Source organism: Hemitrygon akajei, chromosome 14 (assembly GCF_048418815.1).
Source record: "Hemitrygon akajei chromosome 14, sHemAka1.3, whole genome shotgun sequence".
NCBI lineage: Eukaryota > Metazoa > Chordata > Chondrichthyes > Myliobatiformes > Dasyatidae > Hemitrygon > Hemitrygon akajei.
In genome coordinates this window covers 56,547,546-56,619,634 of record NC_133137.1, presented here as the reverse complement: position 1 = coordinate 56,619,634, position 72,089 = coordinate 56,547,546, and the positions used below count along the sequence as shown (strand labels likewise).

Here is a 72,089-nt window from a genome sequence, read left to right as displayed (position 1 = left end):
AAACCAAAAACTAAAGCTACAAGACCTACACAAAACTACATAGTTACATATAGTTATAGTTAACATATAGTTACAACAGTGCAGACGATACCATAATTGATTTAAAAAAACAGACCATGGGCACAGTAAAAATAGTTCAAAGATATTAAAAGACTATAAGTTCAAAAGAAACCACCACACAGTTTCCACATGTCCTCAGGGTCCCAATAAACTCGTCATCCCACACAGGTGGCAGAAGGGAATAACCTCGCTATGGACTTCCATGGCGCAGGACCCAGTCTCGCAGACGCAGCACACAGTGAAAGCTCCATCGGACCCAGCCTCGCAGACGCAACACACAGTGAAAGCGCCCCGACCGCAGCAGACTCCAAGTCCATGGAACCTCCAAACCTCCAACCATCCCCTCCGGCACGGCCTCTCTGAGCACCATCCTCTGCCGAGCGGTTCCCCCACCAACGGCCACTGGCAACACGATCCCGAGGACTGGGGGCCATTTCTTCCCAGCAGAGACCCGGACCTCACAACAGCAACAGCAATGAAGAAGTCCTTCCTGGAGATTTTCAGATGTTCCTCCGTGCTCCCAAGTCTGTTTCTCAGCAGATTAGGATTGTGCATGGCACCCCGCTTAACAAATAACAGATATCAACTCTGGAGTGGCAGCTGCAAACTGCGTCACGCCACCATCTTGGTCACGTGATAGATTTAATACAATAACTGATTATGTTAAAATCCTAGAAATGCCAATCCATGGCAGGCTGAAGGAAGCATAAGAGATCAAAATGGAAGCACAGATTAAGGCAGACAATGAAGTGGAACAGAAAAGTCAGAGCTAAACTGAGATTGGAGAGATTGCCAAAATATAAGACCAGAAGACCAGAAAATGGAGGGACAGGATTAGGTCATTTGGCCCATAGAGTCTGCTTCACCATTTCATCATGGCTGGTCCATTTTCCCTCTCAGCTCCATCTCTTGCCTTTTCCCCATATCCCTTCTTAACCCGGCCAATCAAGAATCTATCACCCTCTGCCTTAAGTATATGTATACAAGCCCAGAGCTATGAGACGCTCTTCTTATGAAAAGCCATTCAATCGCGGAATCATTTTTGTGAACCTCCTTTGGAACACTCTCCATTGTCAGCACATCCTTTCTAAAAAATAAGGAGCCCAAAAATGCTTACAATACTACAAGTGAGGACTTACCAGTGTTTGATAAAACCTCAACATTACATCCTTACTTTTATATTCTAGTCCCTCTGAAATAAATGCTAACATCACATTTACATTCCTCACCACCATCTCAACCTACAGATTAAACGTTAGGGAATCCTGCAGAAGGACTCTAAAGTCTCTTTGTGCCTCAGATTTTTGAATTTTCTAACACTTAGAAAATAGTCAACCCTTTCATTTCTTCTACCAAAGTACATGACCATACACTTTTTGACACTATATTCCATCTGCCACTTCTTTGTCCATTCTCCTAATCTGTATAAGCCCTTCTGTAGTCTCTCTACTTCTGCAAAACTACCTATTCCTTCACCTATCTTCGTATCCTATGCCAACTTTGCAATAAACAATCAATTCTGAGAAGAGAAACTCAGAACCAAGCTTGGGAACCCTCGGTACGATGCCTTTGGAACCTTCGAAATGAAGCCTTTGGGACATGGACTAAGTAGAGAAGCCATTCTTGCCTCTAACTGACCAATGTCCAAGCTGCTGTAGAACCTCTTTTGGGACCATTGGAAGTGGAATTATTCAGTCACAGTGCACACTTGCGGGAATGGACCCAAGTGCAGATGAACATGAGACTGCTCAGGAGTGGAGAATGGTACTCCACGATAAGCTCTGGCAATGACTCCACCCAGGAGTGGAGGAACAGCAGACTTGCCATAAAGAGAGGGAAACAAAAGGCTAGACATAGGAATACCAACAGAGCATAGGAGGCACAGCCTTGAGACACCATGAGAAAAATAATTCTCCATCAATACACAGTAGGGCTTCACTGAGAGGCTCCTTGAAATAATCATAGGATGTGGGAAACACATGCCAGCCACAATTAACTTGACAAAATCAAACAGAAAGTGGTCAAATGTGGTCTTAATGGCTTTAACAATTAGTAAATACAGATGTTTGAGCAACCCAGAAGCCCAAAGCTTTATGGCAAGTTGCAGAGGCTGGCAGGCTCATGACGCAGAGGCACAGCCTCGTAATAACAGAACATCCCTTTGGAACTGAGATGAGGATTTTCTTTAGCCAGAGGTTTGTGAATCAGAATAATTCATTATCACAGATAGCTGTGGAAGCCAAGTTATTGGGTATATTTATATTTTGGAGTTTGACAGATTCTTTATTAGCAGTGACATCAAAGATTACAGGGAGAGGCAGGAGAATGGGATTGAGAGGAGCAATAAGTTAGCCAGGAACAAATGGTGGAGCAGGCCCAATGGATCAAATAGTCAAATTCTGCTCCTATGTCTTATTAGCAATTTGATGGTAAATCAAAAATAAGGAAGCATTCACTTCAGGAAACAAGCTAGAATTGGTCTGGGATCACAACCAATGGCTCTAACTACTGTTTTATTGGGTAACACTGCACCAAATGGGAGGACATCAACATGATTGTTGGCTTCCCTCAGATGGAGTAAACTGTAAGAAGGTTGCCACAGACAGCAACTGTCAATGTTATTCAGAATCACATCTCCTCTCTCAGGACATCGATTGGAAGGCAAAACCTGACAGCAAGGAGCAGTACCTTCCATGTTGTTTGAAATTTGTGCATTTTGACCTGGCAGATATTCAGTGCAAGGAGGGCTGTGTCATCTCCTAGTTCCCAGCAACTCAGGTCAGCACTGGGAAACCACTGAATCCCTTATCAGAAGTGAATGGATTTGCTGATCATTATGCTTCCTCATAAAAGTGACATCATCATTGGATGCATTACTGGATATCTTTCCCCAGCACCAATGATCCCTTTACCTGTCCTTTCAGGCATTCTACTTGCCAAGAATTTAGAGACAAGATGTAGCTTTAGGCCAAGATACAGAACACTGTGTTCCAGTCTAGTAACTCATTGAGGACAAAATTATCAGGGCAACATCTATGAAGATCTATCTTGGGTCCAGCAAATCAATGCAATTACAAAAAAGGCACGCCAGCAATTATATTTATCGGGAGTTTGAGGAGATTTGATATGTCACTGAAGACTCTAGCAAATCTATTTTGTCTTGACAACTTAGCTCTCATATCTCTAACACAACAGTTTGAGGCCAATCACTTCATTATCATTACCTCGTATAGATATCTTGAGTCTGCTAATCAATAAGAAGTGAGGCTTTGCCATCTGACATTAAGAGTATTAATATCATATTTTTGGCAATGCATACAGTACATCATTGATTTACATATTGTGTTTAATGCAACTAAATACTACTGTATCCCCCACTGACATTATTTTATTGATATTGAATTATTTTCATTGATAAGGGATAATAAGAGGAGTTACAACCAGTAGTGAAAGCAATATGTTTAAAAATTTTTTTAGTTTAACCAGCATTGAGTGCCTTCATAAGCCACATCAAGAGAGAATGGAAATTAAAACAGGAGGAAGTTATTGGTGTAACCAATGGTCCAAATAATGTACCAGATAAATTCTACTTGCAATATTTGCTTTGATTAACATAGCTAAAGTGATGACATGAACAGGAATTGCGTGCATTTCTGGTCACCTCATCACAGCAAGGATATGGACGTTTTGGAGGGGATGCAGAAGAGGTTCACCAGAATGTTCAATACATATAAACAGCAGAAATGAGCAGTCAATGGAAGCTGCCTGACCTGCTGAGTTCATCCAGCTTGTTTGTACATGTTGATTTGACCACAGCGTCTGCCATGTGCTTTGTGTTCACCAGAATGTTGCCTGGATAAGACTGTGAGCAATAAGAAGAGACAGGACAAATTTGAATTGGTTTCAACCTGACAGCGGAACATAACATTAGGAGAGGCAAAGATAATTTAGCTACAGGCCATTTCCAAAGATGGAAATTCAAATACTGGAGGGCGAGGCACTAAAAGGTGAAGAGAAAGTGAGAAGGGAAACATGCAAGATAAGTCTTTTTCACACTGAGAATAGCCACTTCCTAGAATTCACTGTGAGGCATAGTTGTGGAAGCAGATATTTCAGGAGCATTTCAACAGGCACCTGAACACAAAGGGAATGGATAGATATGGATGATATGCAGGCAGAGAAGTTGAGTTTAATCTGACATCATGACCATCATGACAAACATCATTCACCACAGGAATTGTCCCTGTGTTGTACCGTTCAGTGTTCTAAAATGTATTCTGTTTTAAATAAATGCAGATGTTTCATATTCCCAGAATTCATATGACATTGTTAAAGTTGTGATTCTTTACAGTACGTGTATCTGAATTGTAAGAAATGTACAATGCCAATTAATCTTAGAGTTTAAACAAATGTTTTTGAAATACAAGCTATACCGTTCCAAACAGGCAAGATTTGTTTTTAATTGTGTCTTTCGTATTTAACAAAAATAAAAGAGCAGATGTTATTTATTTTCAATGCATTTTCTCATCTTCATTACAAGAGTGTGATGAAATAGTGCAAAGGTAGAGGAGGTTGGTGCTGAAACGATTAAGAACATCAGGCCAGAATATCTCAAGGTAAGTTTAGAGCATTTTGTCAATGACATTGGATAAACATTGGGTTATTTGGTTGTTAAGGTTGGGAAGCTATTCTTTGTGTAAAAATGTCATGTTATTTGCAATATTGCCATAGGTACAGTGTCCACAATTTCCATTGCTTCCCTTCACTGATGTTTGGAATTTGGGAATGAGGCTGTTACTTTCAAGAGGGTGACCCCTTACAATTTATGACAATACCGGGTTCTGTGGGTCCACATTTTTCATCAACCTCGCCAACCTTATCAGAGGTCAGTGAAGATGTGTTCCTAATTACACTTGAATTATCTTGCTTTGAATATCTTAAAAGGTTAATTACCTGAATTCAGGTGCACACACTGAAAATTTTTACTTAGATGGATGACTACAGTGTGACAGCCAGTGAAACACTTTACAGTGCCAGTGATCACTGATCAGGTTTCAATTCCTGCCGCAGTCCTTAAGGAGTTTGTACAATCTCCCAGGATTTCCTCCCACATTCTAAATACTTATGGCTAGGTGCAGTGAGTTGTGGGCTTGCTATGTTGCCACCAGAAGTGTCGCGACTCTGGTGGGCTGCTCCCAGCACAATCCTCAGACTGTGTTGGTCATTGATGCAAAAAGATACATTTCACTGAATTTTCATTTCAATTTCCATGTGATAAATAAATGTAGCTTTTAAATAACCTTCAATAAGTGTTTCCATTTTTAGAATGAACGAATAAATTACTAAATTTCAGGAGTCCCATTCAATCACATCGATTCCCTTCATTGTTTACCAAGAACGTTGTTTACCTGCTCTCTAATAAAGCAGAGAGGTATTTCTTTCAAATGCAGGAGATGTCGTGATGGTGCAAGAGGAAAATTGGAAGCTAAGCATTTTGACATTTCCTAAATTCTATTAGAGACAGCTGATTGCCATCCCTCCAGCAAAGAAAAAAGTTTCCAGATTATCCTCCTACTTCAAGCATTAGGAATATATCCAGGGAATCTTAGATAATTACAAAACTCACCCCAGACAACAAGGTGACCTCAGCTGTATCCAAGGAATTTTTTTGTCAACAATTTGCGATATTTGTCAGTGTTCATGAATGGTGTTTCTCCATAGCTAACAATAACTTGAACACACTATTTTACTGATTGGAATTTAAAAATAAATATTTCCATTGCATTAATTTTGCTTGATCAATATATATTAAAGTTTTATTCAATTTTAAGTGAAATAGGCAAAGGATGAAAAGGAACTCACTTTCAATCTTTGGGAAAGACCCTACCTCTCAGCATCAGTACAGTGTATTCAGATAGGAATTCATGTCCAAACCTTGTCAAATGGCACTGACCAATCAAAGAGACCTTTGTTGATATCAAGTAATTTTGACAAACTGACAGGAATAAGATTATTTTCATTCCATAGCTAAGCATTCTAAGAAGCAATGCAGTTATTCTTATTGGTTAGACTGCATTCGTTTACACGTTGTCAAAGGAAGTTCATTCATTTTCAGATACAGTAAAGCGTCAAATATTCAGATTGCGTTTCGCCTAGTCGAGAATCCATGCTGCAGCCAAAGTACGTGTAACGCTCTGATTCATGTTTTTACTCTTACACTGTAGGTACTTCATTTTCGCAGTTCTGTGAGAGCAGTCTGTTGTTTTCAGCTTGTATGGGTTATTGCTGAAGGTGACAGATGAAATGGAATGTGTGTCATCCAATTTGCAGGAGGTTTTCTTGGTGCGGGACGATAGGGTTGGCCTCATTCTGCAAACGTTCTGCGCTTTGCTGTCCTTTCGTTAGGAAAGCCTAATGTTTGAAAATTTAAAGAGCAGCCAAACGGCAACTCTTTCACTCAGAGTGTTGTGAGTATGTGGAACGAGTTGCCTGTGGAATTTGTATTGGTGGGAACAATTACACTGTTTAAAAGTCATTTAGACAAGTACAGGGATATTAAAGTTTTAGCAAGATATGTGCCAAATGCAGGCAAATGGGACTAACTCAGGTAAGCATTATGGTCGACGTAAGACAATAACAGCACAAAATATACTGTTAGAGTAGATTTAAGCCATTTGGCAAAATGTCGTCTACTCTGCTAATTGTTTCTTTATCTGAGCCTCATTTTTCCACCTTCTCAAGGAACAAGGATCAACTCAAGCGTCACGTTTATTCGCTATATACATGTATTACGTACTTGCTGTGGTGTGGTGGCACCACATTCAACATAAAGCAACAACATTCAACAATCATCAAGAAAAATAATTATATTAAAAAAGTTAAAGATATGGAATAAAATGTACATAAATACATAACTACTGACATGTATTTATAATGTAAGCAGCATTATAAAAATAGGTTTATAATGTTTGCAGTGCAGTGACCGGGTAGTAGATACTCGGGGTGGGGGCAGTTAGTAGAATAGTTAGTCGGATTAACAACCTGTGGGAAGACGGCCTGAAGTTTTTGTTTTGTGAGTCCTATGGCATCGAAATTCCAACAACCACCACCCTCCTAGAGCCGCTTTCAAAGAGACACCCCTTTGATGTGAAGCCGTGCCTTCTGATTCTAGACTGTCCTACCAAAAGGAAAATTCCTCTCCATTTCCACTCTATCCTCATACTTCAAACTTCGGTTTCAATGAGATTCCCTCTCCGACCCCCATCATTGTTCTGAACGAGGTGGGGGTGCATGAACAAGATGGGCCGAGACAGTCCTGTTTCCATGTCGCATACTCAATGTCTTCATGAAATTGAGGAGAACATGACGTTTTAAATTATTCATCTGTCTTCTGTCAGACGTCTCGAAACCAGACAATGGCAGCAGTGGGTCCGTAACTTAATGAGATCAGGGGTGGGAGACCTGAGTTTGTCTGTTTGTTCGCATTATCCCTCGAGGGTTCGCTTTACTTAGTATCATCATCTTAACTTCAGTTGTAAACTCTACAAAGTGGGTGTTGGCAATGAAAGAAGTACCGAGCTCTGCCGTTGCAACTCCTGCTAAATCGTTCTGGGTTAGACTGACTGGTGTGTTGACGCCTGGACTGTATCCAGGGCACTGACTGTCCACAGGGGATTTATCAAGTTCCTTCACTGGGTGTCTTTTCAGCCGACTGACGTCAAAATATCACCGAGAGGTGCTGGGCTATAAAAGACCCGAAGCAATCGCCAGCAATGGGAAACACAAGAGAGCAGAAACCAGCATACTCGAGAAAGAGAGGGCTTCGGGAGAGTCTGAATTCCAGTTGAGGTGTTGGCGCTACTTCCCGTAAGTATCTAACAAATCGCACTTCAAACTGAACTCTCTCTCAAAATGCCCTTATCTATTTGGATTCGCGTCCATCTCCGGTTTCCCCGAATGAATCATGTCCCACACCCTAGCTCGTAACCACGTCTACAATTAGAACATTGGCGATTTTTTTTGCTTGTGGACATGCGTTAGTGAATGTTAATGTAAATATGTTTAAATGAATATTGTATAATGCAGCGATCTGGAAGAATTAATGTTTGCAACGAATGTCCAATCTGATTTTGCAGATGGGAAATAACGCAAAACGTTAAGTGATTTATCACATTCGATGCAGACGGCTAGAATCTGAATTATAAACCGCTTCTTCACCTTTATCTGTAAACAGAGTGCGGTAGAAGTTGTTCCAACGCAAGATAAGGAGGTTCACAGTTTGTCGCTAAAAGTTTCTCCCAACGTCTTCCTACTTGTTTGTAACTCCACATTTAAAAGTCATGAACTGGCTGAAACTCTTCACCGTCCTCCTTGTCGCCTTTGTCTTCCACCTCAGCTCGCCGGACGGAGTACAGGCTGTCCCAGGCAGGTCTGTGTATTATTACCACTTTCTCTGGATTATATATTGATCGATGATGTTTAATATGAATATAATGCTGGTATTGATAATCACATAGTACAGTAATGGTAATTTATTTATAGAGCGCTTTTCATACAGACGATATAGTTCAAAATATTTTACAATGAGATAAAGTCCCGACATAAAAATAAAAACTGAAAATAAAAGACAAAAAGATGTTAGTTAAAAGCAAGTTATAAATGAGTTTTGAGTTGGCATTTATAAGTGTCAACTATGTCTGCACCCCTTATAGTTTTAGGTATTGAATTCCGTAGTTAAGGGACTTAGTTCAAAAAAGCTGACCTGTCAATCATCTTTTGAGAGAGATTGTTTAATTATAAGAGATCGGCAGAAAAAGACTTAAGAACTGGAGCAGGATTATAAAACAAAAACGATCCAGTGATGCACTCCGGTTGCATTGGCAGCTTTCAAATGAAGTAAAGGAACTTGAAAATCAACTTTAAATGATACCGGAAGCCAAATGCGGAGTAGCTAGGACGCTATATTAATATATGCTATTGATGTTTCCAATTATGTAAACACTTGGCCAGTGCCGATACAAATTATCAATAAATCATTTTCTTGTTAGCAGTGTGAGTATTGGTAGCCAACAAAGGATTGCAAGAATTTAGCAGCAAGTTAATTGTACTTTCTGTCATCACTCCAGGACAGAGTCCCGGGAATGCCTGTCACACACAATATAGTAATTGTATTTTGAGATTGTAATACATTGTTCTTACGGATTTTGTTCCTTTTAAATTGATGCAAAGGTCTTCAGAGAAATGGAAGTGTTAGGGAGAATCTTAATAACATCAATTAATTCAACATCGGGCAGAGATACAAGGGAAACTATGCCTTATTTTCCTTATCATCTCTATTAGGAGACATTAGCTGCCTGTAACCCTCTTACTTTCTGCTTTGTTTGACTGGAATTATTACTGCACTTAAACTTGAATAAAAGCTTTATGGACATTTCGAGGAAAATGAGTTTGATTTACTGGTTGAAAATAAATGAGGGGTTTCAAGTAGGGCGAAGATGGACATTTTCATGGAGATGCTTCCTGGTACTGTGCTGGGGACCTACACAGTGATTGCTCCGAAATTTCCTCTGCATTTCAATGCCGTTATATCCAACTTTCTCCTGGGATCTATGCCAGCACTCCCTCAGTGTTAACATTCCAAAAGAACAGAAAAGTGGTGCTTCAAGTCTATGAAACGGCTGTCCTATCAGACTCCAACAATTGCTGTGGTACCTGTCACTGTGCAGAAAAAAAAGCCTTGCAAACTCACCTCCTAACTTAAATTGAGTATTTGCTCTCTAGTATTTTTCATTCCTACCCTGGAAAAAGATTCTTATTGCTTACCTTATCAATGTTTCTTTTAATTTTATACACTTCTTTCATTTTGCCTCTCAGCCTTCAAAGCTCAAGGAGAAACATCCTAAATCTCTTGCCTCTGTCACAGTGATTAAGCTGTGCTCCTTGTTCAATATCGCACTGAATAAGTACTTCACTGACAGAAGTCATGACAACTGGGTGAAACTTTAAACATTTGCTGCTCTCTTGGTTTGGTGTAAAGGACTCCAAGGCATGCTTAAAGCTGCTTATTCTTCTCCAATGATTGGGCTTAGACTGCTAAGTACCCATAGCATTATGTGTGTGTTGTTCTAGATTTCCAACATCGACAGAAGCCTTTGTGTTTCAGTCCTGCAAAGATTTAGAAAACTTTGTTCTGTTTCTCCTTTCACAGATGCCACTTGACATGATGAATGTTTCCAGCTTCTCTCAACTATTGTTTTAGACTTCTAACATCTATAGATTTTCATTTCCATAACGGATGCAATGGGTTTTTGCCTATTGCCAATCTGTTGTCTCACTTGAGCAGTGAAGCATGTATATTTTATAAGAAAGAAATTGCAAAAGTTTGCACCATTGTTTAAAATCTTGCTCATGCGACACCAGACCAGTCAATACAGGTGGTAATCTTTGGATTACTACCTGACCCACGGGCAAATTAGCATGGGATCAAAAAGATTAGAGAGTTAAATGTGTGGCCCAAGGATTGGTGTGGGAGAAGTGGTTTGAATTCATGGGAAATTGGCACCAGTATTGGGGAAGAAGGGAGCTGTACCATTGGGACAGGCTCTATCTGAACTATGTTGGGACCTGGATCCTAGTGAATTGCATAACTGGGACTGTGGACAGGGGTTTAAACTAAATAGTAGGGGGGTGGGTTCAACAGTTTAGAGAAGTATGGATAAAGTAAAAGTATGGATAAAGATTTTAAAAAAGCAACAGATAAAAAAGAGAAAAGTAAGACAGGAATAAAGAAAAGTCAAGTGCAAAAAGAGTAGAAGATTACAAGGTTTTAAAAGCACAATGAGTGGTGTTACGAATGTGCCACAACTCTGAGGGGCTGAAGGGTACAAAGTAGCCCCCTCCTTTTTGAGAATCGCAAGATCGCTATTAATTCGGGCCTGGGACCCAGGAAATGAGAGAGAGACAGGCAGAATCCACAAGGGTTTGGAATGTGTGTCCTGGCCCCAGAAAGGCGGAACCATTGATGACGACTATTGTCTCTTGGAGACGGAATTGTGTATTGAGTACTGTACTATTCATTGAAGCCCTCAGGGAATGACCAGAGTGGGCTGGTTGAGGGATTGCATCATCCCAACCTGATTGACATCTGAGACCCCGTGAGTAAGGATAAAAGGATAAAGGGGGAACAACCCCTTTAGACGCACCAGGAGAAACGTATGAGACTGGTGGGGGCTCGTGTGTGTCCATCCTTGCCCGGATGACAAGTCTTCCACGGAACGGCCTCGCTAAAGGCCGAATACGGATCAAGATTGGATAAAGGAAAGCCGGCAAGTTTCAAAAATCTGTCTCTCTCTCCAACCAAAATGCTGCAGCCTGAATGAACTGAGTGACTTTTATATTTCCATCGGACAATACATTATCCCCTAGACAACGATAGAGCTATTTCTTATTGATTATTATTATACCCGCACTTTTAAATTTAGTATTGACGATGTATATTATCTGTATGTTTGCATTGATATTATTTTTGTGTATTTTTATCAATAAATACTGTTAAAAATAGTACCATCAGACTTCAACGGACCTCTCTATCTTTGCTGGTAAGTGACCCAGTTACGGTTCGTAACAGTGGAAGGGCACTTTATCTGAATGCCCATAGTATTCGAAATAAGATCAGTGAACTTGAGCACAAATCAGTACGTAGGGGTTTGATTTAGTGGCTTTACAGAGACGTGTTGCAGGGTGGAGAGGGTGGGGAATTAAATATCAAAGGATATCAAGTAATACAGAAGGATAGGCAGGAAGATAAGGGAGGCGGGTAGTGCTCTTAATTAAGGATGATATCAGGGCAATGGTGAGAGGGGATATAAGATCTAAGGAGCAGAATGTTGAATCCATCTGGGTAGAGATTAGGAATAGTAAAGAGGAAAAATCACTGGAGGGAGTTGTCTATCAGCCATTGAATAATAACATTACAGTAGCAGAGGCAATAAACAGAGAAATATCTGAGGCATGTAAGAATGAAACAGCAATTATCATGGGGGACTTAAACTTGCACATAGATTGGGTCAATCAAGTTGGTCGAGGCAGTCTTGAGGACTTCATAGAATGCATCCTTGATAGCTTTCTTGAACAGCATGTTACTGAACCTACAAGGGAACGTGCTATCTTAGATTTGGTCCTGTGCAATGAGACAGGTAAAATTAGTGATCTTGTAGTTAGGGATCCTTGTGGAAAGAGTGATCACAGCATAACTGAGTTTCTCATACAAATGGAGGGTGCAATGGTTCAATTGAAAACCAGTGTATTCTGCCTAAACAATGGAGACTACAAGGGGATGAGGGAGGGTTTGGCTAGTGTAGACTGGGAACGCAGGCTATATGGTGGGACGATTGAGGAACAGTGGGAAACATTCAAAGAGATTTTTCACGGTGCTCCACAAAAGTATATTCCAGTTAAAAACAAGGACATTAAGGGTGGGGAGAGCCAACCTTGGATAACTAAGGAAATAAAAGAAGGAATCAAACTAAAGGTCATGTGTACAAAATCGCCAAGAGTAGTGGGAAACTGGAAGATTGGGAAAACTTTAAAAACCAACAAAGAACCATTAAGCGAGCATTAAGTAATGGGAAGCTAGATTATGAAAATAAACTAGCACAAAATATAAAAACAGATAGTAAAAGTTTTTATAATTATATTAAGCAGAAAAGCAGAGAAGGGGGAATTGATATTGGATAACGGGGAAATGGCAAAGTCTTTGAATGACTATTTTGTCTTGCTCGTCACAGTGCAGGACACTCCTAACATGCCAAAGAGAGATATTATGGATGCGTTGGGAGGTGAGGACCTCAATACAATAGTTATCACTAGAGAGGTAGTACTGAACAAACTTGTAGCCTTTAAGATAGATAAGTCCCCTAGTCCTGATAGAGTGCATCTAGGGTACTGAAAGTAATGGCAGAAGTTATAATGGAGGCTTTGGTGATAATTTACCAAAATTCTCTGGACTCTGGGTAGGTCCCAGCAGATTGGAAGAAGGTGAATGTCACGCTACTGATCAATAAAGGCTGTAGGCAAAAGGCAGATAATTATAAGCCAGTTACTTTAACATCTGTAGTTGTATGGTGCCCTTGACAAGATAAACTGTTCCACAGTATGCCACAGGGCTAAAATTAGGCTAATCAAGACGTACAAAAAAGCTGGATGAACTCAACAGGTTGGGCAGCATCTGTCGACTGTTCGTGTCAACGGATGCTGCCCGACCTCCTGAGTTCGTCCAGCTTGTTTGTACGTCTTGATTTGACCACAGCATCTGCAGTGTACTTTGCGTTTAAAATTAGGCTAAAGTTTATATTTTTTAATTCTGTAAGTTTTAGTAATTTAGCAATGTGCTGCTGCTGCAGAACAACAAATTTCACATCATGTGTGACATTGAAAATAAACCTGATTCTGAGATTAATGAAGGAATTATGAGTAATGGGAACCACGTACATGATCAAACGGGTGCAGTTTAAACATAATATTAAGGGGAGGGAGAACAATAAGGAGACCAACTTACTGGATGGCTTAACAATGCTTGGAGCCTAAATGGTTAAAGGCCTGGTGATTAAAGAAAGGAGAAGGCACAAGAGGTGGAGGAACAAAAACTTCTCTGTGAACAGGGGGTTTGAAGAAGATTACAGCAATGAGAGAGGTGAGGTCATTGAAGGATTTGAACAAGAGTGTTAAGAATTGTTAATGTTGAGGCAATAGTGGCCTACACAGAAGAAACGTATGCACGGATCTTTGTTACCTCAGGACAGCCACACACACAAAATACAGGAGGAACTCATTAGGTCAGGCAGCATCTATGTAGGAAAATGAACAGTCAAGATTTCAAACTGAGACCCTTCATCAGGACTGTCCTTGGGACAGTCTGGATTTGTTAAGCTTCATGGGGGAAGGCAGTAAATGATAAATCAGATCCAACTTGACAGAAATGGAAGCCAAAACATACTACTGCCTTTTGAGCAGCCCCTAAAGATTTTCCTGCTTTTCGTTTTCCTTTTCATTATTTACTTAGTCTGGTAACTGGTGCTACCAGACCAATGAGCCTGCACTGCCCAACTACTTCATGTCACCAATTAACCTACAAACCCGTATGTCTTTAAAATATGGGAGGAAACCGTGGCACCCAGATGAAACACATGCATTCATGGAAAAACAGTGGTGGAATTAAATCCGGGCCACTGGCACTGTATTAGTGTTGTGCTAACCCTGACATGACCTTGCCATCCTTCATAACTTTGCATATTGTTTCTCTTCAAATGAGTTATTCTTGTTCCCAGTGACTTAGCTACTGTGCAGATCTGAGTGATGAGGAAGAGGTCACCCTTTGAAGCTGCCAAAGGTAACAGGGTTCACCAAGTGGCTGCCAGGTGAGAGCCTGAAAATTAGACAATAGATAACCTTCCTCCCACTCCTACGCAGTTTACCAGGAATTTAACTGATAACCTAATGCTTCAATGATGCACAGTATTTAGCAGTGACTAGATCTAGTGGATTGGAGGAAAAATTTAAAGCATCTATATTTTTACATGTAATTGGCGAAGATGCTTTCGACATCTACAACAGCTTTCAAGTTGATGAGACAGCCTTTACTTTGGACACTCTGATAACAAGATTTGAGGAGCATTTTTTCCCCAAGTAAAAACGTCACATTTGAGAGATGCAAGTTCTTTTCCTCTGAACAGAAGGAAGGTGTCAGCTTTGACCAATACTTAGCTAAGCTTCACATACTGAATATGTCCTGTGAGTTTGGAGACTTGAGCGACTCTCTAGTCAGAGACAAAATAGTTTGTGGAATCCTACATAATGAACTCCAAGGAAGATTGCTTTGGGAAAAAGATTTAACGTTAAAAAAGGCTGTGAATATGTGCAGAGACCACACAAGTACAAGCTAGGGGGATGCACCAAACAGGTGACAGTGCAAGCTGTGAAAACAGAGGAGCAAAGCACATGGCATTTCACAAAGCAACTGCGTAGCAAAGAGACAGGCTCAAACAACAAAGATGGAGGCAGACACATCCCAAGGAAGTCTCCTGCTTATGGAAAGTCCTGCAGTAAGTGTGGGAAGAAGAATCATTTTGCAAAGCCTCTTGCAAATTCCTATAGATGTAAAATGGAGAGAATTCTGACTGGCTGCATCACAGTCTGGTATGGTTACTCCATTGTACAGGATTGCAAGAGCTTACAAAAGATTGCAGACTCAGCCTCTCCTTAGAGAGACAACCCTCTCCATTATCAAGAACATCTTCAAGGGCTAGTGCCTGAAGAGTACAACATCTATCAATAAGGATCCTCACCATCTGGGGCAAGCCCTGTGCTCATTACTACTATCAGGGCAGAGGTACAGGGGCCTGAAGACCCACACTCAATGATTCAAACAGATTTGTCCCATCTCCCCCAACCCCAGCCATCAGATTTATAAATGGTCCATGGACTCGTGAACACTACTTTGCTCTTCTTTACTTAGTAATGTGTAATATTTACTTATTAATGTATAATAATTTTATGTGTTTGCAAAGTACTGCTGCACTTACCAACAAACTACACATTATATAAGACAGTGATACCAACACCCAATTCTGGCCTCTTCCTTTTGCTAAATTTCCTTTAGTGTTGTAGATTCATATTAAAATGTGTGTGTGTTCTTCTTGTATGAGTATGATTAGTTCTTGAATAAGCACTCTGATATAACTGAATATAACCTATGAACATATCTGAATATAGCAGACCATTTTGGGGCAAGGAGCCTGTTCCTGCTCTGTACAGTTCTGTGTTTTATTGTTAGTCTAATCAAGGGCACTTATTTTCTTAATTTATTCTTGCAGAAACTTAAAGTCACGAAGATGCAGCATTAGCACCTGTTTGGTGACACGTCTGATGGAAACTTTGGGTACCATCTCAGATTTCAACGACACAAAGACAAATGTGGGTCCATACTCTTATGGCAAGAGAGACAGCATGTGACCGTACAGCGGAGAGTTCCTGCCTTACCCCCAATGCGAGAACACAGAGCAACCCTGGCTTATGTTCTAAAAATTAATGCATTATTGCTATTGCTCCAGTCTCGGTAGAGGTTGAAAGTGTTCGTCTGCTTTAGCATTTCAAGCAGTTGTGCCCTGTTTCACTATTCCTGGATATTTGCTTCTGCTTTCAAATATAGTATGGATATGATCAGGTTTGTTGCTTTATGTAAGAAGTATGCTGCATGTTTTTAATTTAAATAAAGCTGTTGATACCACATACATATCTGTAATACTTAAATTCTTTGGATTCTTTTCAAGACTATTGAGAATTAGTACACACAGTAAGATGCAAGGCATGTGCAGAAGCCTGCTATTCAGCTCCAAAATTCCCAAACCAGACAGCAGAGAAATTGTGTATTCACAATTAATTTTGTTGCTGTCCTCTCGCAGGCTTTAAAACAGATGCCTGGAAAGAAACTTTATTTTAGTAAGAGATGAGATTCATGAGGTCAGTGGGAGACGCTCATGGAGTGAGTACTGTTTTAGATTCGCTCCATAACCTTTACTTTTTTAAACCTTTGATCACCCTTATCCAACTTATTTTTACCTACACCAAAAGATTCTTGCTATTTTTTTGGACTTATCGTTAAGAGTTTATTGTGAATTTTTGAAGATATGCAAACAGAAATGGCTCTTAGATCTAAAGGACGAGAACCGGGGCGCAACCCGAACGGTAATGGAAAGAAGCAAGCTCAATCGCAACGCACTGAATTAACTTATGAACTGTTTATGGAGGTTTTGGATAAAAAAAATTGATGAACTACAACAAATTTTTAAACAAGATATAAAGGCTTTTCAAGATTATATGGTTAAGACGGATTTAGTAATTAACCAGCAGCAAGTTCTTATCGCATCTCTGCAAGAAGATGCTCGGAAACGAGATTTGACAATTGAAAAATTGCAACAGGATTTAATTTCGACCACTAAATTGGTGGAAACACTTAAAGCCAAGAGTGTCGACTTTGAGAATCTCTAATAAATGAGTGATTCTGATCGTGTAAGATGGTTTTCGATTCCTCAAACCCGATTTAGTCTCTGGTTATTGGTGTAGGTTTATCCTATACTTTATATTTAAGTTAAAGTGTGTTTTCGTTATATTAATCGCTCTGTTTTATACACTTTAACCATTATACTATATTTTTGACTTTTATTTTTGTTCCTTCAAAGGTGTATTTTTAACCCTTCAAAGGTGAATTCTTTTTTATTAAGATGGTGGTTTTTTGGAAAAATATTCTTGGTTTTGTTTAAGATGGCATTATTTTTTCTTCTCTCGTCTTCTTCCTATAATGCATCGCTTATCATAGTTTAAATATTTCTTGATTTGTTTGGGTTATAACCTGATTTATAAGCTTTTAGTAATTATATTCTTTTTTTTTACAACTAAGTATATTAAGAAGTGTGGTTTTAGTATAGTGATTATAATTTTTAAAGTCAGGGTGGTTTTTTTAAATATATATCCTTTATATACGGAGTGGTCTTCTGCTGATATGGGGGTAGAATTAGTCTAATTTTTTTCTTTTTCTAGCCATATTTTGGCTTTTTTTCTTTTTCTTGTGGGAGTGGGGGATGGTCTGTTTTCTAATTTTATTTTTCTTTTACCAGTTTGTTTTAGTTTTTTCATTTGGGCTGTTTTTGAACTTCAAATATGTCTACGATGTCGTCACTTCCGGTTCCGCTCTTTATTTTTGTTCCTCTTCCGGGTGCATGAGTTTATAATTTGGTTAACCCTTTTTATACCAAAGGGTTGATTTTAGAAGCATGGCTCAGACCATTAATTTTGTGTCTTGGAATACTAATGGTTTAAACCATCCGATTAAACGAAAGAAGATTTTCAAAGTATTCCAAAGAGTTAATGCTCATATCATTTTTGTACAAGAAACTCGTGAGGAAGGAGGACAAATATCGCTTTTTTAGGTCTTGGCGGGGTTAACAGTATCATTCGAATTCAAATGCCAAAGTAAAGGGAGTTTCAATTTTTATTGACTCCTCTATTGCATTTGTTCAACACGATATCCTTTCGGATCCGAATGGTAGATTTTTGTTAATTACGGGTTTACTTTATAATAAAAAGGTTGCTATGGTTAATGTTTATGCTCCAAATGTGGATTGTCCTGATTTTTTAAAGTCCTTATTTACTTCTTTACCTAATCTAAATGAATATAAGTTAATAATGGGTGGTGACTTTAATTGTTGTTTAAATCCTTTGATGGACAAATCTATATCCATTCAGACTTTACCCAATAAGTCAGCCACTTGTATTAACTCCTTTTTGACTGATAATGGAGTTTTTGATATTTGGAGATTTCGGCATCCTAACGACAAAGTTTTCTTTTTTCTCACATGTTTATCATTCTTATTCGAGAATTGATTATTTTTTTATTGACTCTTGTTTTATTCCATCGGTAATTGGTTGTAATTATGATATTATAGCTATCTCTGACCATGCTCCATTAAAACTTTCTATTAAATTTACAGATACAGCTTCTAATGTTAGACAATGGCAATTTGACTCTACCTTACTGCAAGATCCGGACTTTATTAAATTTATGAAGGAACAGATCGATTTCTGCTTTTCAACTAATTCCATGGATGATATTTCTTGCGGAACACTTTGGGACACTTTTAAAGCGTATATACGTGGACAGATTATCTCTTACTCTGTTGGTCTGAGAAAACGCATTAAGAAGGAAACTCTGTTATTGGTTGATAAAATTAAAGAGATTGACAAGAAATATTCGATCACTCCTAGTAAGGAGCTTTACAAACAAAGGGTTGAACTTCAAACGGAACACAGTTTATTACTTACATCTCCGATTGAAAATCAATTAATGAAAACCAGATCTGATTTTTATATACATAGTGATAAATCGGGTAAACTGTTAGCCAGTCAGTTGAAGAATGTTTTGGTTAAACGTCAAATCACTAAGATTCGTCAGCAGAATGGGGATTTGACAGTTAACCATGATGAGATAAATAAGTCATTTCAAGACTTTTATACCTCCCTGTATCAATCTGAATTCCCTCAGGATTGTAATACCATATGTGATTTTCTTGGGAAATTGAATTTTCCAAAATTATCATCTGATGATCTTTCAATATTAGATACTCCTATTATGGATGCAGAAATTAAAGGGGTTATTTCCTCAATGAATTCTGGGAAAGCACCAGGTCCAGATGGGTATACAGTAGAATTTTTAAAATGTTTTTCTGCTACTCTTTCTTCTTGGTTATGCAGGGTTTTTGAAGAAGCAATTAGATTGGGGAATTTGCCACAATCTTTTTATAGAGCTTCCATTTCTTTAATACTGAAGAAAGATAAAGACCCTACAGACTGTGCATCCTATAGACCAATATCTTTATTGAATGTAGACGCCAAGATCTTTTCCAAGTTACTGGCATCCAGGCTGGAGAAGGTATTACCCCAAATTATTTCGGAAGATCAAACCGGTTTTATTAAAAATCGCTATTCTTTTTTCAATGTTAGGAGATTACTGAATATTGTTTATACTCCTTCACATAGCACTTCAGAATGTGTTATTTCATTAGATGCAGAGAAAGCATTTGATAGAGTTGAATGGCCTTACTTATTTTATGTGTTGGAGAAGTTTAATTTTAGTCCAACATTCATTTCCTGGATTAAACTGATTTATCACACTCCAATAGCCTCAGTGTTTATTAATAATCAAAGATCTCCCTTTTTTCATTTATTTCGGGGCACGAGACAAGGCTGTCCTCTTAGCCCATTACCATTTAACATTGCTTTATAACCTTTGGCAATTGTCATCAGAGAATCACAGGATATTTCGGGTATTAATCATGGGACAGTTATCTTTGTATGCAGATGATTTATTATTATTCATTTCTAACCCTGAGAAATCTATTCCAGCAGTTCTATCATTGTTGGCTCAATTTAGTGAGTTTTCTGGGTATAAGTTAAATCTTAATAAGAGTGAATTGTTTCCTTTGAATAGACAGGTCCCAATTTATGGAAATTTACCTCTTAAATTAGTTAATGACTCTTTTATTTACTTAGGGATTAAAATCACAAAAAACCATAAAGAATTATTTAGGTTTAATTTTTTACCCTTAATTGATCAGATTAAATGCTTGTTTACTAAGTGGTCACCATTATCTTTATCTCTGATAGGTAGGATTAATGCTATTAAGATGGTTATTTTACCTAAGTTTTTATATATTTTTCAAGCGGTACCAACTTTTATTCCAAAATCTTTTTTTACTAATGTTGCTTCAAAAATTTCCTCATATATATGGCAGAATAAAAATCCCAGGTTAGGTAAAATATACTTACAGAAGACAAAGAAGGAAGGTGGGTTGGCATTACCTAATTTCAGATTTTATTATTAGGCAGTTAATATTAGATATTTGTTATGTTGGTTGAAAGACTGGGATGGATCTTTTGGCCCTCATTGGGTGAGTTTGGAAATTAAATCGGTACCAGGCTATGCTCTGGGTTCTATTTTAGGGACTTCTCTCCCTTTTGCTCTTTCTAAATTGCCGAAACGAATTGACAACCCGATAGTTAAACATACTTTACGTATATGGTTTCAATTTCGGAAATTTTTCGGGTTGACTCAATTCGTTTTAAATATTCCTATTGTATCTAATTGCTTTTTCCACCCTTCAATTATAGATCAAGCTTTTTCGGCTTGGAAAACTAAGGGATTACTAAGATTTTCTGATTTATTTTTGGACAATTGTTTTATGTCTTTTGAGCAATTATCTAATAAATATAATTTGCCTAGATTTCATTTTTTTTAGATATTTACAGATTAGGCATTTTTTAAGTACGGTACTTCCTACATTTCCAAATTTTGTGTCTTCAGATATTTTGGAGAGTTTGTTTGAATTAAACCCTTTTCAAAAAGGGCTTATATCAAAACTTTATCATATAATTATGAAGATACGTTCAGAGCCCCTTTATAAGACAAAAAATGATTGGGAAAGAGAGCTTAATCTTATTATTCCTATTGAGAATTGGGATAGAATTCTTCAATTAGTTAATACATCATCTATATGTGCCAAACATTCATTAATACAATTTAAGGTCGTACATAGGGCCCATATGTCCAAGGATAAATTAGCTCATTTTTATTCTTATATAAATCCTATTTGTGATAGATGTCAATTTGAAACCACGTCTTTAACTCATATGTTTTCGTCATGTCCGCTTTTGAAAAAATATTGGAAAGGTATTTTTGATATTATCTCTGCGGTATTGAACATCGATTTACAACCCCATCCTATTACCGCAATTTTTGGTTTACCAATGATGGACTCACTTTATTTATCTTTGAATGATTGCATTTCTATTTGCTTTATAATTGGAACTAAGCAGCCAGCAGGACATTGGTTAGCTGCACCTTGCCAAGTAGGAAGAACCTGAGGTCACAATTACATGTCCTCCCAACTGATGAGATCTGAGAACTCAATATTAATCAATATTGCTATTGATTTAGACTTTTAAGGAATCAATTTTCTCAGCGCATCTGCAAATGAGAATTGGAGCTGGATTAACATGCAAAATTCATATTGTGTTTTACAGCACAGAATTAAGCCCTTGAGCCCAGTATATCTACGCTGACCTCTCTACACTAATTCAATCTACACTCACAGCTCACAGATTTGTGCTTCACCCTATCAGGCCTGCATTCTTTTCATGTTGCTCTTCCTCTTCCAATCACCCTGTGGCCAATTACTGTCATTAATTCTTGTGTAGTTGCCCTTCCCTCCATACAGCCCTACTCCTGATTCACACGACATGGTCCCCTTGACTCAACCTCACCTCTCCCTTCTAGGCCCGCCTGAACCAAATGCTGACCTCACACATTCACGTCCGGCCTAGCTCCTCCATGCGAGGCCTACACCCAGATTGTTACTTCCACTCCAGATCATCTCACTGCGTCTGCAGTTTCCCTTACTGCCGCTACACTAGCACCCTTGAAATTCACTCTTGCTTCACTCTGAATTCTCAGACTTCACATCTTTCACACTACCGGTGCGCTGGCTCCTCACCTAACAACTCTTCACTTTCCATTGCCCACTTCCTGTCATCCTGTTCTCCCTGTGGCTGATAACTGTTGTTACTTAGTTATTCTACTACTTTGTTCCATTCTGTCATTCCCTGCTTCTAGTTCGCCCTGGATTCCAACAGCCCAATCAGTGGCAGGAGCAGGCGACAGCCACAAGATATCTCGCAGGTCAACAACGCTTTTTTTTAAAGTACAGAAGGAACAAGCAGGGATTCCATTGTTGGGAGTAGGCCAGTGGTGAGAGTAGGAGTATCAGGCTTTGGCTCGGAGGTGGCTGTGTCTCAGAAGAGGCGTTGACTCTGGGTAAGCTTCTGCTCCGGGTCCATTTTTTCCCCTCTTAGTGTAGTAAGTGGCTGCTGTGTGTTCTTCACACCGGACCCAGAGTCTCCCAGGGAGCTACATCAGTGTGAAGTGCATCCAGCTGCCGCACCTTGGAGACAGATCTAGAGCAGCAGCTGGATGTCTTACAGGTTGTGCAGAAGAGTGAGGAGATCATCGATCAGAGTTACAGAGAAGTAGGCACTCTGAAGTTGCAGGAGGCGAGTAGCTAGGTGACTGTCAGCAGAAATGGCAATGTGAATAAGCAGTTAGCAAAGAGCACCCCTGTGGCCATTCCCCTCAAAAATAAGTAGGCAGTTTTGGATACTTTTGTGTGGGATGACCTCCCAGGGGAATACCACAGAGACTGGGTTACTGGCATTGAACATAGGTCCATGATATAGAAGAGAAAGTGGGAGAAGAGGGGAGTGGTAGTGATAGGGGACTCAATAGTCAGGGAAACAGACAAGAGATTCTGTGGACACCTGGAGGGTATGGTGCCTCCCAGGTGTCAATGTCAGGGACGTTTTGGATTGCATCAACATCTTGAGAGGGAGGGAGAGCAGTCGGATGTCTTTGTACATATTTGTACCAATAACATAGGAAGGAAAAGCAAAGAGGTCCCAAAAAGAGAATCTAGAGAGCGAGGTAGAAAGTTGACAAGCAGGACCTCCCAGGTAGTAATTTCTGGATTGCTGTCTGTTCCACGTGTAATATATTAAAATAACTCTCATTGAAATGTTTTCACAATTTTCCTCAGGCAGCCTCTTTGTCAAGCCATTTTTCCTTTTTGGTTAATTCAACCTTCTTCTCATTTATACAATGCTCTCTGTCATCTAAGTTGCTTCAAAGCCATTGTTAATCTCTTTCTCCATGTAAACTCCGCAAAGCATATCACAGTCACACATTTTGACATCATCGTTTTGAGTGACCATTGACCAGTCAAAGGCAAGTGCCTCAAAGATCAACTGAAGGTCATCAAATTATGGGTAGAGATGTTGAAAGTCCTAATGCAGATCAGGATTTTCAACATCTCAACCTAAAGCATCATCCATCCTTTCCCTCCACAGAGGCTGCCTGACAGACCACATCTTTGCATTCCCTTCCACCTACAGCCTCAAATCCTTGGTATTCAGCTTTGATATATGTAGACTGGGAAAACACACACTTAGGACAAGAAATACTTTTCCAGGTCTTTAATTCCTTTATCTGTTATTGATGTTTTAATGCAAAAAGAGGGTATCAAAATAAAATCAAATTGGATTTTTTTTTAAAGTCACAGTTCCTGCTGTTACAATTTTGCTTAACTTTGGTCCACACACTTTTGTATCAACTAGTTACATATGCACAATGAAAAATAAAACAAAATATAGAAAATCAATATTGTAGTGGCAATTCTGAAAAAAACAATACAAACACATTGGAATCCCACCAACCCTGGACTTATATACAACATCAAAACTAAAAGTAAATACATCTCATCTTAACTTTTGGCACACACGTGCTTAACTTTCAAACACGTGTAGGCCAGCCCCTGAAACAAATTCTCCTCACTCACACTACATGAACAGATTCACCCATTCATAATACTCTGTTACATTCACATTCAGTCAAGAAACAATAAAGTAAGACAAAAATAAACTTGTACAAACACTCTTACAATATTTCTTTGTAGATAAGTTATTAGAGAGACTAACCTACTAGCCCAATACGGACCTTCGCACAACCACGCCATCCAGTGTCGATACCTTACTTGCGAAAATCTAAAGCATCCACAGGTAAAAAAACATCAAATTACCAATATTCTAGATTTACAAACAAGTATAAATGAACTTACATGGATAATATCAAATATTATTGACCTTTCCTCATCATATGTCCAGCACACGACATTCATCTACACCTGGCCAGGGCCGGGATCAATGTCCTAGGGAGATTGCTTGCTAGTGCTGTTGGGGAGGCTTTAAACTAATATGACAAGGGAATGGGAACCCACAGTGAAAAGAGGGAAGTGATGCAGAGACCAAAGCTAGAGTTAGTGAAGAAAAAAGTAAGAGTAGAGTGCATAAAAGTAAAAAGCAAAACTTGCATAGGTCACTAGATTCTAAAAGGACAATGAATATAAGGGCACTTTATCTAAATGCCCATAGTATTAGAAACAAGGTTAATGAACTTGTGGCACAGATCAGTACCAAGGCATATGTATAGTGGCCATTACAGAAACATGGTTGCAAGGTGGAGATGACTGGGAATCAAATATCCAAGGGTATCAGGTAATACGGAAAGATAGGCAGGAAGGCAGAGGAGGTGGGGGTGGCGCTCTTGATTAGAAATGAGATCAGGGCGATTGTGAGAGACGATATAAGATCTACGAAGCAGAATGTTGAGTCCATCTGGGTAGAGAATAAGAATAGTAAAGGAAAAACACTGGTGGTTGTTGTCTTTGAGCCACCTAATAAAAATATTGCAGTGGCAGAGGTGATTAACCAAGAAATTACTGAGTCTTGTAAGAAAGGAACGGCAGTTGTCACAGGGGATTTTAACTTCGATGTAGATTGGGTGAATCAGGTTGGTCAAGGAAGTCTTGATGAGGACTTCATAGAATGAATCCATGATGGCTTTCTTTAGCAGCGTGTCAGTGAATCTACAAGGGAAAATATTATCTTGGATCTAGTCCTGTGCAATGAGACAGGTAAGATTAACGATCTTGTAGTCAGGGATCCTCTTGGAAAGAGTGCTCATAGTATGATTGAATTTTGCATTTAGATGGAGGATGAAATAGATCTAAAACCAGTGTATTGTGCTTTAACAAGGGAGACTACAATGGGATGAGGGAGGAGGTGGCTAATGTGGATTGGGAGCACAGGCTATTTGGTAGGACAATTGAGGAACTGTGGAATACTTTCAAAGAGATTTTTCACAGTGCTCAACAAAAGTATATTTCAGTCAAAAGTAAGGACAGTAATTGTGAGGAGAGCCAGCCTTGGATAACTAAGGAAATAAAAGATAGTGTCAAATCAAAAGCTCGTGTGTATAAAGTCGCAAAGTATAGTGGGAGACTGGAGGATTGGGAAAACTTTAAAAAGCAACAGAGAACAACTAACCAAGAAATAAAGAAAGGGAAGATAGAGTATGAAAGTAAATTAGCACAAAATATAAAAACAGATAGCAAAAGCTTTTATAAATATATAAAGTGCAAAAGGGTGGCTAAAGTCGCCGTAGGTCCCTTGGAAGATGAGAAGGGGAAATTGATATTGGGTGATAAGGAAATGGCTGAGGCATTGAACAAATATTTTGTGTTAGTCTTCATGGTGGAGGACATGTCTAATATGCCAAAGAAGGATGTTATGGACAAAATGGGAGGTGAGGACCTCGATAAAATCACCATCACTAAGGAGATAGTGATGAGCAAACTAAAGGGTCTGAAGGTAGATGAGTCCCCGGTCCTGATGGGATGTATCCCAGGGTGCTGAAGGAATTGGCAGAGGTTATAGTAGACACGTTGGTAATCATTTATCAAAACTCTCTAGACTCTGGGCAGGTCCCCGCGGATTGGAAGACAGCAAATGTCATGCCACTTTTTATAAAAGGATGTAGGCAAAAGACGGGCAATTATAGACCAGTTAGCTTAACGTCTGTAGTCAAGGAAATGCCTGAAGCTGTCAATAAGGAAGAAATAGTGAAACATTTAGAAAGGAGTGGATCCATTAGACAGATGCAGCATGGATTTAGAAAGGGCAGGTCTTGTTTGAAAAACTTACTGGAGTTCTTTGAGGACATAATGAGTGCAGTGGATAGAGGGGAACAGGTGGATGTCATATACTTGGATTGCAAGACGGCGTTTGATAAGGTGCCACACAAAAGACTGATAAATAAGATACGGATGCATGGAGTCAGAGGAAGTGTATCAGCATGGATAGTGGATTGGTTAACCAATAGAAGGCAGAGAGTTGGTATAAATGGGTGTTTCTCCGGTTGGCAGTCAGTGGTGAGTGGGGTGACGCAGGAATCGGTGCTGGGCCCGCAGCTGCTTACTATTTACATTGATGATTTGGAAGAGGGGATTGAGTGTACTGTAGCAAAATTTGCTGATGACACTAAACTGAGTGGAAAAGCAAATTATACAGAGGATGTGGAGAGTCTGCAGAGAGACATAGATAGGTTAAGTGAGTGGGCCAAGGTCTGGCAGATGGAATACAACGTTAGTAAATGCGAGATCATCCACTTTGGAAGGAATGATAGAAGAGCAGATTATTATTTAAATGGTGAAAGATTGCAGCATGCTGTTGTGCAGAGGGACTTGGGAGTGCTTGTTCATGAATCGCAAAAAATTGGCTTGCAAGTACAACAGGTTATTAAGAAGGCAAACGGAATGTTGGCCTTCGTTACTAGAGGGATTGAGTTCAAGAGCAGGGAGGTCATGCTGCAACTACACAGGGTACTGGTGAGGCCATACCTGGAGTACTGTGTGCATTTCTGGTCTCCATACTTGAGGAAGGACATACTGGCTTTGGAGGCAATGCAGAGGAGGTTCACCAGGTTGATTCCGGGGATGAAGGGTTTAACCTATGAGGAGAGATTGAGTCACCTGGGACTGTACTCACTGGAGTTCAGAAGAATGAGAGCGGATCTTATAGAAACGCACAACATTTTGAAAGGGATAGATAAGATAGAAGTAGGAAAGTTGTTTCCATTGGTAGGTGAGTCTAGAACTAGGGGACATTGCCTCAAGATTTGGGGGAGTGGATTTAGGACGAAGATGAGGAGAAACCGTTTTTCCCAGAGAGTGGTGAATCTGTGGAATTCTCTGCCCAGGGAAGCAGTTGAGGCTTTCTCACTAAATATATTTAAGACATAGTTAAATAGGTTTTTACTTAATAAGGGAATTAAGGGTTATTAGGAAAAGACAGGTAGATGGAGCTGAGATTACAGATAGATCAGCTATGATCTTATTAAATGGCGGGGCAGGCTCGATGGGCCGGATGGCCTACTCCTGCTCCTATTTCTTATGCTCTAATGTTCTTATGTTCGTTCTAGAATATTCTTCTTTCCACTCTACGTGTGCATAACGACCTCAGTATTTTCCCTTAAAGGCGCAGGCAGACATTTTAGCATTACCAGGGTGAATACCTAAATGCATTTTAACAATAAAAAATAATATTTAACTGTCACCTGGTTACCTATACTTGCCCCACTTCATAACTACTTTGTCTATTCACATTTAGTCTATTAAGCCCAAGGGTGAAAGATAAAGGGGAAAGCTGACTTATAATGTTGACTGTACTCTTTTCCTAGATGCTGCCTTGTCACAACCACGGATTTGGCAGTGCAGTAGATGTGGCAATTGCGCTTGTGAATTTGCACGTCAGCTAATTATTATTTAATTGCGTTAGTATTTAACTCCGTACTTGTCATTGTAGTGCTTGTTGAGACTTGAACAGAGCCCAGCAACACTTCACTTTTGTTTTGCATTGGCCTTGCCTGAGAACTTGGACTGTTGAGTCAACTGACTCTGAAGACTCGGTATTCGTTTAATAATTAGTTGTTCTTTCAGCTGCAGTGTAGGCTTCATTTGCCATTTGAGAGTTTTAGTTAACAGCCCTGTTTTGGACTAGCATTTATTGTCTTGTTTTCTTCTGAACACAGTTCGCATTAAAGTTTTGTGAACTATCGACCGGCTTCAGTGTCTCTCACTCCGCACTTGGGCCGTATCCAAACCGTGGTGACAGCAAGTCTCAACCACACACTAAGATGGACCCAGCAGAGAGAGAGAGCAGCTGACCTTGGCCGTGAGGTTCATCGGTCAGGTTGGAGACAAGCTACAAGCAATGGTATCTGTTCTCAGTGAAGTTACGGAGGCAATGAGGCAGATAATCTCATGCCGACAAGCCCAGTCTCACTTGGAGGAACAGGTATCGTTCCTAGCCGCAATTGTTCAACAGCTCACCGCAGACAATCAGACTCGGGTGTCTGCGATTTCCGCACTCACGGCCACCATCCACGAACTTACCGTGAATAGCCAGCATCAGCTGACAGCCATTAATGTTCTCGCCAATGCAATTCAGCAGCCTCAGACCCACTCCCGGCATCTTGCAGGTCCTCCTTTTCTGCTGCCCCGACAATCTCTGCTAATAATGCTCTCTCTCCCGGACCAGAGCTGACTCCCGCATTCAGTCACCCACGTCCATACAAGAACCGAGTATTCTTCCTCCAGGCAGATATTCCAGTGATCCCGATGGCTGCAGGAATTTTATTACCCAATGCGAGCTGACATTCCAAGCCCAACCTGGTCGTTTTGGTGATGATGTGTGAAAACTGGTGTACATAGTCAATCTTCTTGACAGACCTCCACACAGCCTGTTCAACACTTTACGGGAGCAAGGATACCCCGCAGCTCAGTTGTTCCAACATTTTGTGGCGGAGTTAAGGGGGGTTTTTGATCTTCCAGTATGGGGTCAAGAGGCTGCCCACTGACTCTTGGACCTGCACCAAGGCAGAGGAACGGTGAGAGCCTATGCAGTTAAATTCCGTTACCTTGCAGTAGAGACGGGTTGGAATGAGAGATCTCTCATCACTGCCTTCCAGCGTAGACTGAACGCAGGGGTCCAGCATGAGATCGCTGTCCAGGATGAGCAGGATAGGCTGGATGACCTGAGTAATCTGGCTATTCGAGTTGACGACAGGGTGACTGATTGGCACAGGGAAGGAATGTTTCAATTGTCCTACCTGATCACCAACTTTCCTCGAATTCTCCCCATCCCTCACCCCCCAGCACACAGCCCATGGAGGAGCCCATGCAAGTGGGGCACCTGCGCCTCTCTCAGGAGGAACGAGAGCAGCGCCGGAGAACAGGTTCCTGCTTCTTCAGTCATGATCCAGGGCACTTCCGGGCAGCATGCTCCAAACGTCCAGTAAAAGAGAATACCTGTCAGCAGGGAGGGGAATCCTGACGGGTCAGTTCCCTCTTCAGTCAGCTTCCCCTAATTCTGTAACGCTCACAGCTTCCTTGTCGTGAAGGTCTCAGACCCATGCACTCAGATCCAAGGCGTTTATCGACTCTGGTCAATGGGGAACATCATGGACATCTCTCTCACTCAAAGGTGGGGAGTTCCAACTCAGGAATTAAGAGAAAAGATCAATGTTCAAGGTGCTGGATGTCGACCTCTGGGGTCTGGCCGGATCCACCTTTCGACCCAACCCCTCCAACTGGTGCTCAAAGGCAACCATCATGAAGAAATACCTTTCTACCTGGTTAATTCACCTGAACTGCCACTGGTACTTGGTCTCCCCTAGTTATCCCGACATAACCCACGGATCGATTGGTCTCTGAAGGTACTTCAAGAGTGGGGACCGGAATGCTTGTCTACCTGTCTGGGTCCAGCTCAAGCTCCATCTCATGAAGGTGAAGAACAGAAGGATGACAAGAATGAAGGCTAAAGGATAAAGAAGGCAACGTGTGCCTGGAGTCGGAGGAGGTTGGGGAGGTCCTAAATGAATACTTTGCTTCAGTATTCACAAGTGAAAAGGACTTTGATCAGGCCTCTCTAGCAGCTTCATCACACGAGATGTGAAGGCAATTGCTCTGTAGTCATTAAATTCAGATGGCGTCACCTTCTTCGATATAGGAATCTAGCAGGAAGTCGTCCAAAGCCCTGGTATCTTTTCCTGAATCAGACTCAGATTGTAAAGGTGTTGCAAAATACCAGACAGCTGGCTCGCACAGGCCTTCAGTGCCCTGGGGCTGATACCGTCCGGTCCAGCAGCCTTGCCTTGATGTAATCTCTCCCATTGTCTCTTAACCTGACCTGCAGTTACAGTCAGATGAGGGAGGGTGGTCATCCCCATGGAGGCAGGGTACTCCAAAGTTGGGTTTGGAGCACAAGCACTCACCAGAGGGTAGGGAAGGGTGGAGGGTGAAGGCTTTGTGGGCAGGAGGGTGTGCGTTTTGGGGAACTGGTGGAGGGGACAGCAGGAGGTCCCATGTTCTTTATGTCCCATTTCCATACTCGTTATTTATGGCTATTTATTTATATTTGTATTTGCACAGTTTGTTATTTATTGATTCTGCTTAGAGCTACTGTTCTATAGATTTGCTAAGTATGTCCACAGAAAAAAGAATCTCAGGGTTGTATGCGATGACATTTATGTACCCTGACAATAAATATTACTTTGAACTTTGAGCTTTAGATGAGATTCCTTGGTTCAGAAGTATAAAATGGCATTTTCTTGAGTGTTACCAACTAAAGCTAGCACCAAGTTTGAAACCTGTGTCACCAAGGACTAAAGTAGCAAATGCGTTGGGAATATCAACTGCAGGCTCCCGCCATCATTACGTACAATCAGTGGCCACTTTATTGGATACCTCTCTTAAACTCTTTCTCTGCTCCCTCACATCCTCCCCTTCAGCTTCCTCATTCCCTTATTCTCCCTTCAGATCTTCTCTTCCTCAGAAGTTCTTCTATTGCTCAGCCCCTCAATCATTCAAACTCGCTCTCTAAGAGGAAGAAAACTGTGAGGTAAGAGCTGGAAAGTTGGGTGAGTATTGATGAGTGTTCATGATTATTGATAAGTTAGTGTGGACGTTGTGGGTGAAATGGCCTGTTCCTCTGCTTCACTCATGACTCTATGGAAGTGCTAGTCTTTATCTTTTGTTTCACAGACTCTTCCTGTTTTCCTTTGACAAACCTAAAGTAAATACGAGGGAATAATTAACAGCATCTTACTGTGGTTAGAACAGAACAATCGGTGAGAGAACAGAACAGGATAACAGAAGACAAGTACACATACACTAATAAACAGAATGGCTGTGATCGATTTAATAGAACAACTGGTGATGCTGAAATAACTAAGCAATACCAACACAAGTCAGACTGAAAGAATCGTAAGAGAGCAAAGTCAAAGCATGATTTCAGGTAGACAATGAAGTGTAAACAAAAATTCAGGTCTAAACTGAGATTAGAGAGGCTACTAAAATATCTAAAGATCTGACAGTCGAAGGAAAAGAGAAATAACCAAACATGAAATGCAGTAAGGATTATTTATAATGAATATTTATTCCTTCAATGTCAGCAACACCATTAAAAACCACTATCACTTACCATCCTCAGTTAACATGAAAACATTAAGTGTCAACACATACACTCAGTAAGGCATTATTATGTACCTCCTGTACCTAACAATGAGGCTAGTATGTCCGTGGTCTTCTGCTGCTGTAGCCCATCTACTTGGAGGTTCAGCATGTTGTGCATTCAGAGATCCTCTTCTGCATGCTACTGTTGTAATGTTACTGTCACCTGAATCAGCCTGGCCATTCTCCTCTGATCTTTCTCATTAGCAACACATTTTTGCCCACAGAACTGCGAGTTGCTGGATGTTTTTTGTTCTTTGCACCATTCTCTGCAAGCTCCAGAAAATTCCAGGAGATCAGCAGTTTCTGAGATAGTCAAACCATCAAAGTCTCATTTATCCATTCACTTCATTGCCTTGCTCATTCAAGTGCTTGTCTACACGTCTCTTAAAAATAGTGATCCTACCATCTCCTCGAGCAAAGTGTTCCAGATTTCAACCACTTCTTAGTGTAAAAACACCTCCAAGATCCCTTTTACATCTCCAACCTCTTATCTTAAAACCATGCTTTATTATTTTTGATAACTATATTTGGAAAAAAAGATTTTTCCCAGGTGAATCTCCTCTGTACTCTCTCCAGCACATTACTGACCCCATTCCCAGACTGTGGCAACCCGAACTGCATACAATAGTCCAGGTCTAGCTTAACCGCTTCTTTGTCCAGGTGTGATGCTGCAAATTACACAATTGAAATGATACTCCACAAGAGACATGCTGTTGAGTTTTATTGCTAGGTTTGACCAGAGAGATGAAAATTGCTCAGAATGGTGAGAGATTTCTTTAAACAGTGTCAACTTGTCTACCTTATATTAAATGTAAAATATGTTCATGTAACTTCAGATAACTTGTTTATTTAACCTGATAATTCTTATTGGAACCATCATTTTCTCAAAACAATGCAGACATTTAAAATTAAACAGGTTGTATAGTGATCTGGAGTGTTAATTAGTACAAATTTGAGGCTCTCTTATACTATTCATGCCTTAATGAAAAATAGCCCTCTTTGAAGAATGAGAGATGAGGGTTACTCGGTTACGTTTATATATTATAAATTAATGCAACTGCATGTTGGTGAACCTCAGAACCTCAGGTAAAAATGGTACATTCAACTGACAAGAAAATCCCATGTCACATGCTTAAGGTACCCAGTAAAAATAAAGTGAATGGACAGTTATTTGCATGATATGGGAATTTGAGGCAAGGTGCATGATGCACCATCAATAACTCACTCTGAGACGTAAGAAGCGAGGTATCAGCTTTTATTGACTGGAAGAATGAACAACACTACATCCTGGGGAATGAGGCCGGGCAACAGGCCTCTGTCGCCTTTATACAGAGGTCTGTGGGAGGAGCCACAGGAGCAGTCCAGACAGGTATATGTAGTTCACCACAGTGCAATACCTTGGTTATAGAGAAAAGTTGACATTTAGGAACAAAACCTCAAAAGGGATACAAATGGCTTGGAGCACTATTTACAGCAAAAGCTGTGTAACTTAGCTAAATATCAGCTGCAGTGCAGAATGAGCCAAGCTTTTCCAGTATAGTTACAGCGCTAACACTGAGCCCACAATGTGGACAGTTGATCACCTGCAGCCAATTCAGAAACATCAGCTGAAATCCAAATCAGCTCATTGTGGTGGTAGTCCATCGTGTTGTGTGATGCGCAGGCAGGTTTTTAAAATGGAAAAGCCATTGAACTGGAGCAGTTCCACTGCCTCAACCTCAGACGTATAGGTCCAGTGGTATGAACAAGCATCACAAACTGGGGACTTACGCAGCTGCAGAGGATGACAATCTCTATGCCTCATCGTGCCCTTCGTTCTCCACAGAGTGTTGCAGTACCACATTCCTAGCTGTTGGATCTCACTGGAGATCTCATCTGCTCAGTCAGCAGGAGCTGACTTTGCATGCTAGGAGAGGCAAGTCCCGGTGTCGCCAGGTTATAAGAACACTGGCTACCCTCACCTGGTTTAGTCTGCCTGCCGAAGCGGTGTACCAGGTTGTGGCTGCTGTCAGTCGCAAACAATTACTTGGAGCTACAGGTGAGAGCTGAGTGTCCGATGGGAAGTAAAGGTGAGTAAGCTGCCCCAGAATGAACATGACTAGTCCCTTCATCAAAGTTGCTACACCTCCCTGGGCACTCAATGCAACCTAAATCCCCAAATTACCATTCAATTAATCAATTCTCAACCTCCATGGATATTGTCATTGGCAATAATAACAAGTAGCACTTACTCAGCGACAGCTTTCTCACCAGTTTGGGTTGCCATTCATAGAAACATAGAAAACCTACAGCACAATACAGGCCCTTCGGCCCACAAAGCTGTGCCGGACATGTCCCTACCTTGGAACTATCTAGGCTTTACTCATAGCCCTCTATTTTTCTAAGCTCCATGTTGCCATCCAGGAGCCTCTTAAATGACCCTATCGTTTCCGCTTCCACCACCACCTCCGGCAGCCCATTCCACACACTCACCACTCTCTGTGTAAAAAACTTATCCCTGACATCTCCTCTGCACCTGCTTCCAAATGGCCCTCTCGTGCTAGCCATTTCAGCCCTGGGGAAAAGCCTCTGACCAGCCACACAATCAATGCCTCTCATTATGCCTCTATCAGGTCATCTCTCTTCCTCTGTCGCTCCAAGGAGAAAAGGCTGAGATCACTCAACCTATTCTCATAAGGCATTTTCCCCAATCCAGGCAACATCATTGTAAATCTCTTCTGCACCATTTCTATGGTTTCCAAGTCCTTCCTGTAGTGAGGCAACCGGAACTGAGCACAGTACTCCAAGTGGGGTCTGACCAGGGTCCTATATAGCTGCAACATTACCTCTCAGCTCTTAAACTCAATCCCACAATTGATGAAGACTAATGCACCCTATGCCTTCTTAACCACGAGTCAACCTGCATAACAGCTTTGAGTGACCTATGGACTCGGACCCCAAGATCCTTCTGATCCTCCACATTGCCAAGAGTCTTACCATTAATGCTACATTCTGCCATCATATTTGACCTACCAAAATGAACCACCTCACAATTATCTGGGTTGAACTCCATCTGCCACTTCTCTGCCCAATTTTGCATCCTATGAATATCCCATTGTAACCTCTGACAGCCCTCCACACTATCCACAACACCCCCAACCTTTGTGTCATCAGAAAATTTACTAACCCATCCCTCCACTTCCTCATCCAGGTCATTTATAAAAATCACCCTAAGGCAGACCACTGGTCACCGGCCTCCATGTAGAATGTGACCCGTCTACAGCCACTCTTGGCCTTCTGTGTATTTATTGTTGCTGAATCCATAACATAAATATATAAGTGAGGCGGGTTTTTATACCAAATAAAACATTTATTAAACACTGAAAAACAAACCCCCAAAAGTAAACAAACAACTAACGTAACCATAAATCAGCTGCAGTGTGGCAGCTTAAACAGTTCTTGAAGGAATAAAGTGAAAACAGTTCTTAAAGCGATGTTGCAAAAACAGTTCTTCAAAGTAGTACTGCAAAAGTTCAAAATGCTTACAGTCCATTAAAGGAGAGACTTTTTAGATGATTTAAATTCTTTTTCACGTCATGTTGTTGCAGTTCCCAGTCGAACTATACTTTTCCCGGAGTATTTACGAAGATGAAAATGAAATGGCTTAAAGGCACTGACCTTTCCTTTACAAAACTGTACCCAACCCTTTCTGCTATTATTTGCGGGGGTTAACACGGGCACAGCCAACAAATTCCTTCCAAATGAGGATCAAACAAGGTCGAACCTGTTTCACCGTTGAAATCGACTTTCCTCGATCTTTTAGCTCCCGAACTCCGAAATTCACTCTCCACTGATTTTTAACTGGCAGTATTATAAAGAAACTGCCAGCAATGACCTTTTAAACTTTAGCCATTAAATAAAACTCCACCTTTCAACCAAACTGTGTCATAATATTGGACCACACAGTGGCATGGAGTCAAAACGGCAAATCCGGCCACGAGCTGTAAAAAAAAACCTGTCACATGACCTCTACTGGCGGGAAAATGACGGCACTCCACCATCACAAGACCACTACCTTAGGTCCAGCATAACTTCAACACCACTGTCACGTGACAAGTACAAGATACCCACGGGTACGTAACACCGAGAACATCTGTTTCCAATTTATGCTTTCAAGTTCCTGCCTGATAGTCTCATATTTCCCCTTACTCCAATTAAACGTTTCCCTAACTTGTTTGTTCCTATCCCTCTCCAATGCTATGGTAAAGGAGATAGAATTGTGATCACAGATCTCCAGATCTCATCTAGACCAAAGAGTTGAATTCCAGAGGTGAAGTAAGAGTGACTGTCCCTGATATCAGGTGAGCATTTGATGGAGAGTGGTATCAAGTAACCCTGGTAAACATGGGTTGTAGCTGTTGGAACTCAATATTCCAAGCCCCAGGACATCACTTAGGATATTATCCAAGACCTAACCATCTTCATCAACCACATTCCTTCCATCAAATGGACAGCAATGAGGATGTTCAGCGATGATTGCTCCACAATTTCAATCTCAGCTGCCCACCAAATGAAACAGGCCATTCCTGCAATCAGCAAGACCTAGTAAGTATCCAGGCTTGGACTGAGAGTGACAACTCATATCTACGCCAAAGAAGGAAAGAGTCAGACTACTGACCCTTGCTATTCAATAGTGTTATCATTACTGAGGTCCCAAATATTAACATCCAGACCATATGTATTCTCTCTGTCCATGGGGTGGCTACCAATAGCAGCTAGACAGTGAGACACCCTGCAGTTTGTGAGTCATCTGCAGACTTTCCAAGGTCTTTCTACCATCTACAAAGCATTAGTCTGATATATTGTTGTAATACTCTCTGCTTGCCTGGATGAGAACAATTGCATCAATTCTCAAATTTCTTGCCACTTTGCAAGACACAGCATCCTGCTTGACTGCCACCCATCCACCAACCAAGACGTTCATCCTGTACACCACTTGCACACAATAGTCTCTGGAGTGTGTGCCATTTATAAGTGCTACTATTCATCCGGTCTACCCTGACTACACTTCCAGACCGGTGTCACCAAGAGCAATTGCAGCAGGTGCATTGGAACATCAACCACAGGTTCTACTCCATCATTACTTGGAACTACACTCAATGGCCACTTTATTAGATATCTCTCATTAACTCCTCTTTGCTCTGTCAGATCCTCCCCCTCAGCTCCCAGCTTCTCATATCCTCCTTTCAGATCCATGGCCCCTCACAACTTCCATTTTTCTGCTTCCTTCTTTGCCATACCCGTCAATCATTCAAGCTCTCACTGTCAAGCAGAGAAAGCTATGAGCTAAGTCCTGGAAAGTTGGATGGATATCAATGAGTGGATCATGGACGGATTTTCCACAGACTCTTCCTGCCTTCCTTCTATAGACCTAAAGTAAATATGAGAGAAAAAATAACAGCATCTTACTATGGATTGGACAGAACAGTCTGTGGGTAGAGCAGAACAGGATAACAGAAGAAAAGTACTCATACATAAAGGAACAGAATGGATGTTCAGTTCAGTTCAGTTTCAGTTTATTGTCATTTAGGAACCATAAATGCAATGCAGTTAAAAAATGAGACAACGTTCTCCAGAATGATATCACAAAAGCACACGACAAAACAGTCTACACCAGAAAATCCACATAATGTTTGGTAATCCCCAAATCCAGAGTCCAGAGAGGCTGCTGCGTATTAAGATCGCGCTACCATCTTAGCGCGTCCCCGGAAAGCAGCTCTAAACCCACCAGATGAAACAAGACTACCCAGACACACCAAGTCAAGAGACCAACTCTACCACCCAACAAACCAAAAACTAAAGCTACAAGACCTACACAAAACTACATAGTTACATATAGTTATAGTTAACATATAGTTACAACAGTGCAGACGATACCATAATTGATTAAAAAAACAGACCATGGGCCCAGTAAAAATATTTCAAAGATATTAAAAGACTATAAGTTCAAAAGAAACCACCACACAGTTTCCACATGTCCTCAGGGTCCCAATAGACTCGTCATCCCACACAGGTGGCAGAAGGGAATAACCTCGCTATGGACTTCCATGGCGCAGGACCCAGTCTCGCAGACGCAGCACACAGTGAAAGCTCCATCGGACCCAGCCTCGCAGACGCAACACACAGTGAAAGCGCCCCGACCGCAGCAGACTCCAAGTCCATGGAACCTCCAAACCTCCAACCATCCCCTCCGGCACGGCCTCTCTGAGCACCATCCTCTGCCGAGCGGTTCCCCCACCAACGGCCACTGGCAACACGATCCCGAGGACTGGGGGCCAGTTCTTCCCAGCAGAGACCTGGACCTCACAACAGCAACAGCAATGAAGAAGTCCTTCCTGGAGATTTTCAGATGTTCCTCCGTGCTCCCAAGTCTGTTTCTCAGCAGATTAGGATTGTGCATGGCACCCCGCTTAACAAATAACAGATATCAACTCTGGAGTGGCAGCTGCAAACTGCGTCACGCCACCATCTTGGTCACGTGATAGATTTAATACAATAACTGATTATGTTAAAATCCTAGAAATGCCAATCCATGGCAGGCTGAAGGAAGCATAAGAGATCAAAATGGAAGCACAGATTAAGGCAGACAATGAAGTGGAACAGAAAAGTCAGAGCTAAACTGAGATTGGAGAGATTGCCAAAATATAAGACCAGAAGACCAGAAAACCAGAAAATGGAGGGACAGGATTAGGTCATTTGGCCCATAGAGTCTGCTTCACCATTTCATCATGGCTGGTCCATTTTCCCTCTCAGCTCCATCTCTTGCCTTTTCCCCATATCCCTTCTTAACCCGGCCAATCAAGAATCTATCACCCTCTGCCTTAAGTATATGTATACAAGCCCAGAGCTATGAGACGCTCTTCTTATGAAAAGCCATTCAATCGCGGAATCATTTTTGTGAACCTCCTTTGGAACACTCTCCATTGTCAGCACATCCTTTCTAAAAAATAAGGAGCCCAAAAATGCTTACAATACTACAAGTGAGGACTTACCAGTGTTTGATAAAACCTCAACATTACATCCTTACTTTTATATTCTAGTCCCTCTGAAATAAATGCTAACATCACATTTACATTCCTCACCACCATCTCAACCTACAGATTAAACGTTAGGGAATCCTGCAGAAGGACTCTAAAGTCTCTTTGTGCCTCAGATTTTTGAATTTTCTAACACTTAGAAAATAGTCAACCCTTTCATTTCTTCTACCAAAGTACATGACCATACACTTTTTGACACTATATTCCATCTGCCACTTCTTTGTCCATTCTCCTAATCTGTATAAGTCCTTCTGTAGTCTCTCTACTTCTGCAAAACTACCTATTCCTTCACCTATCTTCGTATCCTATGCCAACTTTGCAATAAACAATCAATTCTGAGAAGAGAAACTCAGAACCAAGCTTGGGAACCCTCGGTACGATGCCTTTGGAACCTTCGAAATGAAGCCTTTGGGACATGGACTAAGTAGAGAAGCCATTCTTGCCTCTAACTGACCAATGTCCAAGCTGCTGTAGAACCTCTTTTGGGACCATTGGAAGTGGAATTATTCAGTCACAGTGCACACTTGCAGGAATGGACCCAAGTGCAGATGAACATGAGACTGCTCAGGAGTGGAGAATGGTACTCCACGATAAGCTCTGGCAATGACTCCACCCAGGAGTGGAGGAACAGCAGACTTGCCATAAAGAGATGGAAACAAAAGGCTAGACATAGGAATACCAACAGAGCATAGGAGGCACAGCCTTGAGACACCATGAGAAAAATAATTCTCCATCAACACACAGTAGGGCTTCACTGAGAGGCTCCTTGAAATAATCATAGGATGTGGGAAACACATGCCAGCCACAATTAACTTGACAAAATCAAACAGAAAGTGGTCAAATGTGGTCTTAATGGCTTAAACAATTAGTAAATACAGATGTTTGAGCAACCCAGAAGCCCAAAGCTTTATGGCAAGTTGCAGAGGCTGGCAGGCTCATGACGCAGAGGCACAGCCTCGTAATAACAGAACATCCCTTTGGAACTGAGATGAGGATTTTCTTTAGCCAGAGGTTTGTGAATCAGAATAATTCATTATCACAGATAGCTGTGGAAGCCAAGTTATTGGGTATATTTATATATTGGAGTTTGACAGATTCTTTATTAGCAGTGACATCAAAGATTACAGGGAGAGGCAGGAGAATGGGATTGAGAGGAGCAATAAGTTAGCCAGGAACAAATGGTGGAGCAGGCCCAATGGATCAAATAGTCAAATTCTGCTCCTATGTCTTATTAGCAATTTGATGGTAGATCAAAAATAAGGAAGCATTCACTTCAGGAAACAAGCTAGAATTGGTTTGGGATCACAACCAATGGCTCTAACTACTGTTTTATTGGGTAACACTGCACCAAATGGGAGGACATCAACATGATTGTTGGCTTCCCTCAGATAGAGTAAACTGTAAGAAGGTTGCCACAGACAGCAACTGTCAATGTTATTCAGAATCACATCTCCTCTCTCAGGACATCGATTGGAAGGCAAAACCTGACAGCAAGGAGCTGTACCTTCCATGTTGTTTGAAATTTGTGCATTTTGACCTGGCAGATATTCAGTGCAAGGAGGGCTGTGTCATCTCCTAGTTCCCAGCAACTCAGGTCAGCACTGGGAAACCACTGAATCCCTTATCAGAAGTGAATAGATTTGCTGATCTTTATGCTTCCTCATAAAAGTGACATCATCATTGGATGCATTACTGGATATCTTTCCCCAGCACCAATGATCCCTTTACCTGTCCTTTCAGGCATTCTACTTGCCAAGAATTTAGAGACAAGATGTAGCTTTAGGCCAAGATACAGAACACTGTGTTCCAGTCTAGTAACTCATTGAGGACAAAATTATCAGGGCAACATCTATGAAGATCTATCTTGGGTCCAGCAAATCAATGCAATTACAAAAAAGGCACGCCAGCAATTATATTTATCGGGAGTTTGAGGAGATTTGATATGTCACTGAAGACTCTAGCAAATCTATTTTGTCTTGACAACTTAGCTCTCATATCTCTAACACAACAGTTTGAGGCCAATCACTTCATCATCATTACCTCATATAGATATCTTGAGTCTGCTAATCAATAAGAAGCGAGGCTTTGCCATCTGACATTAAGAGTATTAATATCATATTTTTGGCAATGCATACAGTACATCATTGATTTACATATTGTGTTTAATGCAACTAAATACTACTGTATCCCCCACTGACATTATTTTATTGATATTGAATTATTTTCATTGATAAGGGATAATAAGAGGAGTTACAACCAGTAGTGAAAGCAATATGTTTAAAAATTTTTTTTAGTTTAACCAGCATTGAGTGCCTTCATAAGCCACATCAAGAGAGAATGGAAATTAAAACAGGAGGAAGTTATTGGTGTAACCAATGGTCCAAATAATGTACCAGATAAATTCTACTTGCAATATTTGCTTTGATTAACATAGCTACAGTGATGACATGAACAGGAATTGCGTGCATTTCTGGTCACCTCATCACAGCAAGGATATGGACGTTTTGGAGGGGATGCAGAAGAGGTTCACCAGAATGTTCAATACGTATAAACAGCAGAAATGAGCAGTCAACGGAAGCTGCCTGACCTGCTGAGTTCATCCAGCTTGTTTGTACATGTTGATTTGACCACAGCGTCTGCCATGTGCTTTGAGTTCACCAGAATGTTGCCTGGATAAGACTGTGAGCAATAAGGAGAGACAGGACAAATTTGAATTGGTTTCAACCTGACAGAGGAACATAACATTAGGAGAGGCAAAGATAATTTAGCTACAGACCATTTCCAAAGATGGAAATTCAAATACTGGAGGGCGAGGCACTAAAAGGTGAAGAGAAAGTGAGAAGGGAAACATGCAAGATAAGTCTTTTTCACACTGAGAATAGCCACTTCCTAGAATTCACTGTGAGGCATAGTTGTGGAAGCAGATATTTCAGGAGCATTTCAACAGGCACCTGAACACAAAGGGAATGGATAGATATGGATGATATGCAGGCAGAGAAGTTGAGTTTAATCTGACATCATGACCATCATGACAAACATCATTCACCACAGGAATTGTCCCTGTGTTGTACCGTTCAGTGTTCTAAAATGTATTCTGTTTTAAATAAATGCAGATGTTTCATATTCCCAGAATTCATATGACATTGTTAAAGTTGTGATTCTTTACAGTACGTGTATCTGAATTGTAAGAAATGTACAATGCCAATTAATCTTAGAGTTTAAACAAATGTTTTTGAAATACAAGCTATACCGTTCCAAACAGGCAAGATTTGTTTTTAATTGTGTCTTTCGTATTTAACAAAAATAAAAGAGCAGATGTTATTTATTTTCAATGCATTTTCTCATCTTCATTACAAGAGTGTGATGAAATAGTGCAAAGGTAGAGGAGGTTGGTGCTGAAACGATTAAGAACATCAGTCCAGAATATCTCAAGGTAAGTTTAGAGCATTTTGTCAATGACATTGGATAAACATTGGGTTATTTGGTTGTTAAGGTTGGGAAGCTATTCTTTGTGTAAAAATGTCATGTTATTTGCAATATCGCCATAGGTACAGTGTCCACAATTTCCATTGCTTCCCTTCACTGATGTTTGGAATTTGGGAATGAGGCTGTTACTTTCAAGAGGGTGACCCCTTACAATTTATGACAATACCGGGTTCTGTGGGTCCACATTTTTCATCAACCTCGCCAACCTTATCAGAGGTCAGTGAAGATGTGTTCCTAATTACACTTGAATTATCTTGCTTTGAATATCTTAAAAGGTTAATTACCTGAATTCAGGTGCACACACTGAAAATTTTTACTTAGATGGATGACTACAGTGTGACAGCCAGTGAAACACTTTACAGTGCCAGTGATCACTGATCAGGTTTCAATTCCTGCCGCAGTCCTTAAGGAGTTTGTACAATCTCCCAGGATTTCCTCCCACATTCTAAATACTTATGGCTAGGTGCAGTGAGTTGTGGGCTTGCTATGTTGCCACCAGAAGTGTCGCGACTCTGGTGGGCTGCTCCCAGCACAATCCTCAGACTGTGTTGGTCATTGATGCAAAAAGATACATTTCACTGAATTTTCATTTCAATTTCCATGTGATAAATAAATGTAGCTTTTAAATAACCTTCAATAAGTGTTTCCATTTTTAGAATGAACGAATAAATTACTAAATTTCAGGAGTCCCATTCAATCACATCGATTCCCTTCATTGTTTACCAAGAAAGTTGTTTACCTGCTCTCTAATAAAGCAGAGAGGTATTTCTTTCAAATGCAGGAGATGTCGTGATGGTGCAAGAGGAAAATTGGAAGCTAAGCATTTTGACATTTCCTAAATTCTATTAGAGACAGCTGATTGCCATCCCTCCAGCAAAGAAAAAAGTTTCCAGATTATCCTCCTACTTCAAGCATTAGGAATATATCCAGGGAATCTTAGATAATTACAAAACTCACCCCAGACAACAAGGTGACCTCAACTGTATCCAAGGAATTTTTTTGTCAACAATTTGCGATATTTGTCAGTGTTCATGAATGGTGTTTCTGCATAGCTAACAATAACTTGAACACACTATTTTACTGATTGGAATTTAAAAATAAATATTTCCATTGCATTAATTTTGCTTGATCAATATATATTAAAGTTTTATTCAATTTTAAGTGAAATAGGCAAAGGATGAAAAGGAACTCACTTTCAATCTTTGGGAAAGACCCTACCTCTCAGCATCAGTACAGTGTATTCAGATAGGAATTCATGTCCAAACCTTGTCAAATGGCACTGACCAATCAAAGAGACCTTTGTTGATATCAAGTAATTTTGACAAACTGACAGGAATAAGATTATTTTCATTCCATAGCTAAGCATTCTAAGAAGCAATGCAGTTATTCTTATTGGTTAGACTGCATTCGTTTACACGTTGTCAAAGGAAGTTCATTCATTTTCAGATACAGTAAAGCGTCAAATATTCAGATTGCGTTTCGCCTAGTCGAGAATCCATGCAGCAGCCAAAGTACGTGTAACGCTCTGATTCATATTTTTACTGTTACACTGTAGGTACTTCATTTTGGCAGTTCTGTGAGAGCAGTCTGTTGTTTTCAGCTTGTATGGGTTATTGCTGAAGGTGACAGATGAAATGGAATGTGTGTCATCCAATTTGCAGGAGGTTTTCCTGGTGCGGGACGATAGGGTTGGCCTCATTCTGCAAACGTTCTGCGCTTTGCTGTCCTTTCGTTAGGAAAGCCTAATGTTTGAAAATTTAAAGAGCAGCCAAACGGCAACTCTTTCACTCAGAGTGTTGTGAGTATGTGGAACGAGTTGCCTGTGGAATTTGTATTGGTGGGAACAATTACACTGTTTAAAAGTCATTTAGACAAGTACAGGGATATTAAAGTTTTAGCAAGATATGTGCCAAATGCAGGCAAATGGGACTAGCTCAGGTAAGCATTATGGTCGACGTAAGACAATAACAGCACAAAATATACTGTTAGAGTAGATTTAAGCCATTTGGCAAAATGTCGTCTACTCTGCTAATTGTTTCTTTATCTGAGCCTCATTTTTCCACCTTCTCAAGGAACAAGGATCAACTCAAGCGTCACGTTTATTCGCTATATACATGTATTACGTACTTGCTGTGGTGTGGTGGCACCACATTCAACATAAAGCAACAACATTCAACAATCATCAAGAAAAATAATTATATTAAAAAAGTTAAAGATATGGAATAAAATGTACATAAATACATAACTACTGACATGTACTTATAATGTAAGCAGCATTATAAAAATAGGTTTATAATGTTTGCAGTGCAGTGACCGGGTAGTAGATACTCGGGGTGGGGGCAGTTAGTAGAATAGTTAGTCGGATTAACAACCTGTGGGAAGACGGCCTGAAGTTTTTGTTTTGTGAGTCCTATGGCATCGAAATTCCAACAACCACCACCCTCCTAGAGCCGCTTTCAAAGAGACACCCCTTTGATGTGAAGCCGTGCCTTCTGATTCTAGACTGTCCTACCAAAAGGAAAATTCCTCTCCATTTCCACTCTATCCTCATACTTCAAACTTCGGTTTCAATGAGATTCCCTCTCCGACCCCCATCATTGTTCTGAACGAGGTGGGGGTGCATGAACAAGATGGGCCGAGACAGTCCTGTTTCCATGTCGCATACTCAATGTCTTCATGAAATTGAGGAGAACATGACGTTTTAAATTATTCATCTGTCTTCTGTCAGACGTCTCGAAACCAGACAATGGCAGCAGTGGGTCCGTAACTTAATGAGATCAGGGGTGGGAGACCTGAGTTTGTCCGTTTGTTCGCATTATCCCTCGAGGGTTCGCTTTACTTAGTATCATCATCTTAACTTCAGTTGTAAACTCTACAAAGTGGGTGTTGGCAATGAAAGAAGTACCGAGCTCTGCCGTTGCAACTCCTGCTAAATCGTTCTGGGTTAGACTGAACTGGTGTGTTGACGCCTGGACTGTATCCAGGGCACTGACTGTCCACAGGGGATTTATCAAGTTCCTTCACTGGGTGTCTTTTCAGCCGACTGACGTCAAAATATCACCGAGAGGTGCTGGGCTATAAAAGACCCGAAGCAATCGCCAGCAATGGGAAACACAAGAGAGCAGAAACCAGCATACTCGAGAAAGAGAGGGCTTCGGGAGAGTCTGAATTCCAGTTGAGGTGTTGGCGCTACTTCCCGTAAGTATCTAACAAATCGCACTTCAAACTGAACTCTCTCTCAAAATGCCCTTATCTATTTGGATTCGCGTCCATCTCCGGTTTCCCCGAATGAATCATGTCCCACACCCTAGCTCGTAACCACCTCTACAATTAGAACATTGGCGATTTTTTTTGCTTGTGGACATGCGTTAGTGAATGTTAATGTAAATATGTTTAAATGAATATTGTATAATGCAGCGATCTGGAAGAATTAATGTTTGCAACGAATGTCCAATCTGATTTTGCAGATGGGAAATAACGCAAAACGTTAAGTGATTTATCACATTCGATGCAGACGGCTAGAATCTGAATTATAAACCGCTTCTTCACCTTTATCTGTAAACAGAGTGCGGTAGAAGTTGTTCCAACGCAAGATAAGGAGGTTCACAGTTTGTCGCTAAAAGTTTCTCCCAACGTCTTCCTACTTGTTTGTAACTCCACATTTAAAAGTCATGAACTGGCTGAAACTCTTCACCGTCCTCCTTGTCGCCTTTGTCTTCCACCTCAGCTCGCCGGACGGAGTACGGGCTGTCCCAGGCAGGTCTGTGTATTATTACCACTTTCTCTGGATTATATATTGATCGATGATGTTTAATATGAATATAATGCTGGTATTGATAATCACATAGTACAGTAATGGTAATTTATTTATAGAGCGCTTTTCATACAGACGATATAGTTCAAAATATTTTACAATGAGATAAAGACCCGACATAAAAATAAAAACTGAAAATAAAAGACAAAAAGATGTTAGTTAAAAGCAAGTTATAAATGAGTTTTGAGTTGGCATTTATAAGTGTCAACTATGTCTGCACCCCTTATAGTTTTAGGTATTGAATTCCGTAGTTAAGGGACTCAGTTCAAAAAAGCTGACCTGTCAATCATCTTTTGAGAGAGATTGTTTAATTATAAGAGATCGGCAGAAAAAGACTTAAGAACTGGAGCAGGATTATAAAACAAAAACGATCCAGTGATGCACTCCGGTTGCATTGGCAGCTTTCAAATGAAGTAAAGGAACTTGAAAATCAACTTTAAATGATACCGGAAGCCAAATGCGGAGTAGCTAGGACGCTATATTAATATATGCTATTGATGTTTCCAATTATGTAAACACTTGGCCAGTGCCGATACAAATTATCAATAAATCATTTTCTTGTTAGCAGTGTGAGTATTGGTAGCCAACAAAGGATTGCAAGAATTTAGCAGCAAGTTAATTGTACTTTCTGTCATCACTCCAGGACAGAGTCCCGGGAATGCCTGTCACACACAATATAGTAATTGTATTTTGAGATTGTAATACATTGTTCTTACGGATTTTGTTCCTTTTAAATTGATGCAAAGGTCTTCAGAGAAATGGAAGTGTTAGGGAGAATCTTAATAACATCAATTAATTCAACATCGGGCAGAGATACAAGGGAAACTATGCCTTATTTTCCTTATCATCTCTATTAGGAGACATTAGCTGCCTGTAACCCTCTTACTTTCTTCTTTGTTTGACTGGAATTATTACTGCACTTAAACTTGAATAAAAGCTTTATGGACATTTCGAGGAAAATGAGTTTGATTTACTGGTTGAAAATAAATGAGGGGTTTCAAGTAGGGCGAAGATGGACATTTTCATGGAGATGCTTCCTGGTACTGTGCTGGGGACCTACACAGTGATTGCTCCGAAATTTCCTCTGCATTTCAATGCCGTTATATCCAACTTTCTCCTGGGATCAATGCCAGCACTCCCTCAGTGTTAACATTCCAAAAGAACAGAAAAGTGGTGCTTCAAGTCTATGAAACGGCTGTCCTATCAGACTCCAACAATTGCTGTGGTACCTGTCCCTGTGCAGAAAAAAAAGCCTTGCAAACTCACCTCCTAACTTAAATTGAGTATTTGCTCTCTAGTATTTTTCATTCCTACCCTGGAAAAAGATTCTTATTGCTTACCTTATCAATGTTTCTTTTAATTTTATACACTTCTTTCATTTTGCCTCTCAGCCTTCAAAGCTCAAGGAGAAACATCCTAAATCTCTTGCCTCTGTCACAGTGATTAAGCTGTGCTCCTTGTTCAATATCGCACTGAGTAAGTACTTCACTGACAGAAGTCATGACAACTGGGTGAAACTTTAAACATTTGCTGCTCTCTTGGTTGGGTGTAAAGGACTCCAAGGCATGCTTAAAGCTGCTTATTCTTCTCCAATGATTGGGCTTAGACTGCTAAGTACCCATAGCATTATGTGTGTGTTGTTCTAGATTTCCAACATCGACAGAAGCCTTTGTGTTTCAGTCCTGCAAAGATTTAGAAAACTTTGTCCTGTTTCTCCTTTCACAGATGCCACTTGACATGATGAATGTTTCCAGCTTCTCTCAACTATTGTTTTAGACTTCTAACATCTATAGATTTTCATTTCCATAACGGATGCAATGGGTTTTTGCCTATTGCCAATCTGTTGTCTCACTTGAGCAGTGAAGCATGTATATTTTATAAGAAAGAAATTGCAAAAGTTTGCACCATTGTTTAAAATCTTGCTCATGCAACACCAGACCAGTCAATACAGGTGGTAATCTTTGGATTACTACCTGTACCACGGGCAAATTGGCATGGGATCAAAAAGATTAGAGAGTTAAATGTGTGGCCCAAGGATTGGTGTGGGAGAAGTGGTTTGAATTCATGAGAAATTGGCACCAGTATTGGGGAAGAAGGGAGCTGTACCATTGGGACAGGCTCTATCTGAACTATGTTGGGACCTGGATCCTAGTGAATTGCATAACTGGGACTGTGGACAGGGGTTTAAACTAAATAGTAGGGGGGTGGGTTCAACAGTTTAGAGAAGTATGGATAAAGTAAAAGTATGGATAAAGATTTTAAAAAAGCAACAGATAAAAAAGAGAAAAGTAAGACAGGAATAAAGAAAAGTCAAGTGCAAAAAGAGTAGAAGATTACAAGGTTTTAAAAGCACAATGAGTGGTGTTACGAATGTGCCACAACTCTGAGGGGCTGAAGGGTACAAAGTAGCCCCCTCCTTTTTGAGAATCGCAAGATCGCTATTAATTCGGGCCTGGGACCCAGGAAATGAGAGAGAGACACGCAGAATCCACAAGGGTTTGGAATGTGTGTCCTGGCCCCAGAAAGGCGGAACCATTGATGACGACTATTGTCTCTTGGAGACGGAATTGTGTATTGAGTACTGTACTATTCATTGAAGCCCTCAGGGAATGACCAGAGTGGGCTGGTTGAGGGATTGCATCATCCCAACCTGATTGACATCTGAGACCCCGTGAATAAGGATAAAAGGATAAAGGGGGAACAACCCCTTTAGACGCACCAGGAGAAACGTATGAGACCGGTGGGGGCTCGTGTGTGTCCATCCTTGCCCGGATGACAAGTCTTCCACGGAACGGCCTCGCTAAAGGACGAATACGGATCAAGATTGGATAAAGGAAAGCCGGCAAGTTTCAAAAATCTGTCTCTCTCTCCAACCAAAATGCTGCAGCCTGAATGAACTGAGTGACTTTTATATTTCCATCGGACAATACATTATCCCCTAGACAACGATAGAGCTATTTCTTATTGATTATTATTATACCCGCACTTTTAAATTTAGTATTGACGATGTATATTATCTGTATGTTTGCATTGATATTATTTTTGTGTATTTTTATCAATAAATACTGTTAAAAATAGTACCATCAGACTTCAACGGACCTCTCTATCTTTGCTGGTAAGTGACCCAGTTACGGGGTTCGTAACAGTGGAAGGGCACTTTATCTGAATGCCCATAGTATTCGAAATAAGATCAGTGAACTTGAGCACAAATCAGTACGTAGGGGTTTGATTTAGTGGCTTTACAGAGACGTGTTGCAGGGTGGAGAGGGTGGGGAATTAAATATCAAAGGATATCAAGTAATACAGAAGGATAGGCAGGAAGATAAGGGAGCCGGGTAGTGCTCTTAATTAAGGATGATATCAGGGCAATGGTGAGAGGCGATATAAGATCTAAGGAAACAGAAATGGCTCTTAGATCCAAAGGACGAGAACCGGGGCGAAACCCGAACGGTAATGGAAAGAAGCCAGCTCAACCGCAACGCACTGAGTTAACTTATGAACTGCTTATGGAGCTTTTGGATAAAAAATTTGAGGAACAACGTCAGGCTTTTCAACGAGATATAAAGGTTTTTCAAGATTATATGGTTAAGACGGATTCAGTAATTAACCAGCAGCAAGCGCTTATCACATTGCTGCAAGAAGAAGCTCGGAAACGAGATTTGACAATTGAAAAATTGCAACAGGATTTAATTTCGACTATTAAACTGGTGGAGACACTTAAAGCCAAGAGTGTCGATTTGGAGAATCGGTCCAGAAGACAGAACCTACGCATACTTGGTCTCCCAGATGGCATAGAACAAGGCGATCCTTCGAAATACTTTGCTCAATTTCTAAAAGATGCGTTTCCGTCGGTTTTTCCAGTAAACCCTCCGCTACTTGACCGAGCACATAGAATTTGGAGTCGATCACCGACGGTTTCAGATAAGCCCCCGGTGGTAATCGTCCGATTTCATTACGTACACGATAAAGAACAACTCATTCGTGAAGCTCGAAGGGCTGGGATGATTAAATTTCGTGATTATTGTTTTCGTTTGGTGCAAGATTTCAGCCCAGAAGTTATGAAAAAAAGGCTGCTTTTTAAACCTCTGATGTCTGAATGTTATGAGAAAAATCTAAAACCTGCGCTCTTATACCCGGCGAAGCTCAGGATCTCCCCCCCGAATGCTCCGCGTAAAGTATTTTTGTCTACCTTTGAAGCGAAAAAGTATTTGGAGGAGAACTTCCCTACTGATACAGTTACTACTCTCCATTAAATGAGTGATTCTGATCGTGAAAGATGGTTTTCGATTTCTTAAACCAGGGTTAGTCTCTGGTTATTGGTGTAGGTTTATCCTATACTTCATATTTAAGTTAAAGTGTGTTTTCGTTATATTAATCGCTCTGTCTTATACACTTTAACTACTATACTATATTTTTGTCTATTATTTTTGTTCCCTTGAAGGTATATTTTTAACCTTTCGAAGTGAATTTTTTGTTTAATATCAAGATAATGGTTTTTTGCAAAGTATTGGTTTAGTTTAAGATGGCGTTATTGTTTCTTTTTTCGTCTTCTTCCTATAATGCATCGCTTATCATAGTTTAAATACTTCTTGATTTGTTTGGGTTATAACCCGATTTATAAACTTTTAATGATTTTATTCCCTTTTTCTTTACAACTCAGCATATTAAGAAGCGCAGTTTTTAGTACTGCGATCATAATTCTTAAAGTTCGGGTGGTTTTTTATATATATCCGTTAAACACGGAGTGGTCTGCCACTGATATGGGGGTAGAGTTAGTTTCATTTTTTCTTTTTTCTAGCCATATTTTGGCTTTTTTTCTTTTTCATACGGGGGTGGGGGTTGGTCTGTTTTCTTTTTTAATTTTTCTCTTATCAATTTGTTTTAGTTTTTTTACTTGGGCTGTTCTTGAACTACAAATATGTCTACGATGTCGTCACTTCCGGGTCCGCTCTTTATTTTTGTCCCTCTTCCGGATGCATGAGTTTATAACATGGTTAACCCTTTATATACCAAAGGGATGACTTTAGAAACATGGCTCAAACCATTAACTTTGTGTCTTGGAATACTAATGGATTAAACCATCCGATTAAACGAAAGAAGATTTTCAAAGTATTCCAAAGACTTAATGCTCATATTATTTTTGTACAAAAAACTCATGTGAGGAAGGAGGACAAATATCGCTTTTTTAGGTCTTGGCGGGGTCAACAGTATCATTCGAATTCGAATGCCAAAGTTAAGGGAGTTTCAATTTTTATTGACTCCTCTATTGCATTTGTTCAACACGATATCCTTTCGGATCCGAATGGTAGATTTTTGTTAATTACGGGTTTACTCGGTAATAAAAAGGTTGCTATGGTTAATGTTTATGCCCCGAATGTGGATTGTCCTGACTTTTTTAAGTCCTTATTTACTTCTTTACCTAATTTAAATGAATATAAGTTAATAATGGGTGGTGACTTTAATTGTTGTTTAATTCCTTTGATGGACAAATCTACACCTATTCAGACTCTACCCAATAAGTCGGCCACTTGTATTAACTCCTTTTTGACTGATAATGGAGTTTTTGATATTTGGAGATTTCGTCATCCTAATGACAAAGAGTTTTCTTTTTTCTCACATGTTTATCACTCCTATTCGAGAATTGATTATTTTTTTATTGACTCTTGTTTTATTCCATCGGTAATTGGTTGTAATTATGATATTATAGCTATTTCTGACCATGCTCCATTAAAACTTTCTATTAATTTTACGGATACAGCTTTAAATGCTAGACAATGGCGATTTGACTCTACCTTATTGCAAGAACCGGACTTTATTAAATTTATGAAGGAACAGATTGATTTCTTCTTTTCAACTAATTCCACGGAGGATATCTCATGCGGAACACTTTGGGACACTTTAAAAGCGTATATACGTGGACAGATTATCTCGTATTCTGCTGGTCTGAGAAAACGCATTAAGAAGGAAACTCTTTTACTGGTTGATAAAATTAAAGAGATTGACAAGAAATATTCGACTACTCCTAGCATGGAACTTTATAAACAAAGGGTTGAACTTCAAATGGAACATAGTTTATTACTTACATCTCCGATAGAAAATCAATTAATGAAAACCAGATCTGATTTCTATATACATAGTGATAAATCAGGAAAACTGTTAGCTAGTCAGCTGAAGAATGTTTCAGTTAAACGCCAGATTACTAAGGTTCGACAGCAGAATGGGGATTTGACAGTTAACCATGATGACATAAATAAGTCTTTTCAAGACTTTTATACCTCCCTGTATAAATCTGAATTCCCTCAGGATCATAATACCATGTGTGATTTTCTCGGGAAATTGAATTTTCCAAAACTATCATCTGATGATCTTTCAGTAATAGATACTCCGTTTACGGATGCGGAAATTAAAGGGGTTATTTCCTCAATGAATTCTGGGAAAGCACCAGGTCCAGATGGGTATACAGTAGAATTTTTAAAATGTTTTTCTGATACTCTATCTCCTTGGCTATGCAAGGTTTTTGAAGAAGCAATTAGATTGGGGAAGTTGCCACAATCTTTTTATAGAGCTTCCATTTCTTTAATACTGAAGAAAGATAAAGACCCTACTGATTGTGCATCCTACAGACCAATATCTTTATTGAATGTGGATTCTAAGATTTTTTCCAAGTTGCTGGCTTCTAGGTTGGAGAAGGTATTACCCCAAATTATTTCGGAAGACCAAACCGGTTTTATTAAAAATCGCTATTCTTTTTTCAATGTTAGGAGATTATTGAATATTGTTTATACTCCTTCACATAATACTTCAGAATGTGTTATTTCATTAGATGCGGAAAAAGCATTTGATAGAGTTGAATGGCCTTACTTATTTTATGTGTTGGAGAAGTTTAATTTCAGTCCGACCTTCATTTCTTGGATTAAACTGATATATCAAACTCCAGTAGCCTCGGTGTTTACTAATAATCAAAGATCTCCATTTTTTCGTTTATTTCGGGGCACTAGACAAGGTTGTCCTCTTAGTCCATTACTATTTAACATCGCTTTAGAACCTTTGGCAATTGCCATCAGAGAATCACAGGATATTTTGGGTATTAATCGTGGAACAGATATTCATAAGGTATCTTTATATGCAGACGATTTATTATTATTCATCTCTAATCCTGAGAAATCTATTCCAGCAGTCTTATCATTGTTGGCTCAATTTAGTGAGTTTTCTGGGTATAAGTTAAATCTTAATAAGAGTGAATTGTTTCCTTTGAATAGACAGGTCCCAAATTATGGTATTTTACCTTTTAAATTAGCTAATGATTCTTTTACTTATTTAGGGATTAAAATTACCAAAAACCATAAAGAATTATTTCGGTTTAATTTTTTACCCTTAATTGATCAGATTAAAGGTTTGTTTACTAAGTGGTCACCATTATCTTTATCTCTGATAGGTAGGATTAATGCTATTAAGATGGTTATTTTACCTAAATTTTTATATGTTTTTCAAGCGGTACCAATTTTTATTCCGAAATCCTTTTTTACTAATGTTGATTCAAAAATTTCCTCATATATATGGCAGAATAAAAATCCCAGGTTAGGTAAAATATACTTACAGAAGACAAAGAAGGATGGTGGGTTGGCATTACCCAATTTCAGATTTTATTATTGGGCAGTTAATATTAGATATTTGATATGTTGGTTGAAAGAATGGGATGGTCCTTTTGGCCCTCATTGGGTGAGTTTGGAAACCAAATCGGTTTCTGCTTATGCTCTGGGTTCTATCTTAGGGACATCTCTCCCTTTTGCTCTTTCTAAATTGCCGAAGCGAATTGACAACCCGATAGTTAAATATACCTTACGTATATGGTTTCAATTTCGGAAATTTTTCGGGTTGACTCAATTCGTGTTAAATAGTCCTATTGTATCTAATTGTTTTTTCCACCCCTCAATTATAGATCATGCTTTTTTGGCTTGGAAAACTAAGGGATTATTAAGATTTTCCGACTTATTTTTGGACAACTGTTTTATGTCCTTTGAGCAACTAGCTAATAAATATAATTTGCCTAGATTTCATTTTTTTAGATACTTACAGGTTAGGCATTTTTTAAGTACGGTACTTCCTTCGTTCCCAAATTCTCTGTCTTCAGATACTTTGGAAAGTTTGTTTGAATTAAACCCTTTTCAAAAAGGGCTTATATCAAAACTTTATAATATAATTATGAAGATACGTTCAGTGCCCTTTGATAAGACCAAAAATGATTGGGAAAGAGAACTTAATCTTATTATTCCTATTGAGAATTGGGATAGAATTCTTAAATTAGTTAATACATCATCTATATGTGCCAAACATTCATTATTACAATTTAAGGTTGTACATAGGGCCCATATGTCCAAGGATAAATTAGCTCATTTTTATTCTCATATAAACCCTATTTGTGACAGATGTCAATTAGAAATCGCTTCTTTAACTCATATGTTTTGGTCATGTCCACTTTTGAGAAAATATTGGAAAGATATTTTTGATATTATTTCGGCGGTATTGAACATTGATTTACAACCCCATCCTATTACCGCAATTTTTGGTTTACCGATGATGGACTTACTTCACTTATCTCCTTCCGCCTGTCGAATGATTGCTTTTCTCACTTTGATGGCTAGAAGATCTATTTTGTTGAATTGGAAGGAAATTAATCCTCCCACGGTATTTCATTGGCTTTCTCAAACTATGTTATGTCTAAATTTAGAAAAAATTAGAAGTGCTGTATTTGATACTTCTATTAAATTTGAAAAGATATGGAGACCATTTATTCAATATTTTCATATGATGTAATGGCCCTGTGCCAGGCTTATCGGTTTTTTTTCAGCTTTAATCGTATGTATGTTGAGAGGATCGGAGTTGACGTCATTGATGTTTATGTATGCTCGTGAGATACTATGAACAGCCCTTTTTTTTTCTCTTTTTTAAAAGTTTTTTTTAGTTTTTTTTTCTTTGTTTTTTTTTTCTTTTTCTTGATACTAGATTAGTAGATTAGCTAACTTTCTTAGATAGATTTTTTTTTTCTCTTTTTTATACTATATATTATGGAATATCTAAACTTACCTTGTTCATATATATACTATATGGTTTATGTTTTGGGAAACTTACTTATGCTGTATTCATTGTTTATGTATTTCTTTATGTATAATGGGAGTCTATATATTTGTAATCCCTTACCATTATTTGAATTGTATCTCATTCATAATATTCTAAATATTAATAAAAAGATTGAAAGAGAGAGAAGATCTAAGGAGCAGAATGTTGAATCCATCTGGGTAGAGATTAGGAATAGTAAAGAGGAAAAATCACTGGAGGGAGTTGTCTATCAGCCATTGAATAATAACATTACAGTAGCAGAGGCAATAAACAGAGAAATATCTGAGGCATGTAAGAATGAAACAGCAATTATCATGGGGGACTTAAACTTGCACATAGATTGGGTCAATCAAGTTGGTCGAGGCAGTCTTGAGGACTTCATAGAATGCATCCTTGATAGCTTTCTTGAACAGCATGTTACTGAACCTACAAGGGAACGTGCTATCTTAGATTTGGTCCTGTGCAATGAGACAGGTAAAATTAGTGATCTTGTAGTTAGGGATCCTTGTGGAAAGAGTGATCACAGCATAACTGAGTTTCTCATACAAATGGAGGGTGCAATGGTTCAATTGAAAACCAGTGTATTCTGCCTAAACAATGGAGACTACAAGGGGATGAGGGAGGGTTTGGCTAGTGTAGACTGGGAACGCAGGCTATATGGTGGGACGATTGAGGAACAGTGGGAAACATTCAAAGAGATTTTTCACGGTGCTCCACAAAAGTATATTCCAGTTAAAAACAAGGACATTAAGGGTGGGGAGAGCCAACCTTGGATAACTAAGGAAATAAAAGAAGGAATCAAACTAAAGGTCATGTGTACAAAATCGCCAAGAGTAGTGGGAAACTGGAAGATTGGGAAAACTTTAAAAACCAACAAAGAACCATTAAGCGAGCATTAAGTAATGGGAAGCTAGATTATGAAAATAAACTAGCACAAAATATAAAAACAGATAGTAAAAGTTTTTATAATTATATTAAGCAGAAAAGCAGAGAAGGGGGAATTGATATTGGATAACGGGGAAATGGCAAAGTCTTTGAATGACTATTTTGTCTTGCTCGTCACAGTGCAGGACACTCCTAACATGCTAAAGAGAGATGTTATGGATGCGTTGGGAGGTGAGGACCTCAATACAATAGTTATCACTAGAGAGGTAGTACTGAACAAACTTGTAGCCTTTAAGATAGATAAGTCCCCTAGTCCTGATAGAGTGCATCTAGGGTACTGAAAGTAATGGCAGAAGTTATAATGGAGGCTTTGGTGATAATTTACCAAAATTCTCTGGACTCTGGGCAGGTCCCAGCAGATTGGAAGAAGGTGAATGTCACGCTACTGATCAATAAAGGCTGTAGGCAAAAGGCAGATAATTATAAGCCAGTTACTTTAACATCTGTAGTTGTATGGTGCCCTTGACAAGATAAACTGTTCCACAGTATGCCACAGGGCTAAAATTAGGCTAATCAAGACGTACAAAAAAGCTGGATGAACTCAACAGGTTGGGCAGCATCTGTCGACTGTTCGTGTCAACGGATGCTGCCCGACCTCCTGAGTTCGTCCAGCTTGTTTGTACGTCTTGATTTGACCACAGCATCTGCAGTGTACTTTGCGTTTAAAATTAGGCTAAAGTTTATATTTTTTAATTCTGTAAGTTTTAGTAATTTAGCAATGTGCTGCTGCTGCAGAACAACAAATTTCACATCATGTGTGACATTGAAAATAAACCTGATTCTGAGATTAATGAAGGAATTATGAGTAATGGGAACCACGTACATGATCAAACGGGTGCAGTTTAAACATAATATTAAGGGGAGGGAGAACAATAAGGAGACCAACTTACTGGATGGCTTAACAATGCTTGGAGCCTAAATGGTTAAAGGCCTGGTGATTAAAGAAAGGAGAAGGCACAAGAGGTGGAGGAACAAAAACTTCTCTGTGAACAGGGGGTTTGAAGAAGATTACAGCAATGAGAGAGGTGAGGTCATTGAAGGATTTGAACAAGAGTGTTAAGAATTGTTAATGTTGAGGCAATAGTGGCCTACACAGAAGAAACGTATGCACGGATCTTTGTTACCTCAGGACAGCCACACACACAAAATACAGGAGGAACTCATTAGGTCAGGCAGCATCTATGTAGGAAAATGAACAGTCAAGATTTCAAACTGAGACCCTTCATCAGGACTGTCCTTGGGACAGTCTGGATTTGTTAAGCTTCATGGGGGAAGGCAGTAAATGATAAATCAGATCCAACTTGACAGAAATGGAAGCCAAAACATACTACTGCCTTTTGAGCAGCCCCTAAAGATTTTCCTGCTTTTCGTTTTCCTTTTCATTATTTACTTAGTCTGGTAACTGGTGCTACCAGACCAATGAGCCTGCACTGCCCAACTACTTCATGTCACCAATTAACCTACAAACCCGTATGTCTTTAAAATATGGGAGGAAACCGTGGCACCCAGATGAAACACATGCATTCATGGAAAAACAGTGGTGGAATTAAATCCGGGCCACTGGCACTGTATTAGTGTTGTGCTAACCCTGACATGACCTTGCCATCCTTCATAACTTTGCATATTGTTTCTCTTCAAATGAGTTATTCTTGTTCCCAGTGACTTAGCTACTGTGCAGATCTGAGTGATGAGGAAGAGGTCACCCTTTGAAGCTGCCAAAGGTAACAGGGTTCACCAAGTGGCTGCCAGGTGAGAGCCTGAAAATTAGACAATAGATAACCTTCCTCCCACTCCTACTCAGTTTACCAGGAATTTAACTGATAACCTAATGCTTCAATGATGCACAGTATTTAGCAGTGACTAGATCTAGTGGATTGGAGGAAAAATTTAAAGCATCCATATTTTTACATCTAATTGGCGAAGATGCTTTCGACATCTACAACAGCTTTCAAGTTGATGAGACAGCCTTTACTTTGGACACTCTGATAACAAGATTTGAGGAGCATTTTTTCCCCAAGTAAAAACGTCACATTTGAGAGATGCAAGTTCTTTTCCTCTGAACAGAAGGAAGGTGTCAGCTTTGACCAATACTTAGCTAAGCTTCACATACTGAACATGTCCTGTGAGTTTGGAGACTTGAGCGACTCACTAGTCAGAGACAAAATAGTTTGTGGAATCCTACATAATGAACTCCAAGGAAGATTGCTTTGGGAAAAAGATTTAACGTTAAAAAAGGCTGTGAATATGTGCAGAGACCACACAAGTACAAGCTAGGGGGATGCACCAAACAGGTGACAGTGCAAGCTGTGAAAACAGAGGAGCAAAGCACATGGCATTTCACAAAGCAACTGCGTAGCAAAGAGACAGGCTCAAACAACAAAGATGGAGGCAGACACATCCCAAGGAAGTCTCCTGCTTATGGAAAGTCCTGCAGTAAGTGTGGGAAGAAGAATCATTTTGCAAAGCCTCTTGCAAATTTCTATAGATGTAAAATGGAGAGAATTCTGACTGGCTGCATCACAGTCTGGTATGGTTACTCCATTGTACAGGATTGCAAGAGCTTACAAAAGATTGCAGACTCAGCCTCTCCTTAGAGAGACAACCCTCTCCATTATCAAGAACATCTTCAAGGGCTAGTGCCTGAAGAGTACAACATCTATCAATAAGGATCCTCACCATCTGGGGCAAGCCCTGTGCTCATTACTACTATCAGGGCAGAGGTACAGGGGCCTGAAGACCCACACTCAATGATTCAAACAGATTTGTCCCATCTCCCCCAACCCCAGCCATCAGATTTATAAATGGTCCATGGACTCGTGAACACTACTTTGCTCTTCTTTACTTAGTAATGTGTAAAATTTACTTATTAATGTATAATAATTTTATGTGTTTGCAAAGTACTGCTGCACTTACCAACAAACTACACATTATATAAGACAGTGATACCAACACCCAATTCTGGCCTCTTCCTTTTGCTAAATTTCCTTTAGTGTTGTAGATTCATATTAAAATGTGTGTGTGTTCTTCTTGTATGAGTATGATTAGTTCTTGAATAAGCACTCTGATATAACTGAATATAACCTATGAACATATCTGAATATAGCAGACCATTTTGGGGCAAGGAGCCTGTTCCTGCTCTGTACAGTTCTGTGTTTTATTGTTAGTCTAATCAAGGGCACTTATTTTCTTAATTTATTCTTGCAGAAACTTAAAGTCACGAAGATGCAGCATTAGCACCTGTTTGGTGACACGTCTGATGGAAACTTTGGGTACCATCTCAGATTTCAACGACACAAAGACAAATGTGGGTCCATACTCTTATGGCAAGAGAGACAGCATGTGACCGTACAGCGGAGAGTTCCTGCCTTACCCCCAATGCGAGAACACAGAGCAACCCTGGCTTATGTTCTAAAAATTAATGCATTATTACTATTGCTCCAGTCTCGGTAGAGGTTGAAAGTGTTCGTCTGCTTTAGCATTTCAAGCAGTTGTGCCCTGTTTCACTATTCCTGGATATTTGCTTCTGCTTTCAAATGTAGTGTGGATATGATCAGGTTTGTTGCTTTATGTAAGAAGTATGCTGCATGTTTTTAATTTAAATAAAGCTGTTGATACCACATACATATCTGTAATACTTAAATTCTTTGGATTCTTTTCAAGACTATTGAGAATTAGTACACACAGTAAGATGCAAGGCATGTGCAGAAGCCTGCTATTCAGCTCCAAAATTCCCAAACCAGACAGCAGAGAAATTGTGTATTCACAATTAATTTTGTTGCTGTCCTCTCGCAGGCTTTAAAACAGATGCCTGGAAAGAAACTTTATTTTAGTAAGAGATGAGATTCATGAGGTCAGTGGGAGACGCTCATGGAGTGAGTACTGTTTTAGATTCGCTCCATAACCTTTACTTTTTTAAACCTTTGATCACCCTTATCCAACTTATTTTTACCTACACCAAAAGATTCTTGCTATTTTTTTGGACTTATCGTTAAGAGTTTATTGTGAATTTTTGAAGATATGCAAACAGAAATGGCTCTTAGATCTAAAGGACGAGAACCGGGGCGCAACCCGAACGGTAATGGAAAGAAGCAAGCTCAATCGCAACGCACTGAATTAACTTATGAACTGTTTATGGAGGTTTTGGATAAAAAAAATTGATGAACTACAACAAATTTTTAAACAAGATATAAAGGCTTTTCAAGATTATATGGTTAAGACGGATTTAGTAATTAACCAGCAGCAAGTTCTTATCGCATCTCTGCAAGAAGATGCTCGGAAACGAGATTTGACAATTGAAAAATTGCAACAGGATTTAATTTCGACCACTAAATTGGTGGAAACACTTAAAGCCAAGAGTGTCGACTTTGAGAATCTCTAATAAATGAGTGATTCTGATCGTGTAAGATGGTTTTCGATTCCTCAAACCCGATTTAGTCTCTGGTTATTGGTGTAGGTTTATCCTATACTTTATATTTAAGTTAAAGTGTGTTTTCGTTATATTAATCGCTCTGTTTTATACACTTTAACCATTATACTATATTTTTGACTTTTATTTTTGTTCCTTCAAAGGTGTATTTTTAACCCTTCAAAGGTGAATTCTTTTTTATTAAGATGGTGGTTTTTTGGAAAAATATTCTTGGTTTTGTTTAAGATGGCATTATTTTTTCTTCTCTCGTCTTCTTCCTATAATGCATCGCTTATCATAGTTTAAATATTTCTTGATTTGTTTGGGTTATAACCTGATTTATAAGCTTTTAGTAATTATATTCTTTTTTTTTACAACTAAGTATATTAAGAAGTGTGGTTTTAGTATAGTGATTATAATTTTTAAAGTCAGGGTGGTTTTTTTAAATATATATCCTTTATATACGGAGTGGTCTTCTGCTGATATGGGGGTAGAATTAGTCTAATTTTTTTCTTTTTCTAGCCTTATTTTGGCTTTTTTTCTTTTTCTTGTGGGAGTGGGGGATGGTCTGTTTTCTAATTTTATTTTTCTTTTACCAGTTTGTTTTAGTTTTTTCATTTGGGCTGTTTTTGAACTTCAAATATGTCTACGATGTCGTCACTTCCGGTTCCGCTCTTTATTTTTGTTCCTCTTCCGGGTGCATGAGTTTATAATTTGGTTAACCCTTTTTATACCAAAGGGTTGATTTTAGAAGCATGGCTCAGACCATTAATTTTGTGTCTTGGAATACTAATGGTTTAAACCATCCGATTAAACGAAAGAAGATTTTCAAAGTATTCCAAAGAGTTAATGCTCATATCATTTTTGTACAAGAAACTCGTGAGGAAGGAGGACAAATATCGCTTTTTTAGGTCTTGGCGGGGTTAACAGTATCATTCGAATTCAAATGCCAAAGTAAAGGGAGTTTCAATTTTTATTGACTCCTCTATTGCATTTGTTCAACACGATATCCTTTCGGATCCGAATGGTAGATTTTTGTTAATTACGGGTTTACTTTATAATAAAAAGGTTGCTATGGTTAATGTTTATGCTCCAAATGTGGATTGTCCTGATTTTTTAAAGTCCTTATTTACTTCTTTACCTAATCTAAATGAATATAAGTTAATAATGGGTGGTGACTTTAATTGTTGTTTAAATCCTTTGATGGACAAATCTATATCCATTCAGACTTTACCCAATAAGTCAGCCACTTGTATTAACTCCTTTTTGACTGATAATGGAGTTTTTGATATTTGGAGATTTCGGCATCCTAACGACAAAGTTTTCTTTTTTCTCACATGTTTATCATTCTTATTCGAGAATTGATTATTTTTTTATTGACTCTTGTTTTATTCCATCGGTAATTGGTTGTAATTATGATATTATAGCTATCTCTGACCATGCTCCATTAAAACTTTCTATTAAATTTACAGATACAGCTTCTAATGTTAGACAATGGCAATTTGACTCTACCTTACTGCAAGATCCGGACTTTATTAAATTTATGAAGGAACAGATCGATTTCTGCTTTTCAACTAATTCCATGGATGATATTTCTTGCGGAACACTTTGGGACACTTTTAAAGCGTATATACGTGGACAGATTATCTCTTACTCTGTTGGTCTGAGAAAACGCATTAAGAAGGAAACTCTGTTATTGGTTGATAAAATTAAAGAGATTGACAAGAAATATTCGATCACTCCTAGTAAGGAGCTTTACAAACAAAGGGTTGAACTTCAAACGGAACACAGTTTATTACTTACATCTCCGATTGAAAATCAATTAATGAAAACCAGATCTGATTTTTATATACATAGTGATAAATCGGGTAAACTGTTAGCCAGTCAGTTGAAGAATGTTTTGGTTAAACGTCAAATCACTAAGATTCGTCAGCAGAATGGGGATTTGACAGTTAACCATGATGAGATAAATAAGTCATTTCAAGACTTTTATACCTCCCTGTATCAATCTGAATTCCCTCAGGATTGTAATACCATATGTGATTTTCTTGGGAAATTGAATTTTCCAAAATTATCATCTGATGATCTTTCAATATTAGATACTCCTATTATGGATGCAGAAATTAAAGGGGTTATTTCCTCAATGAATTCTGGGAAAGCACCAGGTCCAGATGGGTATACAGTAGAATTTTTAAAATGTTTTTCTGCTACTCTTTCTTCTTGGTTATGCAGGGTTTTTGAAGAAGCAATTAGATTGGGGAATTTGCCACAATCTTTTTATAGAGCTTCCATTTCTTTAATACTGAAGAAAGATAAAGACCCTACAGACTGTGCATCCTATAGACCAATATCTTTATTGAATGTAGACGCCAAGATCTTTTCCAAGTTACTGGCATCCAGGCTGGAGAAGGTATTACCCCAAATTATTTCGGAAGATCAAACCGGTTTTATTAAAAATCGCTATTCTTTTTTCAATGTTAGGAGATTACTGAATATTGTTTATACTCCTTCACATAGCACTTCAGAATGTGTTATTTCATTAGATGCAGAGAAAGCATTTGATAGAGTTGAATGGCCTTACTTATTTTATGTGTTGGAGAAGTTTAATTTTAGTCCAACATTCATTTCCTGGATTAAACTGATTTATCACACTCCAATAGCCTCGGTGTTTATTAATAATCAAAGATCTCCCTTTTTTCATTTATTTCGGGGCACGAGACAAGGCTGTCCTCTTAGCCCATTACCATTTAACATTGCTTTATAACCTTTGGCAATTGTCATCAGAGAATCACAGGATATTTCGGGTATTAATCATGGGACAGATATTCATAAGTTATCTTAATTATAAGATGATTTATTATTATTCATTTCTAACCCTGAGAAATCTATTCCAGCAGTTCTATCATTGTTGGCTCAATTTAGTGAGTTTTCTGGGTATAAGTTAAATCTTAATAAGAGTGAATTGTTTCCTTTGAATAGACAGGTCCCAATTTATGGAAATTTACCTCTTAAATTAGTTAATGACTCTTTTATTTACTTAGGGATTAAAATCACAAAAAACCATAAAGAATTATTTAGGTTTAATTTTTTACCCTTAATTGATCAGATTAAATGCTTGTTTACTAAGTGGTCACCATTATCTTTATCTCTGATAGGTAGGATTAATGCTATTAAGATGGTTATTTTACCTAAGTTTTTATATATTTTTCAAGCGGTACCAACTTTTATTCCAAAATCTTTTTTTACTAATGTTGCTTCAAAAATTTCCTCATATATATGGCAGAATAAAAATCCCAGGTTAGGTAAAATATACTTACAGAAGACAAAGAAGGAAGGTGGGTTGGCATTACCTAATTTCAGATTTTATTATTGGGCAGTTAATATTAGATATTTGTTATGTTGGTTGAAAGACTGGGATGGATCTTTTGGCCCTCATTGGGTGAGTTTGGAAATTAAATCGGTACCAGGCTATGCTCTGGGTTCTATTTTAGGGACTTCTCTCCCTTTTGCTCTTTCTAAATTGCCGAAACGAATTGACAACCCGATAGTTAAACATACTTTACGTATATGGTTTCAATTTCGGAAATTTTTCGGGTTGACTCAATTCGTTTTAAATATTCCTATTGTATCTAATTGCTTTTTCCACCCTTCAATTATAGATCAAGCTTTTTCGGCTTGGAAAACTAAGGGATTACTAAGATTTTCTGATTTATTTTTGGACAATTGTTTTATGTCTTTTGAGCAATTATCTAATAAATATAATTTGCCTAGATTTCATTTTTTTAGATATTTACAGATTAGGCATTTTTTAAGTACGGTACTTCCTACATTTCCAAATTTTGTGTCTTCAGATATTTTGGAGAGTTTGTTTGAATTAAACCCTTTTCAAAAAGGGCTTATATCAAAACTTTATCATATAATTATGAAGATACGTTCAGAGCCCCTTTATAAGACAAAAAATGATTGGGAAAGAGAGCTTAATCTTATTATTCCTATTGAGAATTGGGATAGAATTCTTCAATTAGTTAATACATCATCTATATGTGCCAAACATTCATTAATACAATTTAAGGTCGTACATAGGGCCCATATGTCCAAGGATAAATTAGCTCATTTTTATTCTTATATAAATCCTATTTGTGATAGATGTCAATTTGAAACCACGTCTTTAACTCATATGTTTTTGTCATGTCCGCTTTTGAAAAAATATTGGAAAGGTATTTTTGATATTATCTCTGCGGTATTGAACATCGATTTACAACCCCATCCTATTACCGCAATTTTTGGTTTACCAATGATGGACTCACTTTATTTATCTTTGAATGATTGCATTTCTATTTGCTTTATAATTGGAACTAAGCAGCCAGCAGGACATTGGTTAGCTGCACCTTGCCAAGTAGGAAGAACCTGAGGTCACAATTACATGTCCTCCCAACTGATGAGATCTGAGAACTCAATATTAATCAATATTGCTATTGATTTAGACTTTTAAGGAATCAATTTTCTCAGCGCATCTGCAAATGAGAATTGGAGCTGGATTAACATGCAAAATTCATATTGTGTTTTACAGCACAGAATTAAGCCCTTGAGCCCAGTATATCTACGCTGACCTCTCTACACTAATTCAATCTACACTCACAGCTCACAGATTTGTGCTTCACCCTATCAGGCCTGCATTCTTTTCATGTTGCTCTTCCTCTTCCAATCACCCTGTGGCCAATTACTGTCATTAATTCTTGTGTAGTTGCCCTTCCCTCCATACAGCCCTACTCCTGATTCACACGACATGGTCCCCTTGACTCAACCTCACCTCTCCCTTCTAGGCCCGCCTGAACCAAATGCTGACCTCACACATTCACGTCCGGCCTAGCTCCTCCATGCGAGGCCTGCACCCAGATTGTTACTTCCACTCCAGATCATCTCACTGCGTCTGCAGTTTCCCTTACTGCCGCTACACTAGCACCCTTGAAATTCACTCTTGCTTCACTCTGAATTCTCAGACTTCACATCTTTCACACCACCGGTGCGCTGGCTCCTCACCTAACAACTCTTCACTTTCCATTGCCCACTTCCTGTCATCCTGTTCTCCCTGTGGCTGATAACTGTTGTTACTTAGTTATTCTACTACTTTGTTCCATTCTGTCATTCCCTGCTTCTAGTTCGCCCTGGATTCCAACAGCCCAATCAGTGGCAGGAGCAGGCGACAGCCACAAGATATCTCGCAGGTCAACAACGCTTTTTTTAAAAAGTACAGAAGGAACAAGCAGGGATTCCATTGTTGGGAGTAGGCCAGTGGTGAGAGTAGGAGTATCAGGCTTTGGCTCGGAGGTGGCTGTGTCTCAGAAGAGGCGTTGACTCTGGGTAAGCTTCTGCTCCGGGTCCATTTTTTCCCCTCTTAGTGTAGTAAGTGGCTGCTGTGTGTTCTTCACACTGGACCCAGAGTCTCCCAGGGAGCTACATCAGCGTGAAGTGCATCCAGCTGCCGCACCTTGGAGACAGATCTAGAGCAGCAGCTGGATGTCTTACAGGTTGTGCAGAAGAGTGAGGAGATCATCGATCAGAGTTACAGAGAAGTAGGCACTCCGAAGTTGCAGGAGGCGAGTAGCTAGGTGACTGTCAGCAGAAATGGCAATGTGAATAAGCAGTTAGCAAAGAGCACCCCTGTGGCCATTCCCCTCAAAAATAAGTAGGCAGTTTTGGATACTTTTGTGTGGGATGACCTCCCAGGGGAATACCATAGAGACTGGGTTACTGGCATTGAACATAGGTCCATGATATAGAAGAGAAAGTGGGAGAAGAGGGGAGTGGTAGTGATAGGGGACTCAATAGTCAGGGAAACAGACAAGAGATTCTGTGGACACCTGGAGGGTATGGTGCCTCCCAGGTGTCAATGTCAGGGACATTTTGGATTGCATCAACATCTTGAGAGGGAGGGAGAGCAGTCAGAAGTCTTTGTACATATTTGTACCAATAACATAAGATGAAAAAGCAAAGAGGTCCCAAAAAGAGAATTTAGAGAGCGAGGTAGAAAGTTGACAAGCAGGACCTCCCAGGTAGTAATTTCTGGATTGCTGTCTGTGCCACGTGCCAGTGTGGGGAGAAGCAGGGTGATGTGGCAGATAAATGCGTGGCTGAGAAGCTGGTGAAGGGGGCAGGGCTTCAGTTCTTGGATCACTGGGATCTCTTCTAGGGGAGGTATGACTTGTCAAAAGTGACGGGTTGCACTTGAACCCAAAGGGAGACCAATATTCTTGCAGGCAGATTTGTTAGAGCTGTTGGGGAGGGTTTAAACTAATTTGGCAGGGGGGTGGGAACAAAGCTGAAGGGACTCAGGATAGGATGGATGGTAAAAAAGTAATGCAGCATACAGTCAGATTGTCAGGAAGGACAGGCAGATGATAGGACATAATTGCAGCCAGCAGGGTATCAGTGCATCAGGGATGCAGAATCAAAAAAGGTTGCAAATACAGCACACAGTGTGTTATATCTCAATGCATGGGGCATAAGAAATAAGGTGGATGATCTTGTTGCACTATTACAGATTGTCAGGAATGATGTTGTGGCCATCATTGAATCGTGGCTGAAGGATGGTTGTAGTAGGGAGCTGAATGTCCAAGGTTACACGTTGAATTGGAGGGATAGGAAGGTAGGCTGAGGGGGTGGCGTGGCTCTGCTGGTAAAGAATGGCATCAAATCAGTAGAAAGATGCGACATAGGATCGGAAGGTGTGAATCCTTGTGGATTGAGTTAAGAAACTGCGAGGGTAAAAGGACACTGATGGCAATTATAGACAGGCTGCCCAAAAGTAGCTGGCATGCGGACAACAGATTACAACAGGAAATGGAAAAGTTGTGTCAAAAGGGCAATGTTATGATCGTCATGGTAGATTTTAACATGCAAGTCGATTAGGAAAATCAGGTTGGTAATGGATCTCAGGAGTGAGTTTGTTGAATGCCTGTGAGATGGCTTTTTAGAGCAGTTTGTCGTTGAGCCTACTAGGGGATCAGCTATACTGGATTGGGTGTTATGTAATTAACCAGAGGTGATTAGGGTGCTTAAGGTAAAACAAGCTTTAGAAACCAGTGATCACTTGAAATTTGATAGGGAGAAAGTAAAGTCTGACATAGCAGTATTTCAGTGGAGTAAAGGAAATTACAGTGGTATGAGAGAGAAGTTAGCCAAAGTAAACTGGAAGGGGATGCTGAGAGGGATGGCAGCAGAGTAGCAATAGCATGAGTTTCTGGGGAAAATGAGGAAGATGCAGGATGGATGTATTCCAAAGACCTAGAAATACAGTACTCAAATGGCAAAACAGAACCATGGCTGACAAGAGAAGTGAAAGCTAATGTAAAAGCAAAAGAGGGGGCATATAACAAAGCAAAAATTAGTGGGAAAACAGAGGATTAGGAAGTTTTTAAAACCCTACAAAGAGCAAGTAAAATGATCATTATGAAGGAAAACATGACATATGAAAGCCAGCTAGCAATAATATCAAAGTGGATAGTAAAAACTTCCTCAAGTATGTTAAAAAGAAAAGAGATGATAGTGGATATAGGACCACTTGAAAATAAGGCCACAGAAATAATAACAGGGGCCAAGGAGATGGCAGATGAACTCAATGAGTATTTTGCATCAGTCTTCACTGTGCAAGACACTGGCAGTGTGCCAGATGTTAAGGGTGTGAGGGAAGAGAAGTGAGCGCAGCTACTATTATAAGGGAGAAGGTACTCAAAAAGCTGAAAGACCTAACTACATAAGTCACCTGAACCAGATGAACTTCACCCTAGGGTTCTGAAAGAGTTAGTGGTAAAGATTTTGGAGATTAGTAATGATCTTTCAAAAATTATTTTATTCTGGCATGGTGCCAGAGGACTGGAAAATTGCAAATATCACTCCACTCTTTAAGGAAGGAGGAAGGCAGCAGGAAAAAACTGTTAGCCTGACCTCCATGGTTGGGAAAATGTTGGAGTCACTTAATAAGGATGAAGTTATGGAGTACTTGGTGACATAGGACAAAGTTAGCATAGTTTCCTCAAGGGAAAATCTTGCCTGACAAACCTGTTGGAATTATTTGAGGAGATTACATGTAAGTTAGATAAAGGGGATGCAGTGGATGTTGTGCATTTGGACCTTCAGAAGGCCTTTGACAAGATGCCACACATGAGGCTGTTTACCAAGTTTAGAGCCTATGGTACTACAGGAAAGTTACTGGCACAGTTCAAGGATTGGCTGATTGGTAGGAGGCAGCAAGTGAGAATAAAAGGCCAGTGACTAGTGGTGCCTCACAGGTGTCAGTGTTGGGATCACTTCTTTTTATGCTGTATATCAATAATTTAGGTGATGAAATAGATGGCTTTGTTGCCATGTTTGCAGATGATACGAAGGTTTGTGGAGGGGAGAGTAGTGCTGAGGAAACACGGTAGGCTGCAGAAGGACTTAGACAGATTAGGAGAAGAGGCAAGAGAGTGGCGAATTAAATACAATGTTGGAAAATGCATGGTCACGCAATTTGGTGATAGAAATACAGTGGCATACAAAAGGTTGGGCACCCCTGGTCAAAATTTCTGTTACTGTGAATAGTTATGTGAGTAGAAGATGAGTTGATCTCTGAAAGTGATCAATTTAAAGAAGAAACATTCTTTTCAACATTTTAAGCAAGACTAGAGTATTATTTTTGTTTTGTACAATTTTAGAGTGGGAAAAAAGGAAAGGAGCACCATGCAAAAGTTTGGGCACTCCAAGAGATTTGACCTCTCAGATAACTTTTACCACTGTCTCAGACCTTAAGTAGCTTGTTAGGGCTATGGCTTGTTCACAGTCATCGTTAGGAAAGGCCAAGTGATGCAAATTTCAAAGCTTTATAAATACCCTGACTCCTCAAACCTTGTTCCAACAATCAGCAGCCATGGGCTCCTCTAAGCAGCTGCCTAGCACTCTGAAACTTAAAATAAATGATGCCCACAAAGCAGGAGAAGGCTATAAGAAGATAGTAAAGTGTTTTCAGGTAGCTCCTCAGTTCATAACGTAATTAAGAAATGGCAGTTAACAGGAACGGTGGAGGTCAAGTTGAAGTCTGGAAGACCAAGAAAACTTTACAAGAGAACTACTTGTAGGATTGATAGAAAGGCAAATCAAAACCCCCGTTTGACTGCAAAAGACCTTCAGGAAGATTTATCAGACTCTGGAGTGGGGGTGCACTATTCTACTGTGCAGCGACACTTGCATAAAAAATGACCTTCATGGAAGAGCCATCAGAAGAAAACCTTTCCTGCATCCTCGCCACAAAATTCAGCATCAGAAGTTTGCAAATGAACATCTAAACAAGGCTGATGCATTTTGGAAACAAGTCCTGTGGACTGATGAAGTTAAAATAGAACTTCTTGGCTGCGATGAGCAAAGGTTTGTTTGGAGACAAGGGTGCAGAATTTCATGAAAAGAACACCTCTCCAACTGTTAAGCACGGGGGTGGATCAATCATGCTTTGGGCTTGTGTTGCAGCCAGTGGCACGGGCAACATTTCACTGGTAGAGGGAAGAATGAATTCAACTAAATACCAGCAAATTCTAGAAGCAAATATCACATCATCTGTGAAAAAGCTGAAGATGAAAAGAGGATGGTTTCTACAACAAGATAATGATCCTAAACACACCTCAAAATCCCCAATGGGACTACCTCAAGAGGTGCAAGCTGAAGGTTTTGCCTTGGCCCTCACAGTTCACCGACCTGAACATCATTGATAATCTGTGGATAGACCTCAAAAGAGGTTTATTTGCATGCAAGACGGCCCAAGAATCTCACTGAACTGTAAGCTTTTTGCAAGGAAGAATGGGTGAAAATCCCCCAAATAAGAATTGAAAGACATTTAGCTGGCTACAGAAAGTGTTTACAAGCTGTGATACTTGCCATAGTGGGTGTTACTAAATACTGACCATGCAGGGTACCCAAACTTTTGCTTTGGGCTCTTTTCCATTTTTGTTATTTTGAAACTATAAAAGATGGAAATAAAAAAGTTAATCTTGCATAAAATATTAAAGAAATGTGTCATCTTTAACTTTATGCCTTTTGGAAATCAGGTCATCTTTTACTCACTTAACTATTCATAGTAACAGAAATTTTGACCAGGGGTACCCAATTTTTTGTATGCCACTGTAAATGTGCAGGCTATTTTCTAAACGGAGTAAATCCAAAAATCTGAGATGCAAAGTGACTTAGGAGTCCTTGTGCAGAACACCCTAAATATTAACTTGCAGATAGAGTCAGTGGTGGGGAAGGCAAATGCAATGTTAGCTTTCATTTCGATAGGTCTAGAATGATGTGATGCTGAGGCTTTATAAGGCACTAGTGAGGCCTACCTTCAGTATTGTGAACAGCTCTGGGCTACTCATCTAAGAAAAGATGTGCAGACATTGCAGAGGGTTCAAAGGAGGTTCACAAGGACGATTCCAGGAATGAAACGATTTTTATTAGAGGAACTCTGGGTCTGTACTTTCTGAAATTTAGAAGGAAGTGGGGGGGGGGGGGGAGGATCTCACTGAAACCTCTTTAATGTTGTAAGGCCTAGACTGAGTAGATATGGAAAGAATGTTTCCCCTGGTGGGGGAGTCTAAGACAAAAGAGCACAGCCCCAGGATATAGGGTCATCCATTTAAAACAGATGTGGACAAATTTCTTTAGCCAAAAGGTGGCAAATTTATGGAGCTTGTTACCACAGGCAGCTATGGAGGCCAGGTCATTGGGTATATTTAAGACAGAGCATGATAGGTACTTGATTGAACACGGCATCAAAGGTTACGGGGAGAAGGCCGGGGAGTGGAACTGTGGAGGAGAAAGGGATCAGCCATGATTGAATGGTGGAGCAGATTCAGGGTCTAATTCTGCTGCTGTATCTATGGTCTTATGGATTCAGCAGTTTAAAGGGTTTGACAGGCTCAGGAGACTCAAACTGCTGGCACTGATTCACTCTTATTGCAAATACTGGTTGACTGTCAATGTCAGACAGTGACCTCAAACTTTGCTGTGTCGTCTTGCCTTTAAGTACCCAAAAATAATTACTACCAATGGGTGTTTGGAGGCATCACGGCACAGGGGGTATTCTTATTTGAACAGAAGGAGTGAGCCTAATTTGAGTCCAGCGTTTCATTCATTTTGAGTTGACAAACTTAGAGAATAGATAGAAGTTGCTGATGAAATATGATTCAGATTGAGCTTAAATGCATGACAAGTGCTGTGAACTGAGTGAGAGAGCTGGCGGGTGGTCTTCTAGGGTAAAAGCTGTATCATCTGTGGTCAGGAGAAATTTTCTGTGTCCCAGTTTTTAATTCAATGTACCTTCAAAACTTGCCTTGCAAGCTATCCCACTGAGCCCTCAGCATATTGGAGTGTTCTATAATTTAAGCAGAGAGTTCAGAAGCAGAATTGGAAAGGAAAAAAAAATTCAAGGGAACAGTTCAGTGATAATGACAGGAATAGGAGAAGTGTGTGAGAGGGAAGGGGACAGGGATAATGAAATTAGAGATGGGAAGGTAGAATGATTGAAAAATTAATAGGATATTAATAGGAGAGGAAGGCAAGCAGAAGTGTAGAAAAGAAGACAGGGATGGAGATTAGGAAGAACATCAGAC

The 72,089-nt window shown here is 39.6% G+C and overlaps 2 long non-coding RNA genes across 2 annotated transcripts; both read left to right on the top strand.

Moving 5' to 3' along the window:
* Nucleotides 1–7,834: 7,834 nt before the first annotated feature.
* On the top strand, nt 7,835–16,344 carry LOC140738991 (uncharacterized). Its single transcript, XR_012101515.1, has 3 exons — nt 7,835–7,926; nt 8,294–8,488; nt 15,930–16,344. It is a non-coding gene; the product is annotated as an uncharacterized lncRNA (long non-coding RNA).
* A 28,946-nt stretch (nt 16,345–45,290) lies between these two features.
* LOC140738990 (uncharacterized) lies at nt 45,291–59,682 on the top strand. The gene is made up of 3 exons (XR_012101514.1): nt 45,291–45,385; nt 45,753–45,947; nt 59,268–59,682. It is a non-coding gene; the product is annotated as an uncharacterized lncRNA (long non-coding RNA).
* The last annotated feature ends 12,407 nt before the right edge of the window (nt 59,683–72,089 follow it).